Here is a 72,089-nt window from a genome sequence, read left to right on the forward strand (position 1 = left end):
AATATTAATTACAGATTAAAAAAACTATAGCTGATAACTTCAAGCTTGTCCTTTGCTGCAAAATATGCATAAAAAAGTTAATGGACAATTCTTTATACATAGACTTTTGTGTTAATTGTCTTCACAATATATAATATTAACGAGGCATATATAATAGAAAACAAGGAATGGTATCTCTCCGTAGAAAAATCCTCTCCTGAGCGATAATGTGGTAGCAGATTTTGGAGGAATGTGTTCTATGTTATTATGGACATTTAAATTCGAATTCCATCGTGAACCAATTTCATTTTAAATTTTATTGGAGTGTTGATTTCACTTATTTCACTGCTAATTTTTAACAGAAGTGCTGACCAGGCTGGTGAATTTTATTCTTCCAGTAATAACGATTTCAATAAGATGTGAGGGGACATAATCAAACTGGTATCCATAATTATGCCTATCATACACGTGTAAAATCGACAGGGTAAAGGAGTCTTTCATAACAGTGTTTCCTCACTCGCGGATTTGACGAGAGTTTTGTCCTTGTCGCTTCTGACAGTGTGAACCGATCATCGATACCTATTTGCGAACGAAAACATATCACTTCAATGGTCACACATGTGAAAAATCTAACTATTGCAGTCACTGATTATTAATCTCCTATCGTAAATGATTATTAAATAGCTGAAAAAAAATTTCCAGCTACTATTGAAAAATAACACAACTGCAACTTCACTTATAAAATACGGAAAGAAATGAAGAACACAATGAACACAATATTTTCGGACAAATTGTCCTTGGAAAAACCCCTAAGGGAAAACCAGTTCTACAAATGAGGAATTATATTAAACTTCAGCAAATCAAGAGATACAAAATTCCTTGCCTTTCACTGACAGAACTCCGACAACCTCCCAATTTCTCCCGCTGATATTCCCCACTACTATCCCCATGCTAACACTGTGCCCTTGCTAACACTGCAAGACTGTTTGCTAACACTGCAAACGTTTCTCCAAAACTTCATTTTCTCCAAATGACCCAATGACCCCTTTTTATACTACACCTATTGGTAAACCAATGACCTAGATTAAATCAAACCAACGGCTGAGATTAAGACAAGTCGACAGCCAATAATAGAATTGGTTGCAAGGTGTCCAAAAGGGAATCACTAAAATTAGTAAATAATTATCCTTGCAATAACCATTTACTAATTCTTGGCAAGTGGACAAACAGTTGTCCAAACTACCCATAACTAATGTTGCTATACATAGATAAGGACGAACAGTTGTCCAAGCTACCCATAAATACTACTGCTATTTTCAAGTTAGAAATAACAGCTGTCCAACTAACAATAATTAACACTTCCTCTTAGCGAGGAAGTTGTTCTGCATGACACCCATCTTATCTCTGAAAAAAGATAAATTTGGCCTTTCCCAAAGCCTTCGTCAGAATGTCTGCTACTTGCTCATCTGTAGGTATGTATTGTAGTCGAACAATACCTCGTTGTACACAATCCCTGATGAAGTGATATCTGATATCTATATGTTTAGACCTATCATGAAACATTGGATTCTCAGACAACTTGATGCAACTCTGATTGTCACAATGTATCACAATAGTCTCAACCTTCTGACCAAACAAGGCTACTAACAACTTTCGAAGCCATATAGCTTCACATGTCGCCATGCTAGCTACTATGTATTCTGCTTCTGCTGAACTTAGAGCCACAGACTTCTGCTTCCTGTTGAACCAAGATACAACTCCTGATCCCAAGCTGAAACAACACCCTGAAGTGCTCCTTTTGTTTGTTGTACTTCCCTCCCAATCTGCATTAGTATAGCCTATCAACCTGATACCTTCACCTCAAACATATTTGATCCCATACTTGACTGTACCACACAAGTAACGTAGCACATGCTTAGCCGCTATCCAATGCATTCTCTTTGGTTCAACCATGAACTGACTAAGAGAGTTTACTGCAAATGCTATATCTGATCTAGTGTTGACCAAATACATAAGAAAACCAATCAACTGTCTATATAAAGTGGGATCTACATCTTTCTCCTTAGTTGTATCTACCTTCCTCCAATTCGTGATCATGGGTGTAGACATGGATTTGCAATCCTCCATCCCAAATTTCTTCAAGATTTCAATGCAATATTTCCCTTGACCAAGGAAAATCTCCCCATCTGTCTGCCACACTTCCATGCCTAGAAAGTAGTGCATAAGTCCTAAATCCTTCATCTCGAACTCTTCTGCAAGGTTCCTCTTGCAATCCACTATGAGCCCTAGTGAACCTGTAAGAAATAGGTCATCCACATAAAGAACAAGAATGAGAATCTCACCTCCAACCATCAAGTAGTAGAGGTTAGCATATGCTTTACTCTTCACAAAGCCCATTTTCTACAAGTATGTATCAATGCGCTCATAGCATGCTCTAGGAGCCTGCTTGAGTCCGTACAATGCTTTCTTCAATCTGCACACGTGGGTCTCTTTGTTGTGTGCTACAAAGCCTTCTGGTCGTTCTATGTATACCTCCTCCTTTAACTCACCATTAAGGAATGTTGTCTTGACATCCATTTGATGGATTTGCCATCCCATCTGTGTTGCAAGTGAGATTACAGCTCGTATAGAAGTATACCTGGCAATAGGAGCAAATGTCTCCTCATAGTCTATTCCCTCCTTCTGAGAGAACCCCTTTGCCACAAACCTTGCCTTGTATTTCTCGATGCTACCATCTGCACCGTGCTTTATCTTATAGATCCAGCGTGATCCAACTACAACCCTATTTGTTGGTCTAGGTACTACCTCCCACACATCATTCTGCATTATTGAAGAATATTCCTCAACCATAGCATCTCGCCATACTTGATGTTCTGTAGCTTCCTGATAGCTAGAAGGCTCACTATCTACCAACTGACTAACTAATGCCACATAGTCATTGAACTTGGCTGGTTGTCTTTGCTGTCTAGTACTCTTCCTAGGAGCTCCCACAAACTCCTGAGTATCCCTTTGTGTATTTGGAACCACATGGGTCCCGCTGCCAACTGTAGAGGATGAAATGTCAACCTCTAAGTCTTCTAGATGCATTTCATGTTGCACTTGTTGCTCCGTGCTCTATGAATCTTCACCACCTAAGCCTATATTTGTACTAATAACTATACTTGTGCTTTGTTGCCCTTGACTAGGCCTTGTAGCTTCTACTAGCTACTAACTCTAATCATCTTCTAGCAAATCTCTTAACCTTCTAAATGCCTTGTCCTACATTAATTTTACATCATGTATGAAAATAATTCTTCTGGTCCTAGGGATAAAAATCCTAAATGCCTTTGGCAAAACACGAGAGTTTTGTCCTTGTCACTTCTGACAGTGTGAACCGATCATCGATACCTGTCTGCGAACGACAACATATCACTTCAATGGTCACACAAGTTGAATCCCTCCAACTTTTAGCAATTACTTTCGAATGCGCAAGTTACAACTAAAGACGTCTTATACATGTGCTACAACTTGTTATAGAGGAATGATGATGTACGGTTAGGATGAATTACATGGTCGTTCATAACTGTGCTATGATTTGAGTTGTTACTCTTCAATTTGAGGTTCTCCTCCTCATATAGGGAAACCCTTCTGCGTAATAAAATAATACTAATATTAATTTTAGTAATTTTAATTTTAGTTTTTTTTTTAATACAATATTATTGATCTATTTTGTGCGCAACTTCCTATTAGTTCGGTATTGCATGCCACTGAGCTAGTAATTACAACTATATTCTTTGTTGCTTTCATTCAACAAGAGTTTTCGTTGTTCATTTTCCATTATCCAAATACCAAAAGTAAAAACAATTAAATAAGCTTAAAGTTGACAAGACATAAAAGTGGATATCATAATTAATTTGCAGTCAAGAATGAGAATTTCGCTCTTCTATGAAGTTTCTAAAAGCACTTGCTAGAGAAAACTTTTAGGAAAACTACGAGAAATTTCTAACAAGTACAAGAAAAATGTTTGATACCAAAAGTTAAAACAATTAAATAAGCTTAAAGTTGACAAGACATAAAGTTGCATATCATAATTAATTTGCAGCCAAGAATGAGAATTTCGCTCTTCTATGAAGTTTCTAAAAGAACTTGCTAGAAAAAGCTTTTAGAAAAACTATGTGGAATTTCTAACAAGTGCAAGAAATATGCAAAGCTTAGCATTTAAAAATAAGGATGCATAGTGTCAAGTTATTGTCATTGAAGAATTTTTAGATTATTAAAGCTTTGTTTTGTTTAAATATTTTTTCTTTTATTCAATTAACCTAAAATATGATTGAATTAGTTGTATGATGAAGTGACTAATCTTAATACAAAACCTATTTTCTTTAATATTTTGACTAAACTCAATGTATTATAATATTGTTCAAAATATTAAATAATCTTAATAAAATCCTATATTATACAAATAATAAAATTTATGGTGATATTATAAGAATTGCAATATTTATTTTTATCATTATATAATTTTATTGAATATATTTATAGATGCTTTTATTGAATATAATTTTTTATTAAATAACATGTAAAGATATTGGTTGACATTATTTATTATTTTATTTGATTTCTAAAAGTTAAATGTATAAAATTTGTAAAATTATTTATTAAGTTTTGAAAATCTAAAACTACAAGTGTAACAAAAATAAACAATCAAATCTCAAATAAATAATTTCTAAATTTAAAAGTTAAAAGTTGTATTGACCTAATAATAAAGAAAAAGTTAAAAGTTATATTGACCTAATAATAAAGAAATTATGAATTAAAATAGAGTTTATTTAATAATAATAATAACCAACAGCCAAAAACTTCAAAATCCATTAGACCATGATTTTTGAATGCTTTGTTCATTTAATTCCCAAAGATCTAAGCAGCTTGTTCTCGTCCTCTCGAGAGGGCCCAGTACTTGAACGGGTTGCAATGCGAGGATGTTGCAATGATTGTCTGTCTTACTTTTTCTAAGAAAGAATCAATTGCAACTCAGATTTTATTTGAAGATTACAATTCTTTTGCAATTGATCCTACGATATTCTTGGCAGTGGAAAGATTATTAGCTATCATTTTGTCCAGCGCACTCTGTTTTATAAAAGTTTCATACATTTTGCTATTCCAGTCTTTGTATTCATGCCTTCCTCCTCCTCGATCACATCTCCTGAATTCTTTTGCAATTAACCCTACGATATTCATTATCTGTGCAAAGATCTTTCTAAATGTTAGCTATTGCTGTATCTAGCACACTCTGTTTCAGAAAGTTTATTTGCATTCATGGCTTCCTCCTCCTCCTCATCGATTGCTCCTCCTAAATTATATGATGCATTCATCAGCCACCGAGGCCCCGATGTCAAGGAAACCCTTGCTAAACAGTTGTACGAGCTTCTTCGGAAGAGAGGCTGCCGAGCATTTTTAGACCGGGAAGAGCTGCGAGGGGGAGATTCTATTCCTTTTACCATTCGCAATGCTATTTGCTCATCTTTTGTACATATACCGATTTTTTCCCCTGGTTATGCACAGTCCTCATGGTGTTTAGACGAACTTGTTTTTATGCTGGAACACCTACCTGATGCCCTTTTTATTCCTGTTTTCTACAATGTAGAGCCTTGGGAGCTTCGTCACACAGAGAACGAAAAGTCTCAGTTTGCTGCAGCATTTTCTGATTACGGAAGTAAAAGTAGGTATCTTGATAAGTTGGATGAATGGAGAAAGGCCCTCAAATCCGCTGCAGACATATCCGGTTTTGAGCTTAGCAAGCATCAAGAGTAAGATTACTATTCCTCTTGTTTTCCCTTTTCTCCTGTTCATAATACTCATCTAACCACGGATAACTTTCTAAAAAGGTTTTGGTTTTGGATTTCAGCAATTTGTGTGAAAATATTGTATCCCGCGTGCTACAAGTAGTGCAAGATAGGAAAAATAGGATACCCTTAGATGTTGCGAAATTTCCGGTTGGACTTGCTGAAACCGTCCAAGATTTTGAAAGTTTTGAGAAAAAGAAGCAAATAAAGGTCACTAGAGAAGGGATCTGTGGACTTGGGGGGTCTGGGAAGACCACCTTGGCGAAAGAATTATTTAACAGGAGGCGTTCAAACTACCATACATCCTGTTTTCTCTCTGATGTGAGAGAATTCCATGCCAAAAGTGAACTGCATTGCTTGCAAAGTCAGCTTTTAAAAGATCTTTTCCCTAAAGAGCCGGAGATTGAGGGTCTAGAGATTAGCAGCGTGCACCATGGAATCGGAAAGTTGAGGGTTCTTCTGGAAAGAGCAAGGAATTTGAATTTTCTTATAGTCTTAGATGATATCGATCAGCAAGACCAGTTAGATGCCCTGTTACCTGAAGGCATGTTGAGCTCCAGTAGCCTTGTAATTATTACAACCCGTGATCAAAGTATGTTAAAGGGTGCAGATAGCTGTTATAAGATGAGGGAATTGAATAAGACTCAGGCTAAAGATCTCTTCTGTAGTCATGCTTTCCATGGACGGGACCCGCCCATCGCATTTGGGAAACTGGTTGAAAGCTTCGTGGAATTCTGTGGAGGTTTACCCCTTTCTCTCAAAGTTTTAGGTGCCCATCTTTATGGTAGAGATGAGAATGATTGGAAGTTACAATTGGAAAAAGTTGAGAAAATCCCGCCTGAGGATATAATGAAGAGACTTAAAATTAGCTTTGATGGTCTTGATGAAGAGGAGAAACAGATATTTATAGATATTGCTTGTTTATTCAATAAGAAAAACAAAGTTAAGTTGAAAAGTACAGCAATATCAATCTGGAAGGCGTCCGGTTGGAGCGCTGAACTTGCCGTTCAAACCCTTCAAGATAAATGCCTAGTTGAAGTGGTTCCTAACAAGTTTGAAATGCATGATCACCTCCGCGATCTGGGCAGACTAATGGCAGATAAGTTGGGCCCCCCTAGGCTGTGGAGACCACAAGTTCTCAGATCCATGGTGTGCTTCTACATATTTTTTAAATTAAGCTTTTATTAAAAGACTCTCAATTTGTGTGTTTTTATAAAATCAAAATCTAGCCACACATTTAACCTGATCCTTTTCTATGTAGGAAGAGAAAGGATTTGAACGAATCCTAGCAGAAACAAAGGGCAGATGTTTCCATTCATTCCAGGATTCGTCCCTCAAAAGCAAAATTACTTATTTTGTAGGGAATTCAAGTAATTCCGCTGAGACTGACCTCTTGTGGCTTGAAATAGGCAAAGTAAAAGAGATTCCTCCATGGATTCCTCTGAAAACATTGCAATACTTATCTGTTTGCCGTGTGGAAGAAATGTGGAGCACTTTTCTGCAACAGTTGCACATCAAATCCCAGGTATTTTGCAATTCTTTACTGTAATTTAAATCTTTCTTCACAACAGAGCAGTCATTTCAGAATACTTGTTTGGCAAAGATTGCTTATTACTGAGAACTAATCCATTTTAGGAGTAATTGTGAATGCCAGGCCAGTTTTGAGTTGAGAAAGCTGCAGATTTTGTACTCTCCCTCTTTGCAAAAGGTTCCAGATTTAATAGGAATGTTCAGTCATTTGGAAGAATTAGAAATAGGGAGCTCACTTCTAGAATATATCAGGAACAGTGATATAACATCTATCCTAGAATCGCTTAAACAACTTAATAATCTTAGATCATTGAAATTATGGTGCCAGCGCCGTGACTCCATTAGGGATTTGAAGTTGTCATGTGAGCAATTTGACTTTAGGGATTTGAATTTGTGGTCTGGAAGCTACAGTGACAGACAGCGTAGCAAACTTAATTTGGAGGCTTCTACAAGCAGCCGCACGACTAGCCTTGAAACCATATTTTTTAGCAGATTAGCTAATATTTCGAAGTTACTAATTAGCGGAGAAATTTGTCCAAGACTTCGATCGTTGACAGTTGAATGGATGTGGAATTTAAATGAAATGAACTTAAAGCAACTAGACAGACTGGATACTCTTGAGGTGCTGGACTGTGATAATTTAGAAACATTATCAGGGTTATCTTCTCTATCAGGGCTTCATTCTCTTAGAGTGAAGGATTGTCCCAAATTAGTAACAATCTCAGGGTTATCTTCTGGGCTACAATCTCTTACCGTGAAGGTTTGTCACAATTTAGAGAGAATATCAGAGTTATCTTCTGTTAAAGGGCTTCAGTCTCTTACTGTGGAGCATTGTCCCAAAATGGAAACAATATCAGGGTTATGTTCTGAGCTTCAATTTCTTACTGTGAAGGTTTGCTGCAAATTGGAAACAATATCAGGGTCATCTTTTGTAAAAGGGCTTCAGTCTCTTATGGTGGAGGGTTGCCCCAAATTGAAAACAATATCAGGATTATCTTCTGGGCTTCAATCTCTTATTGTGAATATCAGTGACAAATTGGGAACAATATCAGGGTTATCTTCTGTAAAAGGTCTCCCATTTCTTAAAGTGGATGATTGTCCTCAACTGGAAATAATATCAGGGTTGTTTTCTGGGCTTCAATCTTTTAAAGTGAAGGTTTGTCACAAATTGGAAACGACTTCAGGGTTATCTTCTGAAACAAGACTTCAGTCACTTACAATGGAGGATTGTCCCAAACTGGAAAAAATATCAGGGTTATCTTCTGAAACAAGACTTCAGTCTCTTACAATGGAGGATTGTCCCAAATTGGAAAAAATATCAGGGTTATCTTCTGGAACAGGGCTTCAGTCTCTTTCAATTGAGGATTGCTCCAAATTGGAATCAATATCAGGGTTATCTTCTCTAATAGGGCTTCAGTCCTTAGAGTGAAAACTTCTTCCAAACGGGAAACAATACCAGGGTCAAGCTTCTCTAACAGGGCTCCATGTGTTGCACAGAATTGCGTAGGGTGGAAACTGCCAAATTCAACATCATCAAGAGCAATTCATGGTTTTGGGATGTCATCAGCTGCAGTGTCTAGAAGGTTTCAAAGAGTGGCAAGGGCCATTCTGCTTCATATTCTTTCCTTGAATCCTCTAGATTTCTCTACTCACCAATCCAAATTTTTTCTCTGCAAGATACTGCTTGTCAGTTAAATAAATTCTCATGCTTTTGTGTTTGGTACCCTTAAACACAACGATAATGGCAGCGAAGGGCATTTAGGTCATGCGAAGACCTCAAAACAGGGGGACAAGGGCTCTTTATGCAAGCTAGCTTGTGCACAAAACTCCACTATGCTTGGTGTTCACGAAAAAAATTACACAATTCTGAGCCCGCGATTGCTTCTCACCATTGCCATGGTCACAATAGTTGGCTCCATTCATCCAATTGCTCATTTCTTAGTTTCCTTTCTGGCCGTATTCCAAATCATTTTCTCCTTCATTAGTAAGTCGATCATCACTTAATAATCCACTGTATAAGCCTATATTTTGAATTTTTTTCAAGATTTTAATATTTTTGTGAAATCCTTGTTTGCAGCGCTTTATCCTACGTACTCTTAATAATTCACTGCATAAGCTGATGTTTAGATTTTTTGTTTTTCAAAATCTTCATATTGATATGAATTATTTGTTTGCAGTGCTTTGTCCTTTGTACTATTACTCGCAGAAGTACCCGACCTAAATCTTTTAATCCTGGTTCCCTTTACCCTTGGCATCAGTTTTTCTGTTCGGTTAAACTGTGTTTTCAACAATGGTAAGTGTTTTGTTCTATTATTTCCTTTCCTACTCTTCTAATTCTGTGTTCATGAAAGCTTTAGGGTTTTTTCTAATGTCTCCCTTACTGAATGGCAGTCTTTTTAACTTTTTTTTTGGTTACCACTAATGCGTATAAAACTGCACTGATTATCTCATTGGTTTTGCGGTTGCAAGGAAAGTGATGAGTTGACAATTGTAATGGTTGTGGTGGTGATAAATCTGACAATGTATACATTCTGGGCTGCAAGGAAAGGCCGCGAATTTACTTTCTGGTACCCATTTGTCATCTATTGATTCATGGTTCTTTTGGTTTTCATATTAATTCAGGTACCTTTTCTTTGATGCTATTTTTTTTCCACTGATGCCTGCTGTAATTTTCTGGTGATTTATCCTTTAAAGTTTCCGCATTAAGCCAAACAAATCTGCTGCTTAAAAAAATTGGATGGAGCACTTTTGTTATTCCCCAAGACTGAAACTGCAATCAAGGCTCCGGAAATTCAAGCATCTAAGTACAGAGCCCAACTACTTATAAGAGAATCCAGTGTTTTATGCCAGTGTGGAAGAGACCAAAGCGGGAGATTTTATAGGCAGATATGCACTGCATTCCAAGACGACTGGACTCCACCCAAAAAGACAAAACACTTGATGGTAACTCTCTTGCAATTTCATGGATGATTTTCGATCAATTTGTGTTACCAGGAAGCTTTCATTTGATTGTCAAATGCTCCGTGTGAAGAAATGCTATGCATGCGGAGTACAATTTGAATTTCAATAAACTGACTGCATGCAATATTCTTGAATCCTATCTTATTTCAGGAACTTATCTTTGTGTTTTAAAACTGATGGATGATTTTCTGTTTAGTAATACTAATTGTCAAACGTCTATCTTTTGTCCCGAGATTTTTGTCTGCTTTCTAGTTTGTATTGACCATTCCCCTTTCTGGACTTGGTCTTCTCAGCATTTCTGTACACATGTTTTACAACCGAAAAATTGGGATCAGGCTTCAAACTTGACATGTTTGGATATCTGGTTACATAGTACTACACTAATAAGAGCTTATCTAAAAATATTTTCACAGGTTAGTCCATATAATCTTTATAAATTTCAATAATGTTACTACAAAGAAATGACAATGAACTTTACCTGTATGAGAATCCAATAAGGCATATAGGTTAAGAGTTGAATTTAAAACCACACAGTTTCTGCCGGGATGTTTTACTAAACTATCTGGCCTTGTTGTGACTAGTTCATCTTTAATACAGACAGCTCATTTTCTCATAGTAGGCAAATCCACGATGTGCTTATATTCAATAGGAAGTGGCTTTCCAGTCGGTATAATTTGGATCTAAATGTTTCCTTATAGTCATTCTAGTAAATTCAATGCATCATGCCATTTATCAACTGTAATGATGGTCTACTTCCATTTGAAAAGTAATGTCTAGGCATTTGCTATGTGCACAGGTGAAGATTAATGTGCTGCAGAAGTTGAGCTTCTGCAGCACCAAATTGAGGGATAATTTACGACCCAAAATACTTCCTCTTGGAAATCTGCTTAATGGAGATTTGAAAGTTTTCTTCTGTGCATGTTCTTAGGTACTAAAATTGGACATGATTAGCCGTTGTCCATGTGGAGCAATCCATGCACAAGCTTGCCGTCCAAGGGCTAGTAGAAAAAAAAAAAGCTATTGATTGGAGGGAAAATGAGGAGAATCGTAGCTCCTAATCAACAATAGGTAGACTTCGTTTGATACGGGTAGCAATTTTTGTATACTATTGACTATTAGAATGATAATAATTTTTATAGTCATAGTAACTAGGTTTCTTAATGTTCGACCATGGCAAGATGCAGTTTTCATGGAGGTAGATGAGGAATATAAACCCTGCCAAGTGATTCAGAAATGGGTGTTTGTAGTTGTGCATTAGTGCCAATATATAATGCCACAATAATAGGGAATTAGATTCTACCATTATATGTGTTTTTCTTCTTTATGTGAATGCCTCTTCTCAAAAATAACAAGACTTTATATATATATATATATATCAGAGCATTATATTTGAAATTCTTACAATGAACACTTTTCTATATTCGGATTGTTCTATTTATCTTTACAATATTACCACAACATCACTGTAACACTTTAAAGTCACAAGACAGTATGTTTTGTAAAGGGCAAATCTTTGAAACCGTTTCTGCACCTGTCAAAAATGCATATTTTTCTATCATGGAAGATCCAAAAATGGATCTGTTGTTTGTATTCTGTGGTATTTTCTAAAAGTGGTTGGCTTATAATCACCATAAAATACCGCTTATAATCAAAGTTTGCATTTTCCGAAAATATATGCGATGAATGATCTGAGAATTATGTTAATAGTTCACGGTATTTTTTTGGGGTGGAAATAGTTGATAAGCATCTCTGCCATTTCTAATGAAACTCGGAATAGATGCTTCAGTTTACCCTGCTCCGTCTGATGATTGCGTCAAGCCGTTCAGAAGAAAATATTTTTATATTTTAAATTTGAATTAAACCTACAGAAGCTTTTCATGAAGAAGAAAGTAATTCGACTTCATTTCGAGCACCTAGTCGTAAAACTGCAGCCATACTTCAGTGTAGAGTGGGTACTCTTTCTTGAAAATAGAGCCGTAATTGTTGAGATTTTCTAGGAAATTTTTAAGGTGAGCGGTTCTGAAAATATTAAGGTGAGCCATTTTGTGTTAGTGTGGTTCAGTTCTAGCTCGTTTTTATAAGCATGAATTTATTTTTTCGTTAGATTTTTATTATCTATTAGTTTTTACAATTAAAAAAATTGACATTCTAAGGTTTTAAATATAATTTTTTCCAAATATATTTCTTTATTATAATATCTAATTTTCTTTTGGTCAGAGAAAAAAAAATTGGACATAATAAATAAATAAAAATAATCTTCTCGACTTTTTCAAAGGCACCAAGAAGCAAAGGAAGGTTCTTTGGGACAACCCTGTCGTCAAACAACAAGGCATAAGACAACAATCATCGTAGATGCTTTGGCAACCATTATCCACATCTCTCACCCAAACTTTGCACTCCCACAGATTTAATCCACCTTCTCTGCAATTTTCCCGAAACCCACTCCAACATTCTTCTCTTCTCCTTCCACCTCACATTCTTGGCTATAATAGCTCATAGCGAGAGCATACACTGCTAGATTCCTTTGTTTTTCTGTGGGCAAAAAAGTAGTGATCCCTAGGCATGGAAATTAGGTCGACATTTTGTTGTCTAAAGTTTGTTGGATGTCTCTCTACAAATGAAATTACGAATGCTTGATGGCGAACCCTTGCAACCGTAGATGACTTTGCAATGGGCTAAGGACAAATATCACTACTATTTTTATTGCTTTTCATGCTCAACTTTGCCCAATAATCACAATTCATGTTGGGGCACTTTTATGTAAAGTAGTGAATATTGCCTACACTATTGGACTTTGAGCAAGCATCATCCCAACTAGGATCTCCATAACACAAGCTTAGTAATATCTTATATGAACACAAATTGTTCCTTGGAATATATATAAGAAAAAGCATTTTTTAGGAAGACATGGCATATACATTACAATGTCTAGAAGGAAGTCATCCCATGAAGCTAAAATAGGAAGACATGGTATATCCTACTGCATTGAATTAGGAGCATATGTGGCTGGAACTGGATTAGTAGAAGCAACATAAGCATCAGGAGGTAGGATCTCATCTGGAGTTGAAGGTACCATAACTGGAGTGACTGGAGATAGAATGTCTTCTGGAAATGGAGGAACTGTAGGATCTCCATATGCTTTCCAAAGAGCCATCCAAATGTCATAAGGTTTAGTGAGCTTTCCAATGACATCAAAGCATTCAACATTGATACTAAAAAAAATGACTGACATAATTGTGTCAATAGGTGACCGATCAGTGTAAGAGGGCAGTTCTTTGGAACATAGATAAGGAAATACTTCCTTATGCTCTCTTAGATGATCAATGATTAAGGCACTCCATTTCTGATAGTTCTTCTTTGTCAAACTCGGTCTTATACCAAATTGACATGTGAAACAAAACTTCATGAGATCAATATATGTATGCACCCCCCAAAATGCATGATTTGACACTTTATGTGTCATGAGATCAATGTATGAATCCTCCCTAATGCATGATTTGACACTTTATGTGTAGTGTGATTACAAGAGGCCACTTTGTCAAAATGGACTTAGTGGACTTCTAATTTTCTGTTTACAACCTCCTCTTAGAGTTCAAATTTGGAACTTTACAATGTAGCTTAGAAATACAACAATTTTGAAGCAATACAACACAAAGAAAGGACCAATTTCTGAAAGTGATATTTTTGTCCACACAAGCCTATAATCTAATTGCAGATCTAGAAAGTGGACAAAAATTAAGCACTTTCAAAAAAATGGAACATGATTATGTGTCTAGATGAGCTTGAACTAAGCCTTTGAAGTTGTAAAAATTAGGATTTTCAATTTGTAGAAAAGTTCAAGAATAAAGATCTCAGACATCCTACACCAATGTGTAGATCACAAAATTCTACCTGAAAACAAAATAAAATTCTCGGAAAAACTAGTTCGTATGAGGGAGATATCATTGTTTGAAAATCACCTATGCAATTATTTTTCCTAAATTGCCGCCATCGCGCCTCCAAAAATTAATTGACTCTAGATTTCACCTCAGATGTCCGATTGTGATGAAACAAGAGTCAATTTGGGGTTTTTTGACCTTTTGAATATCATGCCAATATCTTATTTGCACCAACAAGCTCTAATATTGTCCTACAAAAAATCTCCTCTATAGGCCTGATGGCCAAAAAAAATTCGAACAAAATACACAGATTTGAAAAATAATGCAAAGAAAATGCAGAGACTGAAATAATAAAATATGTAGATCTAAAAATTAAATTCATAGATCTGAAATGATCACCAAATTTGTAAATCAGGCCTTTGGGTGCTGGTTTGCAAAAAAAAAATTGTCTCAATTTTGACTATGGCCTAGGGTAGGAAACACTATAGTCAAAATTCACTAAATTGATGCTTTGTATGCAATGGTGACGTATGATTTGGCTCTAGACACTCCCAATAGTTGAAGATACTTCGGATCTAAATCGAGGTGTCCTTAGAGAGGTGAAGCAAGAATAGTCTCCAATGGCTATGAAATGACGCTCCTATGGCTTTGAAACCATGTAAGAATTTGTCTTAGGGCAAAATCACCCAAAATCAAGAAGCTCAAGAACTAGCACAAAATAGACCAATAGAGTATGATCAAAACACTAGTAAATTTGGACTCAAATTTTGACAAATTTTGGTCAAAATTTTGACCAAGCAGTTCGTGGTAAATTTTCTCGTCAAAATTTTGACTAACCTACAAGTTGGTCAAAATTTCAACCAATACATTCATAAAAAAAAATTAATTTTTACTAGCTCTGATTTGTCATTATTGGTCAAAATTTCCACCAATGTTTGGTCAAATTTTTTTTAGAATTGGGGAAATTTGACCAATTCTTGGTAGAAAACTATCAAGAATTGGTCAAAATTTCCACCAAGGTTTGGTCAATTTTTTTAATAATTGGTGGAAATTTTGACCAATTCTTGGTAGAAAACTATCAAGAATTGGTCAAAATTTACACCAATGTTTGGTCAAATTTTTTTAATGCTATATCAAGCAATTATTTCTTATCCAAGCCATTTAATTTGCAACCTTTTAAATCTCTGCAAAGATAAAGTTGGAGCAGGAGAATTTTTCTTCTCAAAGGTGTCCTCTGATTGTAAAGTGTCCATTCCATTATCTGTTTCAACAGATAATGGAATGGATGCTCAATAGATAATGGAATGGATGCTTTACAATCAGAGGACACCTTTGAGACGAAAAATTCTCTCTCTCTAACTTTATCTTTGCTGAGATTTAAAAGGTTGCAAATTAAATGGTTTGGATAAGAAACAATTGCTTAATAAAACATGGAACAAATGAACATTTATGCATAGGGAACCATTAATTATGTGAGTGACGCAGATGTAGCTAAATTTTTTCGGGTCAAAGCCACCAATTAATATAAGGTTTCTAATCTCCATGAGGTCGACATTGTGGTTGTATGGGCTATGGAGAAGGCACTTCTTCATTGTCCACTTCATCACTGATTAACTTGCACCATAGCCTGATGGTCTTCATCTTTGTTGTGGGCTCTTATCCCCTATGTGAGTGCTAATGTAGAAGTCAAAGTGGAAAAAATAAGTAAAAACATGTTGAATAATGTTTTTAATCTTGACTTGGTTAACATTGTTGATTTAAGGGCTATGGACTGGGCAATTCTTCAATGTCCAATTAGGGCTAGCATTACATCCTCTTTAATTGTTACATGTACAACCCTAGGAGGAAATAGGTTGTTGGCTACTTCTTCTGGCCTTGCACTTTCTTCTTTGCAAGTTTTTCTTAAACACAACTCTACATCCATTCCTAGTTTCAAGCGATTTGACAATGCATATAATTGCCACAAAAAATAATACCCATTTCTTGTTTAGTTTCTAATAGGTCTTTCTCAACTCTTTCATTTGGAGAGAAGGTTTTTGTCATGGCAACAACGCATAAAACATCTCAAGGTAAAACTAAAGATGAAAATGAGTACAAGCATACGGTTGACTTACCTCATACAAGCTTCACCCTTAGAGCAATTCAACAACACGTGAACTAGAAATACAAAAGTTGTGGGATGAGAAACAGATTCAATGTCTATTAGATTTGAATTTAGAATGAGTAGCTAGAGTAATAGTAAAGAAAAAAATATTTCAAAAGTCACTAGCCTATTTGTTAATTTTAGGGCTAGGGGGTCAAGTTGATAAAAAAGAAAAAAGTTTTAAGACAAATTGTCCCAAATTCCTCATGGGTTCTTCCACCGAGTGTCAGTCGAGTGTGTTGGGTTTCTACTTGGGTTTGGTAGACAAATCCATAGACTGGATGACCAAGCTCACTATTAATGGACCTAGCATGGGATGATCCATACCAAGATCTAGTGGTACCAAGTTCTAGAATTTAGTTCCTTAGGATTTGAGTTCTAAATTTCATGTATGGATTGACTTCAATCTATCAACCTTCATCAAGTTTGAAAATATTGTGTTTGGTTGAAGTATCCATGAAGATGATTCAAGTCTTTCAACATAGTATAGTATTGCAGTGTAATTAGTGAAGCATGAGCATAACCTCTAATAATTACAGAAGAGGAGGGATACAGTTCCATCAGGTGCAGAAGGCCTGAAATGAAGATTAATAAGTTTCAGGATCACTATTGCACAATAATCAACTGATTTGAAGCAACACTTTAAAAGCAGTGCTAATCCATATAAGATTCTAGGTTGTAGTGGAGTACAAAGCAAGATCTAAGCTAACTTACAAGTAGAATTTACCACCTTCTCAATTGAAGTCTTTCTTGTGCCTCAATGTTAGAATTTGTAATCTTTCCTTGGTTGTATTTATTAAATGGGATAAACCAAGGTATCCCTTATGTTGTTTGTCCTCTAGTCCACATGAGGATAAGTCTATTTTGTAATTCCTTTATTAAGGGAAATAATTATTCCTCCTTAAGAGGATTATGACACTTGTTATGCACACACTTATGAATGTGGCAATCATTCATATGGGAGTTACAAATAACTCCTCTTCTCATCTATTTATAAGAGATGCTTCTCTCTCTCTCTCTCTCTCTCTCTCCCCTCATTCTTAGGCATTTGCCTCATTCATATAATTCACAAGGGGTTTTGTTTGCTTTCTCCTTTCAAAATCCTGGTCTCCTCTTTTGTGTTGATCTTGGGAAGTTCTTATAAATGATGGTAATTACGTTCATCACAAACTCTCTTGGATTAATATATAATTTTTTAATTTTAGTTCATTTCGATTTTATTATTTCTATCATGGTATCAGAGTTAACTAATCCTTGTTTTGAGCTTGTATGAAGGTTACCATGTTGGAGACTCTTGTTGAGTTTTTTGTAGTTTTTTAAAAATCCTTTTGTAGGTTTCTTTATGCTCTTTCTTATTATCTAACATATTTTCCTTTCTCTTGCTTTGGATGGTTTACTGCCAAAACAAAGAGAAATATTGCTTTATTTGCATTATTCATTGTAAATCACTTATTTCTCTTTAGTATGCTTTTACAAGGAATTAGTTATTGCATTAATCTAATTTAATTACACTTTAATCTTTTCTGAATTTTGTCTAATAAAACAAAATCAAATCCATCATTTTACTTCTAATAAAACAAAGTACATCATATTTTCTTTCCTTCCTTCTCCTTCTATCATAGATAAACCTAAGCTCTATGCAATCCTAAACCCTTTTTTTTCATTTTTTTTTACCACCTTATACTTGATTTATAGAACCCACAGATTCTACTACAACCCCTATATTATCATCCCCTGAAGAGATCCTCATCTAAGGAGGAACCCTTCGACTCTCACAATATTGGACCACCACTAAGATTGCATCAAATAATGCATATGCCCTAGCCACCATATCTGTTGGCAGTAGCCTTGCAAGATGAATCATTTCCCTTTCGAAATACATTCGATTCCTTAGCCGCAACCCTCTCCTCATTGTATCCAAAAGGGTCATTCGTACCATAACCTCATCAAACTTCTTGATGGGAATAATTCCTCCCACCCATGCCTTTGATCCATGCAACAAATAACCACTAAGTGCTTCATCCAATATGGCCGCATTCACAAAGGATGGATTTATGCAAATCTCTTGAATCTTCATCATCTTCCTGTACTCAGGTAACATATCATATATGTTTGAGTACAATATGGACAATACTTGAGTTTGATAGATAGGGCGCGATGCCCTTGGCCTCAACACTCCATCTCCTATTATGCACCTTATTGCATGCTCCACCTCTCCAGGCATTGCTTGAAATAGTTCGTTGAAATCTCCCCTAAGGTATGTTGATTCTAGAGGAAATTCCCATATTAAAATGGGAATCTTCACTCGTAAATTTAACACCTTATGATTCATTTTTTTCAAAGTGCCCTACATTCCATAAAAAATAAAAATGAGAAACTCAAACATCTTTAATTTCTCTTATTTATTACATTTAAAGAAAATAAAAACATTGAATAATTAATTCAAAAATTGATTAAACTATATATATATATACTTGAATTATTTGTTTCCTTAAAATTTTGGAAGATCAGTTAATCTGTTTTGGTTAAGGGGGGAAAAAACAACTATATATTTTTTATAATGGTGTGATGAAATAACTTAAACATTACATTGATATTATAACAGATTTTCTTGAGCCTTTTTAATATATTGTGGAAAGGCTATCTCTATTACTATTGACATCAACGTATCCACTTCAAGTTTTACTCTTGCTAATGTCTTGAGACATTTTTTTAATGGTCTTTTTTATGAGAGAGATGATTAGAATAACAAAGATAGCTCTTATGTTTTACCTGTTGTTGATGACAAATTGGTATATTAGATGTGATAGGAGTTTAGCCAAATCTCTTCTAAAAATTCATCAATCTGTTCAAAAGATATCAGTCATTCTGCATCAACACTCAAATACCATTAGATATAAAAATAACTTTGAAAATGCTTCACATAGTTGATTTCATATAACTAGTAACAACAACTGAAACTCAAACCGCTTTGCTACTTCAAACCTCTTATCTTCAGCTAGACGTCTGTCTTGTCACCCTTTCAATTCTTGGGTTGAATGTCGCCTATAGTTGCTTCTTATTCTAGTTCACAACAATCTAGAATCTTCAGCATTATTCCACTCCAATATGACCACCCAGTGCATGTTGTTTAGTTCTCTAGCTATTGATGCAGGAGCATCTTGCATGGGAAAATTATTTTTTAAAAAAAATTTAAAAAATTTAAAAAAAAAATTGGAAAAAATAAAAATAAAAAATCTGGAGGAGAGAGAAAGTGACGAAAATTAGAGGAGAAATAATAATAAAAAATAAAAAGGGGAAAAAGGAGAAAAGAAAGGAAAAAGGGGATTTGTATTTTCGAGGTGCATAGGTGGCATAATAGAAAAAATAAAAAAATAAATGGTTGTCATTCCATTTATCGAGGTGTGTGGGTAGAATTCTAGAAAGTTATGAATATTGTAGAAAGTTGTGGATATTGTAGAAGGTTATGGAAGTTGTAGAAGGTTGTGGATATTGTGTAGGAGGAATTCTAGAAGGTTGTGGATAAGTCATGCATTGGGTGGTAAGTGCCTATTTAAGCAAGGCATATGAGCATTTCTAATCAAGCTCAAGGAGAAGCTTGAGAAGTGGAAGCTTGAGGAGTAGAAGCTCGAGAAGGAGAAGCTTGAGAAGGAAAAGCTTGAGAAGTGGAAGCTCGAGGAGTAGAAGCTCAAGGAAAAGCTCGAGAAAGAGAAGCATTGGAAGGAAAGTTGGAAGGTGTGAAGGCTTCAAGGTGTGAAGCTAGAAAGTGTGAAAGAGAAGGAGGAAGTGAAGAGTGAGTTTTCCTGAGTCTGTGGACAGAGCGTCAAATGTGAGGTAGTTTACAACAGGATTGTGATGGAGTTGTGAGTGTAGATAGAGCGCCGAATGTGAGGCAGTTTACACTTGGATCTTGGATAAGGTTGGAGAAGAGCTAGTGGCTGCGGTTTAGAAACAAGGAGGTTTCTTGGTGGCTTGCGAGCACAAGTTGAGATCTCAGAGGTTTCTACCAGAGTGTGGATCTGGACTAGCTTACGTTTGGATTGGATCTTGAGAGATCTTGCAAAAAAAAATTATTGTAATTACTATTGGATTTTCAAGTATAAAATTGTCTTCATATTGTTGCATTCTTGGTTGTGAGTTGGTAAGGGTGGTGTGGCCCTTCGCAAGTGGTATCGGAGCGTACCTTCGTCAGTGGTATCAGAGCAGGAGTTCCTGAGTGTACAAGCAGATCGCCAAAGTGTGAGGCAGTTTGTACCAAGACCTTGGTTGGGTAAAGTTTATTAGAGTGGGAGTTCATGAGCATGTAAACAGATTGTCGAAGCTGAGGTAGTTTGTACTAGGACCTTGGGAGGACATGCAAATTGATCGATTGATGTGGAGATGGAAGACTGAACTTGTTGAGGCATGATTGTGGAGAGCTAGCGGATTGCAACTTCGTTGTCCTAGACTTGTGATGTGGTTCCTAATTGTTCGTGTGAGGTGGTAGGTTGTGATCTAACTTGCAAACAATTTGGTTGTCACAAGGAGCATGGGAAGGATTTGTTGCAAAGGGTTTACGAAGATCTTGGGAGATGGCTCCAAGAGGATTGGACCCTAAGATGATTGCGAAAATCTATGATATAGTGGAGAGGAATTTTTCTAAGATGATTTCTCGGTTGGATGCTAGATTGGCTGATCAAGCTAAGAAGGTCAAGGTGGAAGAGGATGGTTTTGTTGATCAGTTTGTGGAGCCTGATGCAGAACCTGTAGAGCAAATAGAGGTTGTTGCTGAGGATATTCCTAACCTTGCTGATGTTGGGATGGAGATTGGTTTTCATGATCAGTTGGTTGAGTCTGACATGGAGACTATAGAGCATTTGGTCGTGGATGATCTAGTTGATGTTGGTGGTGACTTGTATCTTGCAAAGCATCTTGTTGTGAGCAATGAGGTTGCTGGTGTAGAGAGTTTGGCATGTGTTGATGGAGATCTACATGTGGCTGTTGATGCGAGGTTTGTTACTATGGGTGTGAATTCACTAGTTGCTGATGTGGATGAGAGTTTTCTGTTGAAGCATTATGTTTAGTTTGTTCCTGGAAGTGAGCATGTTGATTGGATGGTTGAGATTCTGGTGTTTGATAGAGTAATGCAGATGTGGAAGATTTGCATGGTGGTTTTCTTGTCCCCGTTGAGGTGGAAGCCTTTGGTGAAGATGAAGATGGCTGTAGATTTTTCTTTTGGCGTCAAAGTGTGGGACACACTTTTCTATCTATCGGGAGAGTCTGATGCAGGAGCATCTTGCATGGGAAAATTATTTTAAAAAAAAATTGGAAAAAATTGGAAAACAAAAAAAAAAATTGGAGGAGAGAGAAAGTGACGAAAATTAGAGGAGAAATAATAATAAAAAATAAAAAGGGGAAAAAGGAGAAAAGAAAGGAAAAAGGGGATTTGTATTTTCAAGGTGCATAGGTGGCATAATAGAAAAAATAAAAAAATAAATGGTTGTCATTCCATTTATCGAGGTGTGTGGGTAGAATTCTAGAAAGTTATGAATATTGTAGAAAGTTGTGGATATTGTAGAAGGTTATGGAAGTTGTAGAAGGTTGTGGATATTGTGTAGGAGGAATTCTAGAAGGTTGTGGATAAGTCATGCATCGGGTGGTAAGTGCCTATTTAAGAAAGGCATATGAGCATTTCTAATCAAGCTCAAGGAGAAGCTTGAGAAGTGGAAGCTCGAGGAGTAGAAGCTCGAGAAGGAGAAGCTTGAGAAGGAAAAGCTTGAGAAGTGGAAGCTCGAGGAGTAGAAGCTCGAGAAGGAGAAGCTTGAGAAAGAGAAGCATTGGAAGGAAAGTTGGAAGGTGTGAAGCTGGAAAGTGTGAAAGAGAAGGAGGAAGTGAAGAGTGAGTTTTCCTGAGTCTGTGGACAGAGCGCCGAATGTGAGGCAGTTTACAGCAGGATTGTGATGGAGTTGTGAGTGTAGACAGAGCGCCAAATGTGAGGCAGTTTACACTTGGATCTTGGATAAGGTTGGAGAAGAGCTAGTGGCTGCGGTTTAGAAACAAGGAGGTTTCTTGGTAGCTTGCTAGCACAAGTTGAGATCTCAGAGGTTTCTACCAGAGTGTGGATCTGGACTAGCTTGCGTTTGGATTGGATCTTGAGAGATCTTGCAAAAAAAAATTATTGTAATTACTATTGGATTTTCAAGTATAATAAAATTGTCTTCATATTGTTGCATCTTGGTTGTGAGTTGGTAAGGGTGGTGTGGCCCTTCGCAAGTGGTATCAAAGCGTACCTTCGTCAGCTATCCTGCACCATTTTTATTATAGGCTAGCACTGTAACATTTTTTGTTTGTTTGCCATTATTTTTTTGCTATTCGGTAACACATTTCTTAATCTATAACTTGGAATTTGTTTTATCCCAGAAACGTTATTATTCATTGTAACTCTATTCTATTTGGCATGCATCTTGAGATAACTCTATGCCATTCGCTCCTTCAGCTGACTCAGCAGATATGACTATAGATGCTATCATTAATCCTTGGACGTATCAGGGTGTTGTTAGTATAGTTTTGCAGTCATTGGATGCAGAGGGAATTTATCAATTATATAGAGGTTTCAATTTTTTTTGCGCTGGATTTTTTAGTAATGCATATCAGGCATTCTTAGAGCCGTTACTAACACCTCAATATAGAATCTTCTGCCTCTACCATGTATCATGTGATGATGGGTTTGAAGGAGATAGTTAGGAAATTCTAACAGTCACCATTAGACAGTCTCAAGTTTGTAGCTGCAACATCATCTTTATGTATTCAGATCAAAGGTGTCATTCCTAGCATGCCCGATAGATTGACAATATCAAAACTTCTGCAGGGTGATGACATGTAATTTTTTTTTTAAGACTCTAGTGTCTACATGTTTGTTTTGCATCTGGTTTCTTCATTTACATCAGAGATGAGAGGATTTTAGTGTTCTAAGTTTTAGAACCTCTTGAAACACCTTTTAAACTATTATTTATAAAAGAAGGATATTTTATTTTTCTTTTTGCTATCATAAAGTTTTTTTAAAAAGGAAGTAAATTTTTATGAAGTTTCTTTCCAAAATCCTTTTTTAAGAGATAAATTATTAAAAATTCTTTCAAAATTTTATAAATACATATTGCATATGATTAAGAAGTTTTCATAATCATATTCTTTTGTCAATTTATTTTACTTTTCATTTTTTATTAATATTTCTTAAACAATTGAGTTTTGCCTCTAATTGTCCTATTTGTAGTAATGATTTCACACATTGATCTTGTCCTCAATTTTGATTAGCCTTTCACATCTCCTATATTGATGCCTACTAAAGTTTTTGATCTTATTTGACAAGTCCTCATTCTTAAAATCTTATAATGCACTTTAATAAATTTGAATTTGGAGAGAAAATGATAGAAGTTTTATCTTTTTTTGTGAATTTAGGTATTTATATTATTTTTCATTTTAATTTTGATCAAGCATCAAGGTAAGTACCTCAAGTCTATTTCCTTTAGAACATGTAATTATGTTCCATCAATAATTTGGCTTCCATGTGAGCTAGATATGACCTTGTTTCATTGTAGGATTTCATATTTTAAGTATATTTATTCAAGTATATATGGGGGCCCACATATATGCCCAGATAAATATACAAGCTATTGTGATTTTATTAATTTATAAAGTCTATTTTTTTTCTTCTCTAAAATACATATGCTCAAGACTCCAATGCATAAAATCACTTAAGTACTCATGTTTACCCTTAATGGAGTTTTCTACCTGATATCTATATATTGTTTATTTCTCATTGATCTTCCTTGGATCTCTACATTTACTTCAATATTGTTTGGATCATGAGTTATCTTACACATTTGCCTTCAACTTTATTGTGATATTTTGATGTGCACATAATTGCACTTTTATGCTTTTATAGCATCGTTCCATGCCCATGTTGGCACTTTATGGTTTTATACCATTGATTTACATGATTTATATGATATTTTTTGTAAGTTGCATCAGGAGCCAATTTATCAAGGTTAACTATGGTGGACCCGACAGTTTTAAACTGACTCGTAGTTGCCTTATCTGACCTGTGGAGTATCCCTCCAACCTATAATTGGTGTGCACTTAATTCAATGGAGTTTCCCTCCATTTTTTCCACTTTGTTCCTCAATGTGAGGATGATATTTTATGGGGATTTTCCATTTCAATCTCTTTGTCTCCTTGGTGTATGCTCCTAGTTTTGATTTATTCATGGTATGACTTCCTACACCTTGCTCATTTTTTAGTGTATAGGTGACGAGGCTACCATATCTTGGAGCACTCCAATATTGGAGACTCTATTTGAGAAAGTTTTTTTGATCCATGTTGATCTTTTTCCTCGTGGCAATGATGTTGCTTGTCCATGATGGATTTCTTATTTGAAGGCAATATGTTGTTACTCCTCATAAATCCTTCCTTTGGTCCACATTGGCAATCATTCTTGGAAAAACTGTAACTTGAATTATTTGGTGCTTGAGGCACATGTTCTACTTATTTATTATTGTCTCTCTTATATTTCTTTGATAAATATACAATGTGATAATGTTCTGCATACTTTATTGCCTAGATCGTGGGTCGTGTAGGTGATGGAGTTGCAACCCATTCACTTGTAGTGGGATGACTCATTAGTGGACTGTCTATATCCATGTGATTGATGCAATGTTGATGCAAGTGTCATTAGTTGGCCTTGTCTATGGTCATTTGTGCATTAGTATGTTCCTTTCATGAGAGATTTATTGCATCTATTATGATCATTTTGAGCTTATGACTTATTTTAGATATCATGTTAACTCCAGTGCATGTTGGTGAACACATTCATTTATCCTCATCTTTCTTAGTTCCTCCTTGATTAAATTATTATAACTTCATTTTTTTTACTAACTTAACCATTCAATGTAATTCTACTTGTGGATAGTTGTCTTGTTTTTTGTTCTCTGCCTTTTTTTTCAGGTGATCCATCAAGGAACCTTCTCAATTTTTCACATATGAAGATGTGTCTATGCTTCCACTTGATCACATTCAAAGGACTCATGTACTTCTCTTGGATCTGCAAATGTACCATATGGCTTGAAGACAATCAAATTACTTCATATTGAAGATTAAGTTGCAGATTGTTGTAAATTATGGGTTTGATACCCTTTGATGTAATCTCCCCAAGTAAAGACTAAAGGGGGATGTTAGAATTTTTAATCTTTCCTTGGTTGTATTTATTAAATGGGATAAACCAAGGTATCCCTTATGTTGTTTTTCCTCTAGTCCACATGAGGACAAGTCTATTTTGTAATTCCTTTATTAAGGGAAATAGTTATTCCTCCTTAAGGGGATTATGACACTTGTTATGCACACACTTATGAATGTGGCAATCATTCATATGGGAGTTACAAATAACTCCTCTTCTCATCTCTTTATAAGAGATGCTTCTCTCTCATTCTCTTGACCTCACCATCACAATGTAGTTCATGTAATGAGGCCCATGGCTCCATATTATTGTCTTCTCTCTCTCTCTCTCTCTCTCTCTCTCTCTCTCTCTCTCTCTCCCCTCTCATTCTTAGGCATTTGCCTCATTCATATAATTCACAAGGGGTTTTCTTTGCTTTCTCCTTTCAAAATCTCGGTCTCCTCTTTTGTGTTGATCTTGGGAAGTTCTTATAAATGATGGTAATTACGTTCATCACAAAATCTCTTGGATTAATTTATAATTCTTTAATTTTAGTTCATTTCAATTTTATTATTTCTATCGCTCAAAGTATTCAAAGCTGTTGAAGTGTTTTTTTACTCCTATACATCAACAAAAGGATTGTAGTTGTTCATTAATGCTCATCAATGGTGTTAAATATTAAGGACTATTTCAACGATGGTTGGAGTATCTAGTATCTTTTAAGGCTTAACCACATCTACTGTTTGGTGCAAATTAATTAGTGTATTCTGGCCGACACTTTAGAATAATTATATTGTGTACTTAGTTTAACCTACTAGTGCTTGTACAGACCATTTCTAACAACAAATCATTTTTGACAAAATGTTTTATATGATTTGAAAATAGACCATTTTTGACAAAACATTTTATATGATTTGATACCAGGCAATAGGAGAGCATTCCAAATATGCATTAGCAAGCAAGGCTCCAAGTAGTGTGAGCACAAAAGCAACACCTATCTAGTCTATAACAAAATTAGCAACATTTGGTACACTCTCATGCATCTCTATTATCACATACGAGATCATGTTCACAGCAACTGAATAGTATGCAAGCCTTTCAACCACCTCATTCACTGCAAAGTATCACATGAATTCAACATCAATATCATTTCATCTAATTTGAGTAAAAACACATTTAGAGGACAGGGCCATTAAAACTGTATAGATTGACAACACATTCAAAGTAATTAAATCACAATTCAAAACTAAAAAAAAGAGAGACCATATAAAGATTATGTTGTTGAGGAAGTGCTAAACTGTTAATCCACACAAAAATAAAAATGAGAGACCATACAAATATTATGTTGTTGAGGAAGTGCTAAACTATTAATCCACACAAAAAGATTAAACTTACTATCATTTGTTTAATTTTCTACATAAAGACAAGACATAAAGGTAAATTATAAGTCTCTTATTTGAAAAATCTTGTGTCAAGTCTACTCAAACATAACACTTAACAAATGAATAAGTAATAATGATAAATGAAACTGTAGATGTTACTAGACACAAGTCTACTCAAACATAATGCTTAACACTTAACAAATGAATAAATAATAATAAAAAATGAAACAGTAGATGTTACTTGAAACCAAGCATTGCTTTGATTTCAGAATGTGCTAGTCTATTATAACTATAATGAAAGGTGATGCCTTCCATCCCCTTGTTCTTTTCTTATCAACTACATTCCCTTTCAAGTCATATGCTATATGTGGAACATGAATAGATGATTTTTCCCTTCTCTCCATTGCCTGCAATAAATTCAACAAGGGGTCATAAATCACGATAAATTGAACTCCATAGAACTTCCATATCTGGTAATGATATGTTTGAGATTGATGGTTGTTTGAAGCATCCAATGTATAGCTTTTCCTTCATGTTAGTTTTCTGCTGATAATCTCAAAACAAAAACTTATAAGAGTTGAACAAAATCTCTTGTTGCATGGATATATTTAAAGGAAAGTGGAGATAATTTGAGAGAAATACTAGAGAACTTCAAAGAAAAGATGCCATAGAAAAATACAAGCTTCCAAATAGTATATTTCTCCATATTCTCAAACAAACATGCTAATGGTGGAAGTTCCTTCATATTCCTATAATCAATTTGACTTGGCTAATTATGATAATGAAATGATGTATATTTAAATCAATTGCAAACTTCTTTGAATTTTACTGATGATCAACTTGTATGATTTTATTTCCAATATTTTTAGAGGTGGGAAAAGAACTCCGAGCTTTTGCACACCCATTTTTGGGATATTTTATACTTGATGGCAAGGACATAATTAAATTTTACCCAAAGAACACTCTGAATCTTTTTTAAATTGTTATAAAAGATTTTGATCTTATTAAAAAAAGCTTATAGATTTTAAGCCTATAAATTATAATCATAAGACAATAACATTTGTAAAATATATGAAAACTGTTGATTCCTTCAAGTTATATTGAAAGTAGTTGATGTGATTCCATTCATCTCTTATGGATGAGACTTCCCACTCTTTCACAGGAGGAACACATGGTGAGGGTTGCTGCTAGAAGTTGCATGTACAATGGAGTTGAAACATTCAAAGCTTGCAACTCATGCACTTCCTTCTACAGCCGCTTGTTCTCTTCCGTCAGATTTTTACAGCATCACTTAAAAAATTTGAAGTCCATTTCTATCTGCTTCATGCCATTTGTAAGCAGTATGTTTTGGAACTAGACTCCAACCTGCCATGGACAAAGGTTGAGCTACTTTGCTAGGGAAATTTTTTTCTTCTGAACCATAAATTTATTTGAGAACTTATTTAAAGAGTTTGAGTAGGATTTGAGCAATTACATCAAGAATTTGAGCAGTTATTTAGATTTTTTTAACATTTACTTCAAGGATTTGAGCACTTATTTAAAGGTTTTGAGCAATTATAGAAAGAACTTGAGTAGTTATTTAAAGGATTTGAACACTTAAAGGATTTGACTAGAAATTTAAAGAATTTGAGCACTTTTTCGAAAGGATTTGAGAAAATATTTACCAGATTGAGTGTGTTGTGCCTTTTAAAGCTTCCTTCTAGGAGAGCCGATTGATCTTTGGAAAGGCATAGCTTCTTCTTGCTATTATCTCCTTCCTCTTCATCACTACCTCTCTAGGATGCCTTGTCGCTCTCCCTTTTGTTTTTCCATTGCAACAAAGCCCGCTCTCTTCCATGTGAAAGGACGAAATAGTGCTATTAGGAGAAGACATGGTGGCCTGTTCATCATATTTGGGTGAGGATATCTGGTTCATATCAATGTCTGTTAGCTGCTCTTTGATTAATATTATGCCGAGATATGCTTCTTAGATGTGTGTTGTTTGGGCCACCACCAAAGCCTGATAATATAGTTGAATGTGCAACAAAAAATTTCCAGTATGGTCCACACACTAATCATTTGCCTATTTTCTTATCTATCTATGGAAACTTACCATAAACATAAACTTAGAAAGATTAATATATAATCCATAGAAATATCCAAGTCTCTCAATTGTCAGGCAGATTAAGAACGTCGAGCAACAATCTCCAACATGTTCTTTTCAAATATTGGGATTTCTGAATGATTGAGGTTGTGTCCAGAGCCTAGACTTTCAAAGCCCACCAATTTTATGAAATTCAATCATATAGTTTTGAGTTAGAATACAGAGTCTCATATTGAGTTCAATTTATTTATTGTTTGGATTAAATAGATTTTCATTTTCATGAATGACTTATGGACATACACAATCAAATCCAGAAACAAAAAAAAATATATTTCAAATGAAATGTGGAAATCTAATAAGATTAACATGGTTGTAGTAAAGTGATTTAAGGTACTTGAGAATTGGCTTCTCCACAACCTTCAGCAGGGGCCAAGTGTTCATTTATTGTTTTTTTTAGGGCATGTTCTCTAGGTTCCTCCATATTGTAGGACAAGCCTATTTGCATCTGTGTCCACTATGACTGGGGAAATTGTGGATATGCAAGTGTTGAATCAGAAGTAAATGGCATACTTGATGGTTCATGCATCTATATATGCAAAAAGATTCAAATATTACATTTATCAAATATTTACTGCCATAATAAATTGTAGGGATTAAAAAGAAAGAATCTTTTATAGTTCACGATACCCGGTGATTTGCATATGGATCTAAAAATGGCTTATAGAATATTGATAAATGGTATTAAAAAAGAGCTTTTTATGAGGATTATCTCAACAATTTTTATTTTTTATAACCACTCAACTAAGATCTTGGGGCACTGCATTTTAACCCCTATAAGAGCCCATATCACAATTAATTTTCTGACTACATGTGAACTTCAAATTTTAGATAACATATAGTGATCACCAACTTTCAACACTACTTTGCAAAACTTAATTAGTATCATATCATACATGTCATTTTATGATCATTCCATGAAAAACATATCAATGCAATCATGGAATGATTGCTTTCTATAAAAACTCAAAAAATTATTAAAATGCAATGCTTTTAACCCTGTCAACAAGTGAAAGGAAAATTCTTTTAAAGTGTCTTCAAATCATGCAATGCTTCTAGGAAATTCTACTTGTAGTCCTTAATCATTAGAAGTTCATAAGAAACAAATGAGCAATCAAAATCACAAAGGAAAAATGTAAAAATCAAGTGCTTTATATTAGTTGAATCCCAGTCCAATCTGCACTCCCCTTCATCCCATGCCTTCCAAAAATCAATTACTATGTTGCATTTGAATTCCAATCCAATCTGCACTCCCCTTCATTCCATGCCTTGACCATGCAATGTTGTGTGTCTCTTAATTGTCCCAACTAATCCATGTAGGTTTTGATTCATTACAAACTCATTAAAGGCGTTAAATCAAGTTTTCCTCATAATCTTGAACTAGTCGTTAGATTTCTAAAATTTGAATTTCTAACTCTTATTTAATTGCTTTTACAAGCATTCTAAAAAACCAAACGTTGGACTATGATTGGTTTTGGATCCATCTATCATATCAAATGATTTATAAGCCTATAATAATCCCTTAGGTCCTACTCAGATCAAGCCACTTCCAACACTTGAAATATATTCATTAAATGGATCATGAACTAAAAAAGGAATCATTGAAATATAATCTATTAATGAGACTAGCAAAAAGCATGCAAAATGTCTCTCAATATATTATCATTCACAATTCAAAAATCAATATGTCTGAATGTACAAGGTTATGTGCATTCACTATTCAACAACTATCTTGATATATGTTCAAGGCCAATCATAAGGTGTATCAGCCTAGGTATATGCTTATATAGGTCAAAATTTATTGAGTGAAAAATCACATGGATAGATGGCACATTAATGACCCTAAGCATGATTACCTATGACTGGTTTATGAAAAAGTGTTGCTATTATCAAAACCAAAAACAAAAACACAACCAGATTTAGCTTTCTAGAAATTGGAGTTACCTCATTTATTCTCCAATAATATTCAAAAAAATATTTTCCTCTTTTAAAATGATGGAAGTGTTGACATTTTTCTCAACCAATCCTCTTACAAAAGTTATGGAGATTATTTTTATTGCAATGTGGCAATCAGCTTATGGATGCATAATCAAGTGAAAAAATGTCATCTTCTATGGTAGCAGAAGAAAAAATATTTTTTCTACTTAGCACTGCTATGCAAATGTCCTCAATCTAGAAATACCCTACTTTCATTTTCCCAGTCAATCTCTTGGTAATATATCATAGCTCGCTTGTGCTTATGGATGTAATAATATCATTTAACTTTACCTTACCTACCCAACTAAGGTTGGTCAAATACTCAGAAACCTAAAAACACCCCCACAACTACCATAGATTTGATTAGCATCTTAATGATTTAAGTTTAAGATGTCATTTGAGTTATTCAACATACATAAGAAGCTCAACCCTCGCAACTACCACATATTTGATTAGAAGTTTACAATTTCATTTGAGTTACTCAGCATACACAAGAAGCTCAACCCACACAACTACCACTGATTTGACAGATTTGATCACACATCTTACTAATGAAGTTTAGGATGTCCCTTTGAGTTACTCAGCATAGGCAAAAAGCACAACCATGCACACAATGAGTTACTCAACATAGGGGCCATCCACAACCATGCACACAATGAGTTACTCGACATAGGGGCCATGCAATAAAGGTCCTTTCATGTGTGATTTAAATACCAACCCTCGTCCTCTAAACATGAATCCTCTTATGCTTGTGGACGTAATGATTTAACATTTGAACCTTATATCACCTACCTAATCAAGCAATGCCAAATACTCAAAAACCTAAAAAACATGGCATGTAACAACCATAGGTTTGAATGGCATCTTAATGATTAAGTTAAAGATATCCTTTGAGTTACTCCACATAAGCAAGAAGCTCAACCCCCATTGCCACGATTTTGATTAGCATCTTAATGATTAAGCTTAGGATGCCCTTTGAGTGCTTAGCATAGGCAAGAAGCTCAACCATGTCAACTACCACATATGTTTGATTAGCTTCTTACTAATTATGTTTAGGATGTCCTTTGAGTTGCTCAACATAGGAAAGAAGCTCAACCATGCACACAATGATTAGTTGTAGGGGTCATGTAATAGAGGTCATTTCATTTGTGATTTAAATAGCAACCCTCATCCTTTAAACACTAATCCTCTTGTGCTTGTGGATGTAATAATATATCATTTAAACCTTACACCTCCTGCCCAAATAAGGTAATGTCAAATACTTAGAAACCTGTAAACACACCCATGCAACTAACCACAGGTTGACCATCATCTTAATGATTAAGTTTAAGATGTCCTATGAGTTACTCAGCATAGGCAAGAAGCTCAACCCCAACTACCATGGGTTTGTTTAGCATCTTGATGATTAAGCTGAGGATGTCCTTTGAGTTACTTGGCATAGGCAAGAAGCTAAATAAAAGTTGTTGGATAAAGGATTGTAGGGTTGCAATTAAGGCCATTTCATGTGATTTAAATAACAATCCTCACCCTCTAAACCTGAATGGTTGCATACACATAGAACACAAATAATTCTTATAATTGTGGTATATATTCTACATTGCTAAATTAATACAAGCAATTTGAGCACACAGTTACACCAATTGGTGCACAATACATCCATACCCTACTCCAAAGCTTTCATTCTTCACAACCTGCGAGAAAGTAGACAAAGATTGTAGAGTTCATCTTTTACACTAGTCAATAATAGCATTTCCTTGTTTAGCCCACAGAAGGCCTACATTAATACAAGCAATTCGAGCACAATTGCACCAATTGGTGCACAAAACATCCATACCCTATTCTAAATCTTCCATTCTCCACAAACTACAAGAAAGCAGACAAAGGTTCTAGAGTTCATTTTTTACACCAGTCAATAATTCCATTTCCTTATAAGTTCAATCCCCACAAGACTATGCACAAAATGTCCATACCCTATTCCATCCATAGGCTACTAAGAGGAAGACAAAGGTTGTAGTTTTCATCTTTCAAACCTATCAATTGCATTTGCTTATAGAATCCTAAAGCCCTTTCAAGTTTTAACATATCCATTTAGTGAATACAGAGCAAGCAAGGCATTCCATTAGAACAAATTTCTTTGAAGCATTTTTTTTACAATAGTTCATGTGCATTGTCTTTGCAACTACAATTTTAATACATGTCAAATAGAATTTCCAACAACATCTGACACAATTACAAAACCCTTAATGTTTAAAACAATTTTATGTTCCCAAGCCATTTTGCAACAAGCCATTGCTATTGTGAATGGTCAGATGCATAGCTCAGCTACTCTTGAGGCTCCCATTTTGCAACAAGCCATTACTACTATGAATGGTCAAATGCATAGTTTGACTACTCTTGAGGAAACCTGCACCTTCATATGCCTTCTTATAATGTAGCAAAGGAACTTCTAGATATGATGCCAAGGTGAATAGGAGACAATTGTCAAAAAATATTATAGTTACAGGTTAAATAGCAAAACAACAAAGAGGTGGGGTTATGACCACTAGAGTGTGCTCCTTAATCCTGGCCACATGAATCATGTTTCCTTATGGATAGATATTTTTTGATACAATGTATATTTCATTACTTCTTTAACAACTCCAAACATAAAGGTTGTAGTGTGTTAAAGATAATAATGTAAAATTTATCAAGCCTAGAAAACAAAATTTCCACACATTAACGATAAATTTCTCAAAAGACTCTTGATCTAAGCCAAGACAATTCTAATGGTATTGGATGATGTCTTGGATTGGGACATTTTGTTATCTTAAACAAAAGCATAAAAAGCTCTCTTTAGAAAGCTAGTATTATTTCATTCATCCAAAACAATTCTCAAGTTGACTAGATCAACAACCACTATTGGAACTCCACCATGCCCTTCTCTTTTCTATTTTTAAGAATTTAACTTACCTTAATACCGAACTCTATAGAAAATATCTACTCAAGCAGGCATACTTCCTCATGATTTATTTTTGCACTTCATAATGTTGTTGGCTTGGATTGGTCGTTATTAAATATATATGATTTAATTTAATTCAGTTCCAACAATTGAATTTTGATAAAAGAGTGCATTGTTCTATGCAGCATTAATTACCCCTCCCAACATTCTCTAGAAAGTGTCCTAGTGGCTACAACATGATCCAAAGGATCCTAGGGAGTTCTCCAACATAATAGGTTAAACTAAGTTATACAATATAATTATCCTAAAGTGTTGGCCAGAATACACTAATTAATTTGCACCAAATAGTAGATGTGCTTAAGCCTTAACAAATAGTAGATACTTCAATAAGGACTGACAAATGCACAAGTGTAAAATAAGGACTAACAAATGTAGAGAAAAATAAAATGAAAGAGATAAGTTGTTGCTCTTCTCTCTTTCTTCAACTGGATAGAATCTTTGAAGTTTATCTATTTTCTGTGCTAATATTTATATTTGTAGCTTCATTAATAAAAAATGTATAAATGCATCATGAAAAACAAGAAAATAATGTTTGATAAACAACATGCAAACAATTAGATTCATACGTCATATGTGAACAGATTCATATCTACCTGTAGTTGTAAAGCTAGTTGTTCCTATACTCCTAACTGCCACTTACTTTTCTTTTGATGAGCATCTTTTAAGGATATGCCTATATTCTCTTCAATTACATATTTGGGAAGATTGTTGTTAAATGAGATCTCTATACAAGAAGCGTGTTGCTTTGAATGTGAAACATCTTCATGGGTTTTACCTCTAATCTTTTCATTTGTTGAATCTCCCCTAAAAATTGATACTTGAAGGGGCATCAAATCCCTAGCCTTTCCCTCAACTTCTACTTCCCTTGATTCACCCCACTAATAAAAAAAATCTGATTTAACACTTTCTCTACAAGTATTTGTTTTTAGGGGATTAAACCCAGTATTATTTAAGGATCTGAATGCCTACGAACATTGTTTTCTGAATCATCAATAAAGGCCTTGAAATCTTAGAGATTGTAAATTATAGGAAATGCAAATAGTTAACCATCAAAATTTTAAACCCTAAACATAATTTTTATTGTATTACAATATCTAAGGTTCTAAAATATTCAAATTGAATAAGAATAACATGTATGTATCACACACAATGACCTTTTAGAGAGAAAATAAAATACCCACCTCATTTTAGAATGATAACTTGAGAAGCTCAAATTTGTGGGGCACTGAAACATATACCCAATTTGGTAATCGAGGGTGTCCAAATAGAGATTTTTATTTCCATTCTTTAGTAATGATGATCTTTCATTGAAATTGGCCTGTGAACAAGTCAATCTAGATCATGTAAACTAATATGAAATGGTATCCTCTCTGAATCTTTCTGATGGAGCATTGCCTACACAAGTCAAAATTAAACGATTGAAGAAGATACATAGGCAAGACTTTAGTAACCTATTATACTAATCAAATCAATGCAGGATACTAGTAAGTATGTTGAGGATTCAAGCGTAGAGATTCTGAATATCATAGGAAAATTCAAGGAAACCCTTACACCATGCTCCATCCAACTCCTTTTCATGCTCCATCAAACATTAATAAAATCCAAAATGATTTTTCATTTTAAAGTTAAGCCATTGTTGGTCAAAATTTCAACTAACATGGGCTTATATTTAAAAAAAAAAATCCTTCTACAATCCGACCAACCTAAACCTTTTTAATTAATGGTCAAAAATTTTGGTAGAAAAATGAGGTCAAATGTAGTAGTGGAATAACAATATGAAATTCAATTGATGTACAAGTACACTAGGAGTGCCTGAATATAAAGGCCTCTAGACTGACTAGGAGTCAACACACTGATAAGTCTCACAACCAAGCACATGTCCACCAAGAGTGGATTGTCCTTCATCAAGCATAGGATTTAGTGCAATGATGAGAGGATAAGGCTACATAGGTGTGTCACATAAAATTATGTTGTAGACACCATGTGCTAAATTAGAGTTTCTTACTCTTGTGTTGTCAACAAGACAACTCATATGAGTACACATACTCCTAGGTGTCTAACCTAATAAATAATAAAATAATGCATTTATCCTAATTAAACTTAAGTAAAGTGCAATAAATAATGATTTACACTAACATGATGAAGGACAAGACAAATAGGGGAAAACACGGTAGTTGTTACAGAGCCTTAATTCCACTTTCTGTAGGCTAAACTACCAAAAATGAGAGATTCAATTTTTTGTCAAAGTTGAGATATGAAGAACTCCTATGCAAATTCACCTATGCTCACCATACACAACAAGAAGTAACAAAAATCTCTTTCTTGGTATCAATTTATGTTCTACTTCTAATTGATCATTTTTATTAGTATACATTATAGTTTACAATCTACTAGTTGAGAAAAAAATTGTGGCTAAAGTTTACCCTTGAACAGAGATTACTTTAGTGGCGAATTTGTATCATTTGTTGATCTCATCTCATGGGTCGATTGTCATTTGACCAATAACGCATGTAACGTAGGTCAATTGTATTGCTGGATATTTATCAGATTTGGGTCCAACACCCATGGTAGTTGCCCATTAGTTATCACATGATTGGTCAAAAATCTTAGTCCAATCGTTAATGTAATATACATTTTGGATACATTTATTTTAAATTTTTGGCCATCCTTTGCATGTTGTTTCTTATTGGACAATGTTCTTTTGCCATTATTACAACCAAATAATTTTCCCTTGGGTTGGGCATCGCCTACCATTTTCTTGACATGTGTTAACCACCAACCTCATTTAGTGAACTGTTTCTTATTGTGGGCTTGCATAGGAAGGTCTGTTCTGCCTACATTTGACATTCCTGCTTGTTAATCCCACATAATTCATCAACCTAGATTGGACTATAAGATATTATTATTCTACACAATTTTCTCTTTTCTGGTTTGGAGATTGTCATCTCTTATTGCTATCAAAGTTTTAGAATGTTGAGTGCATTACCCATTGACTTGTTGATTGTGGTTTTTGTAAAAGGTAAGTGATTTATAATTTATTTTTTATGTGGTTAGTGGTACTGGTACTAGTTATTTTTTAGTTTTATTGTCAAGTGTCCATTGGTGACTAGACATCTCACATGCTAAGATAGGTTTGTGAATTTTATTGGGTAGTACCGTAGTAGTAGTAGTACCCTTTTTATGAGAATGAATCATATTATTGTTATTATATGTAGTCTACATAGTCTATTGTCATAGTCTTTGACTTGTCACTCTTTGAGTCTTTTTTTCAACAACTAAGTTGATTTATTTTTTGTAGCCTTTATCAATTTACAATGTCAAACAAGAGGGGTACCAGAGGTTTCGGTAGGATCCCTGAAAGCCAAGAGAGGCCACCATTACCAAAATGCAGAACCATATCCACATATTTTGGTGGTGGAAATGTTGGCAACCTACAAGATTCACAAAGATCTCTAGTGCTTATTGAAAAAGGAGATTCATCACAAGTTGGAGACCATATTGAAGAAGTTCAAGTTGGTGAACCTGATATCTCAGTTAAGGACAAACTTGAACACAATTTGGAGGTACTTCCCTTGAGTAGGAAGTCACAAACTAATATCATAGACTTGGAGTCAGTTCCAAACCAGTTGAGTGAGAAAACCAAAAGTAATTCCATAAATCATGTTCATGCACAAAAAGGGAAAAGAAAATTGGAATTAAAAAAAGATCGATCTCGTTTGGATCTATCCAAAAGGAATTTTCAATTAGAATGGGTGGAAAAGCATCGGTTCATTGAACTAGTGGCCAAACCAATTGATGATGATCCTCTTGTAGAATGCAGATGTAAGATTTGCACAGAGATAACAAAGAAGGAGAAGAGGTTGCAACTTAAACTTTATACCATAGAAAAGCATGTCGCTAAAGTTTACAAAAAGGAAACTATAGATGGAGTTGAAAAATCTATGCTAACTTGGAAGACAAAGGACAACTGTTTGCATATCAGGAATGCTGAAATATATGAGTTACACAAGCAATTATGGGAGAAGTGTTCTGCAATAAAAGGTTCTATTGAAGATTTCATTGGGAAATCAATAGAAGTGAAAAATATGGAAAAAGTAGTTAATTAAGTGTGTTTTTTTAATATTTTGAGTAGAGGGCATCCTATGATGGACTACCCTTCAATTACTACTTTATTGTACTTTTTTAAAGTTCAAAACTATCCAAACAATCACTGGTCAGTAAACAACGAGTGGGAATGGGCTAGTTGTCTTGCACAAGTTGAAAAAGAAGATATGAAGGAAAAAAATAAACCACTTAAATTTCATTGCATTGTCTCTAGATGAAGTTATAGCAATTGATAATACTTCCTGGGTGTGCATGCATGTTTATACTGTAAATGATCTTTGTCATCAACCCTTTCTACTATTTGTTGCTAAATTGAATTGTAGTGCAATAGCCGAAAACTTATATGATTTGTTAAAGAGTACTCTAATTGATTGTGGAGGTATGGATAACATGGAGATTTCCAAAAAATTTGGTGTGTGTTGGAGTAGATGGAGCTTCGGTTATGCAAGGTCATAAAGGCAGTCTTTGCAAAAACATCACGAATGATTTGTCACCCTACGTTATTCCAATTCACTACATGGCCCATCAAATGAATCTAACTTTTAGAATTGTCAGTGATTTTGGTTGTGTAAGTAAAGTGGAATCTTTAATCAAAGAGATTTACCAATAATTTTGCCAAAGTCCAAAATGAGTCCAGGAATTTCAACACTTTTCTCAAGGACCTACTAATGGGAGGAAGCTTCTTAAAGATAATAATACTAGATGGATATTTTTGGATGGACTAGTGCATCAAGTATTCTCTGAATATTTGTCATTGCTTGGGGACTAATCCACTTTGTGCGAGATAGATTGCCTCCACTATATTCAAGTCTAACTAATGTTAAGATACTCTTAACTATAGCAGTTATTCTTCCCATGCTACAAGACATGAGAAATATTATGAAAAAGGTTCAACAAAGAGCTATGTACATTGCAGAATATAATAAGCTATGTAAAATGACATGTGGTAGCTTGGATACTCTATATCAATTACTACCATTAGATGAATCAAAGTTTGCAAAGTGGATAGAAATCATAGATTTGAACAATCCTAGGAACTTTTTACATATTGGTGTAAATGATGAGGTATGTGCTAGGGTACATAGAGTTGACATAGCAATGTAGTACTATGCCTGCGTGAACCCTGACTCCAACCCCAACGAAGCAGGAAGTGAAGTAGAATCAGAACCAGAGAAGGTACTTTCATGTGTTATAAGTGAAGACTTCAAGAAGATCAAAGACTCTATGCTTGACTCTATCAAGCAAGTTTGCTACAATCTTTCATCAAAAATTAGATTTATATTCCCTCCAAAGGAACTACTCAAAGAAATGTCTATTTTTTTCCTGAATATTGGTCTCTGAACTGTTCAAGTGATTTTTGAAGAAGGATGATGAATTTGATTCAACATTTTTGTAAACCTAAAGTAATCAATGGAGTAACTATAAATGGAATTTTAGATGAATCTCAACTGAGAGATCAATCATATTCTTTTGCAAATATAATGAGGGAACAATATGATCTTATGGAGAATCTAAATGAAGAGGGAGCAATAAGAAAGCTTTAGAAAAACCTTGGTCAGAGCAATCAGTTAAGAAAGTCAATACTTGAATATTTCAAGCTTATTGATTTATGTTTGACAATGATATTAGGTTTAGTAGAGGATGAGAGAGTTTTCAGTACATTGGGCCTGAGGTCAAAGGTTAGAAACAAATTAAAAAAAATTTTGGATAATTGTTTGAGGCTCTATAATTCTAGGTATGAGATAGATATTTCCCTTATGACAGGGTTCTCAACATTTGGAAAAATAAATGTGGAAGAAGAAGGATGGCCAACATTTTAAACCCAAGTGGCAGTGGCAGTGGCAGTGGTGGTGGTACTGGTGATAGCGATGGCAGTGGTAGTGGTTCATGTCCTAATATTAGAAGCAATAAAGATGATGTTGAGTTTGACATGTATACTGACATTGACAGTGAATCTGAAGAAAATGCAATGAACAATGAAATGTTATATGCAATAAATGAGCAGGATTCTAATGATAGTGATGTTGAGTCGATCCAGGTGGAGTGGTAACTATAGCAGCTTCTCAACTTCAAGTTCTAACTTCTATGGGAGTCAAGTAGTAGGCTAGTAGCTCTGATCTTACCCATTTCAATTCAAATTAATTTATGTGCTATGGTCTTACCAATGTCTAAGATTCTATCTACTTATTAATTATGTTTTTAGAAGTTAATTTATAGCCTTCATTCACTATCCTTTTATAGATACTTAATTTTTTTTAAACATGTTGATGTTACAAACTTACATGTTGACATTTTCATTGAAACTAGTTTTTACTTTTAGAGTCTACACATGTTCAGATTTTCATTGATTGTATTTTTTAAACATGTTGAGATTTTCATTCATTCTAGTTTTAATACAATAATACATGTTGAACTTGAGATTTTCATTCATTCTAGTTTTTAGATATTTTTAGATTTTCATTGATTCTAGTTTCTTTAAGAAATTGTAACATAGTGCATTTAACAAAATAAGCCTTATTTAAAGAAGTATTATAATTTATAATTATAAATCAACCCGTAACATAATACATTTACCAATTACAAACAATTACAACCCTTTGCAAATGAGTCAATGTCAAATGACCTTGAATTCGCTTTGCAAATGACTCAATGCTAAACGACCCTAAATTCTCTTTTATAGATACAAGGGAGAAACAATAGTTGTCGGTTAGTTTGCAATTGTATATATAATCAGATTACTACTACATAATACATTATGTGTGTACAATCACATTGCCACATTACCAATTGTACATTTTTTAAAGTAGGAGTAGGGAATTTTTTTCCATCTGCTCTGTGTAGTAATAGTATACCAGTGCCTAGCTATCCAACTATCCTAATATGTTGGTTCTTGATTCTTGTAACAATTGACATTAAACAAAGTTGAAATTAAATTTAATATTTGAAATTAAAGAACAACAAGTAACAAAACGATTATAGTACTATCACTTACTAAGTTGTCACTTCTTAGAGCTATCAACTATGACTGTCACTGACACTAATAGTAACAATTTGAGAAGATGACCCAACTCCAATGATGTTCTTTAGGGTGCTCCATTCTACATCGTTTGGAAGCTCTATTTTTTGAGGTTGTAGTTAAATAGTTGTAACCTCGTCAACAATGAATACTTCGAAGAGAGATTTTTATATGAATCAAGAAATTTATCTATAACTACATTAATTGTTGATAGTGGTTTGATGCAACTTGTAATTCTTTTTGGAGTGGTTTCCTCTGGCAAGTTGTCTAAATCATAATTCATGGTGTTGTGCAACTTTTTACTATGACTACTTCTAAGCCTAGGAATGTGGTTGACAAGAGGGATGATTCTCAAGATGCTAAACTTTCCTTTCTTCACACCACTAAGCTTAAAGTAGAGACTTCTCTTCAGAGTGATTCTTGGTTGTATAAAGAAATAATAGCTCTCAAGAAGAAAATGGGGGTTATGTAGAAATAATTAGATGTTGAATGCGATAGGAGAAATTAGATGGAAGTGCAAATTGGTAATATCCTTGAGAAGGTTAAAGAATATGAACAAGAGCTTTGTCACCTTATAAAGGAAAGTGGTCAAAAAATGGAATAGGTCACTTCCAACCTATGTGTCATGGTTGCTAGTCTGGGTAAGAAGAGTAATGAGGAGATAATGTTTCTTGGTAATGCTAGGATGGGGAGTCTAGGTGGGCCTAGTAAGAGAACCAGGCAGAGCACAAGAAAAAAGGTTGTTGAGGCTCTTGAGGCTCTTGTTCTATCTCTGGCTGACATTATCCAAAGTACTGCAGAATTAGGTAAAGAGGTGGAAAACATTATCAAAGAGTTGTTGTAGGTGTTGGCTATGAAGTGGGTGTGTTGGTTGCTAGTCTAGGTAGTTTTTTTGGTTTTTTCTTTTTGATTTCTAGCTTGTTTAAACTCTAGGTTCTAGGTCCCTATAAAACCTAGTCATTTTTTATAGTTTGAACTTTTAGTTTCATGTCCCTATAAAACCTAGTTTTATTGTTTTAAACTTTAGGTTTCAAGTCCTTGTAAAACCTAGTGGAGCTTTAATGTTTATCTTTAGTTTTTTGTAAAGGGTTTTGGGTCCCTTCAAAACTTTCTTTTATCGTAATCTAAAACTTTTTCATATAATATTCTTTTCCAATGAATTTTTCATCTAAGTAAGCTATATTTGGTAATCCAACATTTAGCAAGTTCAGTATATTATGATTCATCTTCATCAAGTCTCTGGAAGCATATTTGAGAGCTTCATCTATTTTCATTAATTGTTTACAATTGTGACAGACAATAAAGGTCATTATAGAGGCATCCAAGTGGTTGTTTATTCCTTGGTTTGTCAAATCCTTGTCTTCAAAATTTGTTTAGCAATATTTTTTAAGGAATTGGCGAAGATACTTTTTTTTACCCTCAACATCTTTTTTTATATTTTCAAAGACAACTCTAAGATTGCTATTTAAATCAAGCTATTCAAACAAACTATCAATGTTCTTCATTAGTTTCTCCCAATTTTCTTGTTTGATAAGCTTAACCGTGTTTATCATAATATCCTTGACATGTTTGTCTTTGGAAGATGTTGTTATATTTTGTACAATTACATTCTCCATCCTTTTCTTTGTTTCAAACATCTCTATTTCACTCTTTTTCTATATTTCCTCTAGTTGTCCTTGCTAATTAGTTGTTTTCTTCCTCTAATCCTCCAATTTCTTCTTCAAATCTCGAATTTTCTTTGCAATAGTTACCTCTTTTTTCTTCTCATCCTCAAGTTCCCTTTTCAAATCATTAATTATTTTTGCAATGGACTCTTTTTTCTTCGCATTGTCCAATTCTTTCTTCAAATCATGGCGTGTTTGAGTAGCTCCTCTTTCTTTGCGTTCTCCAATTCCTTCTTCAAATCAAGGATTTTCTTTGTAGATGACTCCTTTTTTTTCTTCACATTCTCAAATTCTTTCTTCATATGGTGGATTGTGTTACTGTTTGCAGGTGCACTAGATTCCATTTTCTTTGCATTCTCCAATTCCTTCTTCAAATCAAGGATTGTCTTTGTAGTTGACTCCTCTTTTTTCTTTCATATTCTCCAATTGCTTCTTCAAATTGTGGATTGTGTTTGCAATAAACTTCTCTTTTTTCTTCTCATTCCCCAATTCTTTCTACAAATTATCAATTATCCTTGCCTTAGACTCTATTTTCTTTTCATTCTCCAATGCCATCTTCAAATTATGGATTGTATTTTTAATATGGGAGTGAATTTTCCTTTCATTCTCCAATTCAATCTTCAAAATATTATTTTTCTTGACAATAGCGTCCAAGTCAGTTTTCAATTTATTGTTGACCTATGCACTACTCTCTACAAACTTGAACAACTATGTAGTAGAGGATTTTTCATGCTGAATTCTTTTTTTGCACTCATCCAATTCTTTAGTTATATTTTTCAATTGTTCATTCATCTTTTCTTATTGGAAAATTTCCTCTATAGAAGAAGAATTCTTTATCTTGTTTTACAATTCTTTGAACCTATTGTCAGCTACTTTTCCTTGGCCTTCACATTATCAAGGTTTGCCTGTAACTTTTCTATTTTCTTTGTAAGCCTTTTTTTTTCTCTCTTTTCTTTTAGAAGTGTAGAGTAGACCATTTTGTTGCTCTCTTTTGATATATTGATTCTGTTAATATTTTTCACTTTTGAGAAATCCATATGAAGACTGATAACTTGTACATTGTTACAATTTATTACATTTTTTGGTAGATTATTATCTCTAGCCAGGGGGATAACAATCATGAAGTTCATCATTTTGGTGTTTGGATCATATGTTGGAAATATACTATTAGTAGATACCTAACGTTTAACAACTACATCACTTTTCAAAGTCTTCATAATTTGCCTATCTCTTTTGCTTGTTTGATGCAAACTCCTTTAAACTAAAATCTAGGTTTGTTGACACAATTGAGTATTTGAAAGGTGAATTATCAGTTGTATTGTTATATTCTCCTCCAACTCCAGTTAAAATTATTCCACCTAAAATTGTATTTTGAGGATTTCCAACATACTGAAGATGACCCATTCCAAATCTTAACATTTTAGGACTATTTTAAGGGTTTTGTATAGAAGCTACTAGTGCATACATTGGTGAAGTAATCATTGACATTTCTTACATTGTAATTATCATAAATTTTTACTTTTTTGCACAGGGTTCATCCATGCTAGTGCTAGTGCCAGTTGCCAGTGGGATTAACTACAATTGGATTTGAAGATTTAACAAATATTGTGTTGGGATGACCTTCAGAAGCAGAAGTATAATTCTTTTTTGCCTTTCTAGATGAATCATCTTCTATCTCATTGGAGAGTCCAATGATTGGTTTACTTCCTCTTTTGGGTGGGTATGGTACTAGAACTGGATTCCAAATCCCTTTACCACTTGCACCAATGGGCCTTATACCTACATAATCCATTTTTTGTATCATGGTTGCCCCTTTATTATATGTTTTTTTTAACAGAATCACTCATTTGAAGATTAACAATATGCATGCCCCTGGTTGACCCAGAATCTTGAATACCTTGAATGTCTCCATTAGACTCAAGGTCCTTTTTTCTTTGACTATCATTGTCATTGCAACTACCAAATTTATATAGTACAGTTGGATGTTCTTTATTCCAATAATTGATGAAAATTTCATCATCCTCAATTTCCTTAAAATTTACTAAGGTATTTGGTTCACCCAAATTTTGTCTCATTTTCCAAAAATTAGTCATCTTGGTTTGACACCATAATTTAGATTTGCATGCCTCTATAATTGCTTTCAGCATAGAACTCTTATAAGGTTGAGATGATTTCTTGTAGAAATTTAAGTATGTTAGAGGCTTTGATTTGTGTGACTCTGATATGTGCAATGTCATAATTTGGGATGACAATTCTTGCATTGAAATATTATTCTTTGTTGTATATTTCTCCATCTCTTTTTTAGCCTCATCCAATGAATCCATATTTTTTTAACTTTTCTATCAATGACATCTCTTGATGTTGATATTTTCTTGCAGAGTTCCCATTGGAAATAAGTCTTTTTTTTATTATGTTCAGTGGATCATAATTCCAGTGATTGACAAAATCAAAGCCAAAATTTTTTACCAATTCATTTGCCACTTTGAAAGCCTTTCTCTCAAGTGTGAGGCCTCCAATTGCTAAAGGAAAGAAAGGAAATATCATTTTGTTTTGTTGTCTAGTGAAAAGTTCATCTTCACTCTCCATCTATCATACATATTCCAATGCAAAAACCCTTTATGTAATATGCATTGGAAGTTTGCATGGTTCAACTGCTGAACTATAAAACCTTAAGACAATGTACTCTTCCATGAAGAACTAGTCAGCCAATTGAATTTGACTTCCCAATTGAATGTAATCATTACAAGACAAGCAATCTAGGCATCAAAGTGCCTATGATTTTTTGATAAATAGGTTCCAAAAAGAAGTCTACAAAATGGTTGTAGTTGTTATTATTAGCAATCATCCTCATCTTATGTGTCCACTCATTTAGTGGACTTGGAGTCTTTAATTTTTTTTGGGTTTTCTCATCAAACTTATAGACCTCAATATCAAGCTTGTTGTTCTCTCTCTCAAATATTGGATAATTCTTTGCTAAAAAAAGGTAGCACAAGCAACTTGTGAACCTAAATGTCTTCATCTTGCCTATAGTTTTACTTTGTTTAATCATTAGTAATTGTTCTTGCATAGATTCAACAATGTGTTGAACAAAATTATATCTTACATCTACCTTCTCAACTGACTGACCTCAACAATGGATATTATAAATCATTTCAAGAACATTGGCCCCCACTGCCTTGTTACTGTCCAATCCTAGACAAGATAACAAAGAAATAGTATTCTAAACCCATGACACAAAAATATCATACTAATAAGGAGGCTTATGGTCTATGTCCAATGTAATAGTAACACTCGAATGATTATTAGATGACTCTAAATTTATTAAACCCTTAATATATGAATCTTGAAAAACTCTATCTAGTTTGTCATAAGCCTATGCTAGTTTATCCAAGTCAATGTGCTTGTTAAAGCTTTCTAGTTTAAACCCTAGCCCTATGTCTAACAGAGTGAAAACTTCACTCTCAGTTATGGATAAAATTTCCTTTTGAGTGTTTTGGTTTACAATTGCTTTTCTATTTTCATCATAATTTTGAGCACATAACATTACAATTTCAAGGCAAGGGAATACTTTGGGTACAACGAGGTTTGCTAATTCAGTAACCAAAGAAGCTAGTTTATTTGTATGTGCACAAATACTTTTGTTATATTTGTAATAGGGTAATCCCACAATAATGGGTTCCACTTTTTGACCATTTTTGACACTGAAATCAATATTTTTGAAACAAACCTCACATTTGAGTGACTATATCTCTAAAATTATGAATAATTTAAAGGTGACGTAAACTAGTGATTTCTAGTACTTTGTTCTTACTTTGTAACCATATCTTTTAATTTAAAAATAAATTTATTTAAGTTAAATTTTTTTCTCCTCTAAAAAGTGGTACATATGAAAAATCAACATTTTTAAAGAGTGACAGTTTGCTTGACATGCATAACTTTTTTTTTTCTAGAAATGGTAATGAGGTAGTTCTTTTGGTGTTGGATTTGTAACATCAATATCCAGAGGATGCATTTAGTTTGATTCAATTTGGTTGAATATTGTATAGTTAATGAAGTTTTGAAGTGACATCAATCATAATTTAGACATACGTTCATTTTGACATAGATAACTTGAACTCAATTTATCATAAATCTATTTTTTTTTTTTTAATAGAAAGCTATCTCAATAACCTATTTTCTAGATATTTTTCAAAAAAAATTCACCTAATTTAGAAAATTTTCTCGAAGTGTCGAAGTTAGTCAATGTTCAACCGTTAATGAACCTATAATGAGTTAAACTCATATTTGAAATTCTTAAATGAATATAATACCTATTAAAATTATAGTCGTTGGAAAGCTTGCTCCAAGCAGCACAAATTGACATTTTTTATTTTATAGTAGGAGATCGTTCAATCTCAAATTTTGAGGTCAAAACACCATTTTTTCTTATTTTTTAAAGAAAATAGCAAATTTTTAAAAAATATATACATTTACGCGAACATATTTTACATGTTCACACGAACATATATTTTCAAAAAATGGAAATTTTATGATAGAAATAGTAACTTTTGTATGCTCGTGCAAACATTTATAGCACTTATGTTCACACGAACGTGCCTATTTATATTTATTTATGTTTGTGCGAACATAAATGTAGGGAATGTTCGTGCAAACATTTCCTTAATGTTCACGTGAACAATTAAAATTTAGAAATTTAAAATTTCCATCTGTTTCTAATTTTCTTTGTGCCACAAAAGTGACACCCAATATTGTGGGATCACCCAATAATTTCTCCCCTTTTATGGATCTTTCCACTTATTAAATAATGAATGTCTAATTCCTATGATTCCCAAATCTCCATGGATAACAGGATAAAAAATATCATGACATTCATCGGTGAAACCTGGGGTTTGTAGCACTTGCTTAAGTTCTATAATATCTTTCTTTTCCTTTATGCTTGCACTTGTACTGGAGGTTTTTGACTTTGTTTTGCACATGCCTACTACTAGTTATTACACAAAATTCTTCTTCAAGCCCTATTTAAAAAAATTGTAAAGTGTCAACCTAAGACAGTAAGAATCAAGATCTATTACTGTAAATTGCACTAATTTTTTTATCAAAAAATTTAAATACCTAGAATCGAGAATTGAGATTTGACAATACTGGTATAGCAGAGACTTAGATAATTGGTGTTGTCCTATGATACTCAAGGTTTACACTTTCAGTCTTCAAAACACAAAATGGAATTTAGTCAGTCTTTGAAAAGTTGAAATTAGAAAACCCTATCATATTGGATTCTCAACTTTGAAAACTCTTAACTTCATACTCTGAAAACATAAAAGGTTAATAGTTAAAAGTTAAAATGTAAGTATTAAGTAATTAATGGTTTTAAGTACTTTACTAATACTATGTACAATGTACATGTAAACGACATCAGGACTCAATAATCTACATAACTATAATAATAAAAATTAGAAATTAATTACATTAATATACATTTAAATTTTGAAATTTGTTTATTTTAAATACATAAATTAATAAAAATTGAACTTAATAATCGATATGATTTTCGAGTCGATTTGAAGAATGCTATCATTGTTGTCAAGAGTCATCTGGAATCGTGACACTTGTCAAAGAAATATGTCACAATTTTGGATGTTTCTTGACAATAGTGATAACATTCCCAAAATTTACCGAAAATTGATCTCAAGTCATTGATCTATCTTTTACTTAACAGTCGCCGAGTTGGGATTAAGTAATAATTTTATTAAAAGACTAAACATAATTATTATTAATATTAACTAAGTCCTGACACTTAATCAAGTTTTGCAATGACCAGACACATGTCATGATTCTGGATGAATCTAGGCACATGGGAAAACATTCCCCAAATTGGTCTGAAATTCATCTTGGGCTATCGATCTTTCTTTTAATCAACAGTCAGGACTCGGACATAAGTTATAATTATAAGAGAGTATATTGGACTACACGTGACCCAATTTTGGATAGTGAAATATTCTCAAGGACATGTGCCATGATTCTAGATGTTTCTTGACAATAGTGGTCACATTCCCAAAATTTACCCGAAATTCATCTCAGGCCGTTGATCTTTCTTTTAGTTAATGGTCTGGAGTCGGGACTCAAACATAACTATAACTTATAAGAAATAATATTCAACTACAAGTGTCCCAATTTTGGATAGAAATAGAATTTAACTTTAATCTTTTAAAATTTGGCACAAAATAGAGTTGCGGTCATTGATCTATCATTCATTGAATGGTCCAGATCGAATCATGAATCATTAAACCTTTCGCATAACTAATATTAATTATTTAAATTATAATTTAGGGGACAAGAGCCAACAGTTGAGTGGGGTCCAATAGTCAATCACTCTTTGTGAACATAGAGTCCAATCTTCCAACACATTTTTACTATGTATTGTAATTAATTGATCTATTTGTACATATAAAAAATCCAAATGTTGATAAAAATTATACCAATACTTGAACGCATGAAAACTTATAAATGTTATAGAAAAAATAAATATATGAATTCATTAATGAGTGAAATAAATAACTATTTGTCTCAAATAAAATACCATAGCTATTTCATATATGTGTGTCACTCAAAACATAATATGCTCAATTAAATAAACATTGATATCTTAGTGTACAAATACTACTCTTATGTGTACAACTATTGGGGTAGCAATGTATATGCATAGAGTAAATCAGATCAATAATATGTCTCATCACAAATATAAAAAGTGAATGGTAATAAATGCTTTGTATTTTCTTATGAAATGTGTGAGATTGTCAAAAACTTTTAGTGTTCAACTAAGGGTCCCTTTGTGATGATTATAGGTTGTATTTTATATAATAATATGTTATTTTATAACAACAAATATTTTGTTGTTTTTGCAGTATTTGTCATTTTGTGTTATATCTAACAAATATTTATGAATAATAACTATTTAGTCTATTTAAGTTACATATATGTTACATTTCATATAGTTATATGATATTCTATTAATAACAAATAATAATTTTAAATTCACTTATTAGATATTTTTAGATTAAGCTTTGGTCAAATGTTTAAAAAGTCATTTTTTGGACACATCTCACTAGGTGCACTATTTTAACAAGTTGCGTGATGAGTCATAGCTTCAAACCTTAGTTGTAGCTTGTACGTAGTTCAATGTCCATTTTACATTTGTTTTAAAAGTGAGGGTCTTACGATATCTCATGTAGTGGCTACATGTTGATGAAGTTAGCCCTCACGACTATTGATTCATCTCCCCTATCTTATTGTTGCACAATGCAAATTAAAACTTAAATCACAAAGTGCAATAACTAGTTGCAAACATACAAATTATTTGAAGTTCTTGACAATGTCCAAAATCCATGATTTGGATGAATAAAATTAAACATGTAAAATTAATGGAACATCAAATTTTTGAAAATATAAAATTATAATTTGTAAATTGTAATCAATTATCATTCATTGATCATTAATTACTTGATAATGATAACTTGATTTAATAATCATAGCTTTTTTACTTAATTAAAATTAATTTAGATTATAATCAATATTTGCTAAATTGGTTCAGCTTGATAATGATAAGTGATAAATTAATTTAAATTTAAATAATCGTGGCAATTTTCATTTAATTTAAAATATGATAAAAGGTTAAAAAGTATTATGATGATCATGACATTTAAATAAATTTACATTTTAGAATAGGAAGAAATGAATAAATAAATTACTATTCAATATTTTATATGAACATTTATATATAAGTTATAATTTGAACTTTTTATTTTTAAATCAAATTTCAATATTATCTATACAATTTAAATTGCATGATCATTGATAAGGATTCATGATTCATGATTCATGAATCATGATGTTACATGTATCATAAGTTTAACTTTAACAAACTACTTTTTTATTTATTTAATATTTTAAAATAAATTAATAGTACTTAAAACTATTATAACTAATAACTATTGACTTGCATGGCCCTGGCCCCTGCATTCATATATTATCGAAATTTACAAGTTTTGAAATTTAAAGAACATACATATACATATTACAAATTTATAAATTTTCATTAGATAATTTTCAATTGAATAATTTTTTACTATAAGTCATTAATCTAATATGAAACCATAAAGGGATTGTTAAAACCCTTTTTTTTCTAACTTTATAAAGTTATTAACAGTTAATATTTTATTAGAGAGTCATACAAAAACATTTCAACAGTGCATTGAGATGCCAAAAACAGAGTCATGTCATAGACTAACATGAACAACGATTTGAGAAGCCAAAAACTATTATTTTCATTGATAATATTTGAGAGTCTACAATGTACATAATACTGATTCATAGCATAGATACTGAAAATAGCTGATTAAATTAGCCTAGTTTTACTATTTCATAATTTACATTAAAGGGCAAGGCCCAATCCAAAGAAAAACAAATATCTTAAAAATATTTTTTTGGCCAAAGGGCAAGGGTCAAGGAAATAGGATTCAAGAAATAGGGAATAGGGAACTAGGGAACAGAGAACTAGGGAATAGGGAGCATCAACAGGTTGAGGGGCCGAGAGCTTGAAGCCTTCAATCAAAAAGGTCTTCAAGCCCCTTTGTGAGGAATCTCTTGGAGAAGATGATGTCGCTGAACTCGTGCAACCATGTGAAGTCGGTCTCGCTGACATCGTCCAACAATAACCACTTTCGTAGAAAATCCCTCCCAAGTCACACCCACTTCCAATGGTGAGTCAATTATTGTTCATTCATGCCAAGCAGAAATGGATGCTTCTGTACAATGCTCCCCATGTGTTTTGTCCCAACACTTGTCTGCTAGGTTTGCAAAAGGGATGCCAATGCCCAACTCTGATACTTGCTCGACCAATAAAAGAATTTTGACATCGTCTTCTAAAAATGTTTCCTTTAAAATATTATGCAAAAGCATCAAAATGTTTACTTGATTTCCTCTAAGGTCAAGAAGAGATGTGAGGAAGTGGGATGTAATATTTGTGGACACACGACACCTCTTATCATTTCTTAAGAATTCATGGCCGAGGACCATGAATAAATAATGATGGATAAAAGGACCTTGGGAATCTTCCTTGCAAACCATGGCTAGGACAACATTAGGTATCATGCCCAAAAAGGGCTTTTATAGACCCATTGTAGTGCATTTCAGGCAAATTAATCTATTCATGACTAAGAAACTCTGCAAACTGAATTTAGATTCAAGAATTTGAGAAATGATAATGAAAGAGGAATTGAAGTGGCTATTTGATGACAATTGCATTAAATTGTTTGGCATTCATGATCTTTCATATCTTAATTTTTCGTATTCCTATTAATTTTCAAGTGTGCAAAATGTACTCACATTAATGTCGGACAGTCGGAGTGCCTGCCAAGGTCGCTATAAATGGAATGTAATAATTGTAACTATTAGTACTACCTTTATGATTTTAATCTTGATGTGATGTTCACTACATTCTAGTTAACAGTTTCTGTGAAAAACTTGTCAGGTGTCTCCATTCCAGAGAATTTCATGCAACTCTAGGTCTTTTCAAGCAACTAGGCCTGAAATGCATCTTCTATTGTTGATCTCTAATTAATCAACGATTGATAAAACTATTGTATTAATGATATGAAAGTGACAGTAGCCAACTTGGTAATGGTGACACTATCATAACGACATTATTAATAATAGACCTAAGACAGTACACAAGTTGAAGCGACTACTCAGTAGTCAGTACAGTCATTAGCCAATACACATTAAAATTCACTTTTAGATTAAACATTTTTTCAGTTTACCACTAAAGATTAGCCAACACCATTATTATTCATTTTTCTACAAAACAAGTAATTCACCTCTAACATTACAATCTCATTTTTGGCAAGGAAAAAAATAGCCATCATTTATTTATTTGTGAGCAAGAAAAAAAAGTAATTCGCCACATTTAAAATGATTTTGGCTAGGGCAAGAAAAAAATTGCCAACATATAAAATTTTATTTCCCTACATGGAACAAAAAATCACCCTCAACATTAAAATTTTCCCGCCCACAAAATCTTGGATTCGCTAGCATTTTAGACTTTTTTTTTGAGAGGGGTTTCTTAAAGTTATCCCTACCTTTGAAGAAACCACCTCTAAGATTATTTTCCTCTATAATGACTTTGCCCATTCTAGTCACTTATTTTTAGAGATTGGTTGAGGTGTCCATACTGGAAGAAATCAAAATTGATAGGAGCACTTGAAGTTCCATGCAAAACACTACAATTGCCACTGTCAGAGTCACATAAAATGTAGATAGAATGTCACATTTTTGAGAAGTTATTTTCCCAAAAGTTTAAATCTCTGACAAAAAGTTAAAAATCACTCATCAAAATGGAAAACATCATTTATTAAAATTCAATGAAAATCAATTACCCTATACACATATTTGCAAAATGTGACAACAGGAACAACGGGAATCATTTACAAAATGCCATATGTACTATGCATGCATCATATCACATTTCCAACCATCTTATTTACTATTGTTTTTCTACTACAAAAAGAAAAGAGACAATCAAAAATGAGAAATAAGAAATCAAAATTTTAATTGAATAGAAAATTTTAAAGGAACTAAAGAGTAAATAATATTTTACAAAGTTTGCTTAATGTTCTAGGAACCAATAAATATCAAAGAATGAGTTCAAAACATTAAGCAAAATATTTTTTATTTTTTATTTTTTCATGACCATGACTATTGTATTTTTTATTAGAGTGACAAAATAAGAAAATAGCATTAGATGTTTATATATTTCATTTAAACAAATAAATTATTTAATTTATTAAAAAAAATAATAAATTATTTATTACAAAATCGGTCCAATATAAAATGCATACTTATTTTATAATATGTATTAGTTATATTGATTTAAATTATGTAATATTTTTTTTATAGAATTCTTTGATTATTTCACACATTTTTTAATAAGTGTTTATACAAATAAACTTACCAACAAATATACTTATCTAAACATATTAGTGGAAGTTTTCAAATGAATTTTGATATCATTATCAAATAATGATTAATACAGAGTCTAAATATATATAGGTTTCAAATATATTCAAATCTTAATTTTTTTTGACAATTTAAACATTTAACCATTAAATAAATATTTATAAATATGGGAATGTCATTCTCGTATTGTTTTTCACATTTGCACATCAAGCTTTTATGTTCTAATATAATATTGGAAATAAAAATTGCTTGAATTGATAATTTTAAATTAAGAATCTTGTGCAACCATAATGCTTATTGTATGAATTTTTACTTTTTATTTCTTCAATTGTTTATGTTCCTTTCTCGCCTACCCAAAGGCAAGGACTCTAGCTCCCAAAGAGCTCTTGTTTAGTAATGGTAAAAAATAAATTTAAAGGCATAAAAAGAAGAGGTTTCTATGTTATAGAATATTTCTATATATTCATTTCTTCCCCCCCCCCCCAAAAAAAATTATGTGACCCCCTAGACCTAAAAGTTAGATCTAGAGCCCCCTTCATAAGACCTCTTCCCAAGTTTCTATCTTAAAGAAAGAAGTCGTATGAAGTAGAAAATAAATTTTGAGAGGATTATTTGAAAAAATGACGAGGCTAAAATTTGTCCACCAACTTAACAAAATTATTTCTAAAAATATACATCCCTCCCTTAATAAAAATTAGAGATAAAATCGAGTTTGTTTATTTTTATTGTCTATTCAAACATCAATATAAAAATATATTACAAACACATGTTTCTTTATTTAAATATATCATAATAAAATTCTATGAGACACCAAGTTCTTTAAATTTTGAAGCTTAAACATTTTAAGCTGGGTTGCATTAGAAATTCATGTGACCACCAAGTTAAAAATATTATTTAAAAATTTCTACAATGCCTATTGATTTTTTTTAAAGAAGTCACTGTCCATAAGACCCACTTTAAGAAGCCTTAAAAGGTAAATTATGGGGTTTTTGATTTGATAGACTTTGGTATGCATTTCTTGGGGTTTGAGCAATAATTGGGCATGTTTGTGTATAACTGCTGAGATTTTTATGTGTTATTGAGATTTGATTAATAATTGGTATTTCTATCTCTGCAATTTATGATAGGCATTATGTGTTTGTGATATTTTTGCAATGTGAAATTATGTAACATTTTATGGAATTCAATTGATTTTAATGAAAGAGTTTTACTTGGATCTATACATAGACCTTATGTAAATAATTGAATCGATTAAGTGGTTCTAAATTAGATCTATCATCTATTTTCTAGAAATCAAGATTTCATTGTTCATATATTTGATTTCAATTATAGTACATAGGTTTTGTTTCATTGATTAATGATTGAATCATTTTGTGGCATCTGTATCTTGTCAATATGAAGTAGTGTAGGATATTGTGTCTCCAAATAGTATATGAGATCATTTTGTATCAAGTATAAAGATTTTCTCATTCGTTAATATTCTTATGGTTATGTGATACCAACATCTTCCAAATTTCATGTGATACAAGCTATTGTTCCTTCAAATTTTATATACAAGGAGAAATTTGGGGAACATACATCTTATTTCTTTGATCAATGTATTTTGAGTTTAGTGGGTGTAGAAATCTAATTTGGCAAACCTTTTCAGAGCAAAATGAAACTTTTGCAATCCTCAACTAGTATATGTCAACCAAAAACAGTGATTGTGATAACCCCATCGACTCCCACTGGAGTTATCACAACCACATGATTTCCCAAAATCTGTGTTTGTTCAACTGACTTCATATTTTATATTTCCTCTAATTTTCACATGGGTTGCATACACACAAATGGAAGCATTTGTTGTGTTTATTATTTAGAAGGATCTTTATTAGAAGGTGATAGAGGATTTTCAACTGTGTATAGGGGGGAGGTATTATTATTTCTTGAAAATTAAAACAAATTTTAATTATAAACCTAATTTAATCTACATTTTGATTAAATTTTCATACTTACCTCTTTAACCTCATTGGTGTCTAGGCAACATCTTGATAAGGATTCAACAATCTCAGGCTCAAAAAATGGCAACGTATTTTGCAAGCACAAAAAGGAGAGGAGAAAAGGCATGGGTTGTGAGGAGGAGCAACATTTACTAGCAAACATGGCATATTGTGATTTGGAAACATCTTTTACATTTGATGCACGTCAAATTGTTTGAATTGATTGAGCCTTAGGCCGAGACAAACCAAGCCATCCAAGCCATTTAACATGCACCAAATGACCATTTTGGATAAAAACCAAGCATGGCATCTTAATTTTGTCAAATATTTGTGCATTTGTTTAGAGATAAAACATCTCCAAATAACAACTTGAAATTGGTGCACAAAAAGAGTTCCATTGTTCAAGGAAATTATTCCTTTTAAGATGACATTGATCTTTTTGGAAGATTAAGAATTCCTTTTCTTTTGGATTTATATGATGGTTACGATCTTTATAAAATGGATGGACGAAATTATATGACTAATTTTTTGAAGAAATTGGAAGTATGGGTTGTATACATGCAAAGTCCTTTTTCATCACAATTTCTTGATAACACATACTTTGATTTATGCAAATGATTACCTAGATTAAATGATTTGGTTTTAGTATACTAAAAATGTATAGAGAAATCAAATATATTGATTTACTCATTTAATTTTTGGAATAGGCAAAATGGATTAATTGAATACACTATCCTAACTTATTCAATTCATTCTAATAAAAGATTAACATAATTTAAATATTAAAACTATTTAGTTAAATAAGATAGATAAATTAAGGTATTTAATTTAGAGGCAATGACATAAAGTGGATTATAGAATTATTCAAAAATGTTTTTTAAACATTTACACATTCTATCTAGAAATGTTATGATATGTGATTTGACTAATACATCTTAGGTTAAAGAAATTCATTCCATTGTGTAGTTATCTAATTAGGCATTCACAAAGTACTTACAAATTGACTAATGGAGAACATGAACTAGAAAGAAGTCCTCCATTTGTACATCTCAAAATGTTTTAGTTTTCAACCCTCTCACACATGCCCAAGGTGCAAAGGATAATGTTGGATGACAAGTTCTTGAAATGTATTTCTAATATAGTTCAAATTCAAAGGTGTATGAACTTATACTTACAATGATAATAAAAATATGTAAATTAGTAAAGTTAGTATCTTTTATGAAGAAAATAAATATAGTAGCTCTTCCTCACCATCATTTATCAATTCTTAAACACTCAAAATTATGGTAACTAAAGATAATGAACTTGAAAAAGAAGTAGAAGAAGTGGCTTGGTTTCTATTTTATAGATTAATTTTGTTCTCTATTTCTACCTTAATACTCATCACTCATAGTGCAAAAAAGATTCTATAGTTTTATATTATATAATGAATTATGCAAAAATGTATGTATTTACAAATAAGCTCAACAGTAGGTCAAAGAATAATATAAATACTTATGCTAAAACCAATTTAGATCTAATGTACATGGTCATTTAAATTTTGAAATCAAAAGTAGTATATCAATTTCTTAAGTTACCAATAGTTGGACCCAAAAGGAAAGGTACTATGATTTTGATTATATATGTAAAAAATTGGTCATCACAAGGAGCTCTAACTAGTTCATCACAAAAAATAGCTAATGATCTTAAAATAGTTTACAAGATAAATTTCATACTCATAAAATATAATCTTGGACTTGAAGTGCAACAATGAAAAAAATGAACTTACGCTCTCTTATTGCTATTATCCACTATTTTCGCTTTGTGGGAAGTAAAATGTAGACCAATATTATCTACTCTTTCATAGAGGCATAGGCCAAGTTTTCTATTAAGTCAATACAAATTATGTTCATTTTTATAAATATGGATGTCTTAGAAATGTCCTACATATTTTTACTACAACAAATAATCTTTTGAAACTTGTCTAAAATCTTAATTTTCTTAAGCTACTATCTTGTAAATATGATATAATAAAGGAGGATTGAAATATTTAAAAATCATTAATAACCAATTATTATTTTTGACAAAAAGAATCATTTGTTTACAATTAATTATTTCTTTTAAAATAAATTCTATATTATTCATAAAATATTTTATACATGTGAAATGATTAAAAAGACATTATAACAAAGTTAGTTTGAATTAAAAAAAAAATAGTAGGTTTGTTTGAAATTTATTTATAAAATTTGAAAGTAATGTTTGAAATGTGACTTTGGTTTAGTAAAATTTATGTATGTTTAAAAAGATATATTATATTTTAGAAAAAGAAAATTATAATTTTATATGTATTTAAAAATATATTTAATTTATTTTTATTTAAAAAGATACAATAATATTTATATATTCAAAATTAATAAATATTAATATTTGAAAAAAGGAAAGCTAAATTCAAAATTTAAAATTGTAATTTAATATTCTTTAATATACAAATTTTAACTTCAATAATATTATAATTTTAAAAAAAAATTAAGTAACTAAAAATATTAAATATTTAAATATAATATAGTTTTTATCAAACTATTTTTTTTAATGTGAGAGTAATATAAAGATATCATTTGCCTACCATAATACTATTATTTTGATACAACTTTAGTCATACGTGGACATTTATGAAAAATCTGTCCTTAATCGCCTCATCTTTTAAACCAATAAGATGGAGGAAAACTATTTCTATAAATTAATAAAGTTAAGTATTTTGCATCTAACTTTATTAAACTCTAAAATATAATATTGTTAAACATATCTATGAAGTTTGATTGGTTTAAACAATGACAAGATATATTCTCCTCGGTGCCATAACATAAGAAGATAGGCACGAGTCTACAACACAAGAGTAAATTGAGAGGTCTTGAGTTTGAGAATAATAATAATTAATCACAACAAATAATTATAATTAACCATGACACAAATAAAAAAAATAACATAAGAAAAAGAAAAAGAAAATCAATACATATATATCCACACAATTCAATAATAATAATTAATCACAACAAATAATTATAATTAACCATGACACAGATAAAAAAATAACATAAGAAAAAGAAATAGAAAATCAATACATATATATCCACACAATTCATTGTTACAATTATCATATAATAATACAAAACTCTTGATGTATTAAGATATAATCTAAAAAACCCTTGTAAGCTCATAGCACGAGGGAAGGGAATTTAGGTTCATTTGGCAACGAGAATATGAGTGAAATAGGTATATGTAAATACTTAAAATTTCAAATTTTTCGTTTAGGTGCACTAAATTGAAATTGTGAATAGGAATACATATTCCAATTTTGACCTAAAAATAACCACTTGTAATTCTACGTAAATAGGTGGAATTGGAATAAGTAAGTTTTATTTATTTTAGAAAACATAATTTTTTGGGTATCAAATTTCAACCGAACCAAACTAGACTACAAATATGTATTCCACAATAACAATTCTAGAATAAATATTCCTATTCCCATATTCTTATTCCAGCAACCATTCCATGTTCTGAGATTCCATGGTTTGCTTTTGGTTTTCCACATTCTTTCTTCCCTTTTTCTTTACACACTCATATTTTCTCACCTTACCATTCTTCATTTCGTTACTTTCTCCTCCTAAATTGGCTTTCGTTCCGTAACAAAAATTAGCTATCCTACCATCAAATTGAGTCCACTCTATTTCAGAATTCTTTTTTAAAAGAAAGTTCCATATTCTTTCCTCACAATATTCCCTACTTTGGTGAAAAGATAACCAGCCCTTTCAATCTTTTACAAATATTAGCTATCATTGCATCCTTCTATCAAATTCCAGCGCACTGTTCTTCAGAAAAGTTTCACACATTTTTGCAATTCCAGTCTTAAAAAAAGAAGTCTCTTCAAAATACATAAAGCATGGATATCCTTTCCTTCAGGCCCCGTTTGGTTGGGGAAGATGAATTTGTGGCATAACCAAGTTATCTTATAACCAGGTTTTCGAAAACCTGGTTCTAGAGTTTCGAAAACCTGGTTTTGTGGTTTGGAAAGCCAATGGTCCGTTTGGTTGACACGGAAGATGAATATACCGTGGACCACACAATATTATTAAAAAAACTGTCATAAAATTCAAAACCTGATTTTAATTTCGAATTCCACCTTTTTATTGGAAGAAACATCTTCCAATTTTTGACCAAAATTGGAAGATGAAATTGAAAACCAGGTTATAATTTTAACCAATCAAACGCCCATGTTTTTTTTGCAAAACCTAGTTTTACCCTTGATAACCTGATTTTGGCGCTCATCTTCTAACAACCAAATGGGGCCTCAGGGTTAATCCATCTTCTCTTTCTAGATGTCATGATGCGCGCCCCACTCCTCGCTTTGAAAGAAATAATTGCAAGGAGCACAAATTCTTTCGCAATTGGCCCCACTATATTCTTTTGCAGTGCAAATTTTTTTAAAGGAATTAGTTATTGTTGTATCCAGCACAATCTGCTTGAGAAAGTTTCAGACATTGCAGTCTTTGCATTCATGGCTTCCTCCTCTTCGCCCTCTGCATCTCCTAAATTATATGATGTATTCATCAGCCACCGAGGCCCCGATGTCAAGGAAACCCTTGCTAAACGGTTGTATGAGCTTCTTCAGGAAAGCGGGTGCAAGGCATTTCATGATCGTCCAGAGATTCAAGCGGGGGAATCTATTCCTTTTGCCATTTCCAGTGCCATTTGCTCATCGCTTGTGCAAATTGCGATTTTTTCCAGAGGTTATGCAGAATCCTTTTGGTGTTTAGACGAGCTTGTTCTTATGTTGGACCAACAACCTCGTGCCCTGTTTATTCCTGTCTTCTACGATGTCCAGCCGCGTGAGCTACGCCACATCGAGCACCAACAATCTCGTTATGCTGCAGCATTTTCTTCTCATCGAAGTAAAGGCAGGCATCTTGATAAGTTGGATGAATGGAAGAAGGCACTCCAATCCGCTGCAGACATATCTGGTTATGAGCTTTGTCCTTCCTCAAATGAAGAGTAAGATTACTATTTTTTCGTTTTGTATCGATTACTATTCCTCTTGTTTTTTTCTTTCCCTACAGTTCCTGAAATTCATTTTAACGCAGTAGGATGACTTTGTAAAGATATTTTTTATTTTGGAATTCAGCAATTTCTGTGAAAATATTGTGTCTCGTGTGCTACAAGTAGTGCAAGAACGGAAAAATAGGATACCGTTAGATGTAGCAAAATATCCAGTTGGACTTGCTGAACTCGTTAAAGATTTTGAATCAAGTTGTTCAGAAATAGAGAGGCAAAGGATGGTCAGGAGAGCAGGGATCTATGGACTTGGGGGATCAGGAAAGACCACTTTAGCAAAAGAATTGTTTAACATGAAGCGTTCGGGATACCATGCATCATGTTTTCTCTCTGATGTGAGAGAATCACATGCCAATAGTGAATTGCACTGCTTGCAAAGCCAACTCTTAAAAGATATTTTTTCTGTAGATCAAAAGATTAGCAATGTGCACCATGGAATCGGAATGCTGAAGGATTCTATGGGAAGAGCAAAGAATTCAAAATTTCTTATAATCCTAGATGATATCGATCATCAAGATCAACTAGATGCCCTGTTGCCTGAAGGTGTGCTGAGCTCTAGTAGCCTGGTCATTATTACAACCCGCTACAAAAGTATGTTAATGGGCGCAGATATCATTTATAAGATGAAGGAAATGAGCCGGGATCATGCTAAAGATCTCTTCTGTAGTCATGCTTTCCATAATATAGATCCACCCATTACACATACGACATTGGTTGAAACCTTTGTGGAATTTTGTGGAGGTTTACCCCTCTCGCTCAAAGTTTTGGGCGCGCATCTTTATGGCAGGGATGAGCATTATTGGGGGTTGCAACTGGGAAAAGTTCAGAAAATCCTGCCTAAGGATGTAATACAAAGACTTAAAATTAGCTTTGACAGTCTAGACCATGAGGAGAAACAGATATTTATAGATATTGCTTGTCTATTCAATAAGAAAAACCAAATTAACTTGAAAAATAAAGCTATATTAATCTGGAAGGCGTCCGGTTGGAGTGCTGAACATGCAGTTCAAACCCTACAAGAAAAATGCCTAGTTGAATTGAGTGGGGGCAGATTTGAAATGCACGATCACCTTCGTGATCTGGGAAGACAAATGGCAGATGAGTTGGGTCCTCCTCGGCTGTGGAAACCAGACATTCTTAGATCTATGGTATGCTGCTTCTTTAAAGTTCTGAAATTAAAATTATAGAAAAGTTCTGAAAAAATATTGCGGGTTGTGTGATCTTAATATTTATTAAGAAAATCCAGTTAACAGCACATTTAACCCTGATCCTTTTATATGTAGAAAGAAAAAGGACTTGAGCAAATCCTAGCAGAAACAGAGGGCAGGTGTTTCCATTCATTCCACGATTCGTCTCTGAGTCCCAAGACCAAAATTACTTATTTTCTAGGGAATTCAAAAGATTCTGCTAAGACCGACCTCCTGTGGCTTGAAATCAGCAATTTGAATGTCTTTCCTTCATGGATTCCTCTGACAAAATTGCAATCTTTATCTGCTTACCACGTTCAAGAAATGTGGAGCACTTTTCAGCAACAGTGGCAGACCAAAACCCAGGTACTTTGCTATTCTTTGCTGGAAATGCAGTCATTTCCGAATACTTTTTGACGAAGTTTGTTCACAAGTGAGAACTAATTCATTGTTTCGAGTGATTGTGAATGCCAGGCCAGTTTCGAGTTGAAAAGGCTGCATATTTTGTATTCTCCCTCATTGGAAAAGCTTCCAGATCTAATAGTAATGTTCAGTCATTTGGAAGAATTAGAAATAGTGGGCTCACAAGATTATATCAAGAAGATTGATATTTCATCCCTCCAAGAGTCACTTAGACAACTTAGTAGTCTCAGATCATTGAAATTGCGGTGTCAATGCAGCGACAGATTCAACGTCAAGCACCAGGACATCGTTAGGGATTTGAATTTTGGGGCTTCTACAGGAAGCTGTATGACTAGCCTTGAAATCATAGAATTTAACAGATTAGCTAGTATTTCAAAGTTGCTAATTAGTGGGGACATTTGCCCCGGACTAAGATCATTGAAACTTGAAAGGATGAGGAATCTAAAAGAAATGAATTTAAAGCAGCTAGAAAGACTAGATAATATTGACATATCCTACTGTGATAATTTGGAAACAATATCAGAGTTATCTTCTCTAGCGGGGCTTCATTCTCTTAGCGTGAAACACTGTCCCGAATTGGTAACAATATCAGGGCTGTCTTCTGGGCTCCAACGTCTAACTGTGAGGGTTTGTCCCAAATTGAAAACAATACCACAGTTATCTTCTGCAGAACAACTTGAGTCTCTTTTTGTGGAGGATTATCCTGAATTGGAAACAATCTCAGGGTTATCTTCTCAGCTTCAATCTCTTACTGTGAAGAATTGCCACAGTTTGGAAACAATATCAGCGTCATCTTCTGTGAAAGGGCTTCAGTCTCTTACAGTGAAGGATTGTCCCAAATTGAAAGAAATATCAGGATTGTATTGTGGGCTTCAATCTCTAGTCGTGAAGGTCTGTCATCAATGGGAAACACTGTCAGGGTTATCTTCTGTAAAAGGTATTCCGTTTTTTGAAGTGGAAAACTGTCCCCAGTTGGAAATAATACCAGGGTTGTTTCCCGGGCTTGGATCTTTTACAGTGAAAGGTTGTTGCGAATTGAAAACAATAGCAGGGTTATCTTATGTAACGGGGCATCGGTCTCTTACAATGGAAGATTGTTCCAAATTGGGAACAATTTCAGGGTTATCTTCTTTGATAGGGCTTCAGTCTCCTGGAGTGAAGAATTGTAAAGGCAACTCTTTCTCAACGCTAACAATTAATTGAACTATTGATGTTACAGTGTAAGCTGAATCTAATGATTTTGTTAATTATTTAATAATATATAAGTGGGAGATTTTCCACGTCAAGTCAAATAATGATATTACTATTAGAATTTAACTGTGTAGTTTTTGAGTCAAATTCATTGACCCATATTTCATGTTTAATAATTTTTTTATATTTATATAAATTTTTGAGAGGTAGTTGTCAAGTATATAATTTTAACAGGGAAGTTGGTAGATACAGCATCACCAAGATTGAATGTAAATTTATTTTGTGAGTTGAGATTGAGAGATGACTGTATACGCTATACCGTTGCGAACATTATAGAAGGGAATTAGGAAAACTTTAACTTGAATATAAAGAATTGTTGGACTGATTATAGAAAGAGCAGAAGGATTGAATTATAATTTCCTTTTGGAAAGTCTGTATCATTTTGTTTTAATCGGGTCTTTAATTTCTAATGTTTCATTTATTCAATAATATATTTTTAGTAGTTTTTATTTCTTTTGTGTTTTAAATTTTTTAATCTATTTTTTAAAGTTGTATATTTAGAGATATCAATTTTTTTGCAACAAAATGTTGTTGGAGAATATCAACTTTGTTTCTAGATGTCATCATGCACTCCCCACTCCTCACTTTGAAAGGATTAATTGTAAGGGGCATAAATCTTTTGCAATTGGCCCATGATATTCTTTTGTAGTTCAAAGATCTTTAAAAAAATTAGTTATTGTTGTATCCAACACACTGCTCTTCAAAAAGTTACAGACATTGTAGTCTTTGCATTCATAGCTTCCACCTGCTCATCAATTGCATCTCCTAAATTATTTGATGCATTCATCTACTACTGAGGTGCAAGGCCTTGACGTTAAGGAACCCCTCGCTAAATGGTTGTATGAGCTTCTTCAGGAAAGGGGGTGCAAGGCATTTCTTGATCGTCTAGTGTAGGAGCATCTAATGAGATTTGCTAGGAAAGGGGCCAAGTAGTAGGAATAAGAGTTTGGTGTATTGTAATAAACCCTTAGGGAAATAAACCCAGATAGGTTGAGCCTAGGGAACATTTGATGCAAGAGCATCCTAGGGTTGTTTGCAATCCTGCATGTTAGAGGTATTTGGCTAGGAGTTGTGGACTCGGTCACCAAAAGAGTGGTGCTTGGTCGTTGATGGGTATAGTTTTGGTTGAGGAGCTCGGTCATTGAAGGGGCTCAGTCGTTGTTGGAGTTCAGTATCTTCTGTTGCTTGGCACTCACCATATGCTTGGCATGTATTGGTTGCTCGACATGTATTGGTTGGTCGACATGTGTTGGTTGCTCGACAGTACTTGGGAGTTTGCTGACACTTGACAATGTGATGGTGCTAATTGAAGTTCTTGTGGGTTTTCTCAATCAATTTGAAGCATTGAATGCATGTAGCACGTGATTGTGACGTGGATCGATCTAGGAGTTTGTGTGGATCTATTTGGGTCTTAGTTGTCTCTCCTATGTGCATTGAATTTGTGTTGTAAGCCTTTTAAGGCATTTTGGTATTTAATATCTATTGGAGACCAACTTGTGGCTCAATATATATTTAATGTTAGGATTTAATTTAATTTGTAATGAGCTGGGCTAAGTTGTGGCTTAATTGGGTATAAGTAAGGGATCTTGTAGAGTCTTTAGGCATTCATTCATTCAGAGGAGTGAGTCAGATCGTCATCTAGCTTGGAGAAGAGGATGAAGTGTAGGAGCAAATTTTGAGAAGGTTACTAGTTGTGGCTTGGAAAACTAGGAGATTGCTTGGTGGGCTTGCGAGCACAAGTTAAGATTTCCTTGGAGGTTTCTACCAAAGTGTGGATTTGGACTAGTTGGGTTTAGTGTTTGGATTGGTTCTTGAGGGATCTTGCAGAACTATTATTGTAATTGTTGTTGTATTTGGCCATAACCGGGAAGGCCTTACATCTTGGCACTTTGCATGTAATCAGTTATATTATGAATAAAGAGTTGTGATTTGGTATCAGATCTTGCTTTGTTGTTGTATTTTTGTTATGTGGTTATCTGCTAGGGGCTAGGCCATCTCCTTTGGGGATTCTCTTGCCTTGCATTGCATTAGGTGGTATTAGAGAAAAGGTGTTCCTGAGTGTGTAGATAGATCACCAAAGTTGAGGCAGTTTGCACTAGGACTTGGGTGAAGGCTGGAAGAGAAGGTTGATCTTGTGGAGTTGATTGATCTTTTGGATTTGTGGATCTATTACTTTGGGTTTACGAAAATCTTGGAAGATGCCTTCAAGAAGATTGGACCCTAGGGAAATTGATGATCTTAGTGATGTTGTAGAAGAAAGGATCTTAGAGAAGATTAAAGAAGATTTTAGATCTAAAATGGAGGAGGTTAAAACTAGTTTTAGATCTAAGATGATGTTGATGACGAGTAACATGATTGCCAAAATTGTGAGTGCTATTGGTGGTGTACCTCGGCATGTGGGTATTGAAGATGGTTATGAGAAAATTGCTGAAGACATTGAAATTGCTGGATCAAGTGGTGAGGAAAGAATTGATTGTGTGGAGAGACCTATTGGAACTAGGGATGGTTAGTTTGCTAGACTTGGATCTCAGTTGGGGTTGAAGCATAAGATGAAGGTTTCTAATTTCTCGAATACTTTGACTCTTGAAGACCTGATTGATTGGATTGGTGAATTGGAGGACTACTTTGAGTTAGAGGATATTAGAGATCTGCTCAGAGTGAGGTTGGCACAAACTAAGCTGAAAGGAAATGTTGTTTTTTGGTGGAAAGAAATGCAAAGAGATTGTGAGGAGGAAGGTGAAATGAAGATCACTAGATGGAGGTTGATGGTGACTAAATTAAAGGCTAAGTCCATTCCTACTGATTATGAACTTGAGTTGTTTAAAAGGTTGTAGAATCTAAAGTAGAAGGATATGACTGTGAAAGATTATATTGAGGAGTTCTACAAATTGACTATTCGTTCTGGGCATAGAGAATTGTCAAAGGAAAAGGTAGCTCGGTACATTAATAATTTTGATATTCAATATCCAAGATGAGGTTAGCATGTTGAAGATTGGTTCGATTGAGGATGCTTATCAATATGACCTGCAAGCCAAAGATAAGTTGAAGAGGAAAAGTCAAGGTAATGCTAGAGGGAAGGAGAAGCATGATAGCTCGACAAAAGCTAAATCGAGTGCAGAAGATGAACCAAAATTAGTTGAACAGAAGAGAAGGATAGGTGGAGGTGAGTTTAGGGGTACTTGTTTTAGATGTGATGAAGCCGGGATAATCATTTGAATGTCCTTATGGTAGGAGAGCTAATGTTGTGAATGAGGTTGAAGTCCAAGACATATAACCTAAGCAAGGATAGAGTTTTTTAGCTCAGTGAGTACTGATTGGTTAGAATACAATGGAATCCTGTCATAGGACTAATTTGTTTAGGACTTGTTGTAAGTTTGGTGGTAAAGTCTGCAAATGTGATTGTGGATGGTGGTAGTACTAATAACCTTGTTTCTGAGGAGATGGTTCAAAAACTTGGTTTGAAGAGAGTGAGACATCCTTATCCTTATAGGATTAGCTGGTTGCAAGGCAAGCATGCTTTGGAAGTGAGGGAGAAATGCTTTGTTGATTTCCATATTGGGCATTATAAGGATCAAATGCTGTGTGATATTATAGACATGAACACTTGTCATGTGTTTCTTAGTAGACCTTGGCAGTATGATTGCAGGGTTGTGCATGATTGTGTCAAGAATGTGTTTGCAATTGTGAAAGGTGGTAGGAAGCATTTCTCGATTCCTTCATAGAATGAAGATCTTGGTGGAAGGAATCCAAGTATTGGTAGCTGAGTTGAGTTGGTAGATTCTGAGAGGGTTAGAGATCAATGTGGAAAGAAGACCTGTGGAACACCGAGGATGGATGTGAAGAAGCAGAAGAGGAATAAGGGAAAGAGAGTATAGGTTGACAACTTGGAGGACATGTATGTGAAGAACCAGTTTGGGATTTATGTGTTGAATCCCAGAAGATGATCTTCCAGCTACTGAGAACATATTTTTTAACTTGGGGTGTTTGATGTAGGAGTATCCTAGGCTTGTTTGCAATCCTACATGTTGGAGGTATTTGGCTAGGAGTTGTAGAATTGGTCACTAAAAGAGTGGTGCTCGATCGCTAATGGGTATAGTTTTGGCTAAGGATCTCGTACATTGAAGGGGCTTGGTCATTGTTGGATCTTGACATCTTTTGCTGCTCAACACTCACTATGTGCTTGACATGTATTAGTTTCTTGACATGTATTGGTTGCTCAACATGTGTTGGTTGCTCGATAGTGCTTGGGAGTTTGCTAACACCAGACAGTGTGTTGGTGCCGACTGGAGTTCTTGCAGGTTTTCTCGATCGATTTAAAGAATTTAATGTATGTAGTGTGTGATCATGACATGGATCAATCTGGGAGTTTGTGTGGACCTATATGGGTCTTGGTTGTCTCTCTTATGTGGATTTAATTTGGGTTATAAGCCTTTTAAGGCATTTTGGTATTTAATATCTGTTGGAGGCCGAGTTGTGGCTCAACATATATTTAATGTTAGGATTTAATTTAATTTGTAATGAACTAGGAAGACTTGTGGCTTAGTTGGGTATAAGTAAGGGGACTTGTGGAGTCTTTAGGCATTCATTCATTCAGAGGGGTGAGTCAGATCATCATCTAGCTTGGAGAAGAGAATGAAGTGTAGGAGCAAATTTTTTGAAGGTTAGTAGCTGTGGCTTGGAAAACTAGGAGATTGCTTGGTGAGCTTGTGAGCACAAATTAAGATTTCCTTGGAGGTTTCTACCAGAGTATGGATCTAGACTAGCTAGGATTAGTATTTAGATTGGATCTCGAGGGATCTTGCATAACTGTTATTGTAATTGCTATTGTATTTGGCCATAACTAGGAAGGCCTTACAACCCGACACATTGGATATAATTAGTTATTTTATGAATAAAGAGTTGTGATTTGGTATTAGATCTTGCTTTATTATTTTGTTTTTTTTGTGTGGTTAGTTGTTGGGGGCTAGGACATCTCCTTTGGGGATTCTCTTACCTTTCACTACGTCAACATTAGAATAAGGTTGGAACCCTATGTGGTCAATAGATTAGGTCAATTTTGCTTTTAGGCATAGTGGTCTTACATGGTCAAACTTGGTAAAAGGTTGACCAAAGTTTGGAAAAGCCCTTTTTATGAAGAAGTACACCTTTGATAATGGTTTGGAAGAGTTTAGAGCAAAATATAAAAAGTTGCATTTTGCAACTTTTTGACAAAATCTTGTCAACTTACCAAACAACAAAGATATTCAGTTGGGGAATTATCTAACTACCTTGGGAAGAGCATATAAGCTGTAAGTAACGACTTTTGGAGAATTCAATCAAGGGAGAGCAAGTTTTGAGCAATTTTTGCTAATGCAACATTGTTGATCCATACAAGCAGAGTTGGAATTACTAGGGTTTTGAAGACAAATGGAGTCTTCCTAACATTTCACGACTTGAAAATTTCCATGGCTTAGTGGGATGCTAGGAATATACACAATAAAGGTAGTTTAGGATTCTCAAGCCTTGGCTCCAAGGGTTGGATACTCTATTGGTGAATTTGCGGTTGATCACTATGTGTATTAAGCCATTGAATTGATGAAAAATAGAAAACAAGTCATCTTGTGAGAATAGATACAAGATCAGAGACATTAAACATTCATTGTGGATGTTATAGGATCAAATGAAACTGGTTTGAAATTTTTATGAAGAGATTTCATTGCGAGACTAAGTGGACAAGCCTAAAAATGGGGAAACCCTAGGTTTTTGAAGGTTTTGTGGAGGCGAAGTCTTAGCTGGGGACCCCGATGTTCATCAATATTGTCAAAGCGATACCAACTTTGTTTTCAATTATATATTAAACAGTTTATGTGGCATGAACTACAATCTTATCTATCTATACATATCATCATTTATGTTAGTTTGATATTAACCAAAATTCCATTGCCTACCGTCAAGATAAAAGTATTTGTAATGTTTATGACTTAATCTAATATTTTCTCGTTGTTTCTAATCTATGCATAGACATTTGGCTCAAAGTTGGTGAAATTGAATATGATTTTAAATTTCAAGGATCATTTTCATGCAATAAATAATCTATATTTAAATGTGGAAAGTAATAAATAGTTAAATGAATATTAAAATATAAAATATAAAACTTGTGTGAATGAGAATTAGATATGGTCATATGTATTGAAATAAATGCAAATGAATAAGTGTATTGAACTCAACCTTCTACAATATTAGACTATTTGTCTATATATGATTTTGTATGAATATAAAATAATTGCATATTATTAATTAATATAGTCCAAGGTGCATTCTACTATTGCATAGACACCTAGATGAAACTTGGTGAGATTTAATACAATTTTGAATTTCAATGATCATTTTCACGCAATAAGGAACTACAAGAAATTATCACCTCGCTTCTCCATCACCTCTCCAATAGACAAGAAATATGCCTTGGATGGACTTACAATACAATACAATACAAAGCCGTCCAAATCAATTGTTATTCCTGACCCAATTCACGTGCTCTCACACAAAAGAAAAATCAATTTGTTCCGATTCAAAATGTGGGATATCTCTATTTATCATTTGAGCATATTTTGATGCTTCTATTTTTGGTGTCATTTTTTCATTTTTGATCTTGAAGTTTGGTGTTTAAATGAAAATGTAAAATATTTATGTTATCTTTTTAATAGATTTAAAAATCAAGGACATTTTTTATTGTTCTATTTTTTGTTTTACATCACAACTTAATATCTAAATTTAATTCAAAATTGTTTAAATATAAATCTGATTTATAAAATTTAAATAAATTAATTAAAAAATAAATTTGAATGCTAAACAAAAGTAAGTTTTTAGTATATTTTAAATTCCAAACAAAAGAAAGTTGATTTTTATTTAATAATGCATGATATATTCATTTCACTTTTTAATATTATCTTGTAAATTTATTTCTAGTCACATACCTGTTGCTACTATTTTTGTGTTCTTTTTCTATTTTTAGTCTTTGGAGTTCATGTTTAAATGGATATTTGTATATACAAAACTTATTATCTATTTTAAACTTAACTTTAAGTCAAACAAGTGCCACATAATGGTACTTGCCTCTAGTTGTAGTAAAAACTATTAACAAATAGTAATGTAGAAAATACTAATAACATTAATATAATTAAAATTTTAAGATTGAAAATCTTATTATTAATTTTTCAAATATTATGTGTTCATCTTAAATGTATTTTAATTAAAGAATCAATTACATAATTATAATTATTTATTTTACTATTGTTATAAAAATAATTTATTCTTATTTTTTGTTATTTAACAATTTATAAACTGTAATTGATTTAAATAATTATTTTAAGAAGACCTAGGTGACTTAGGGTTAGGCATGAATCAATGATTGTAATTCATCCATCTAGTTGCTCAAATCATCCCTTTAATTGATTGATTGCATGTATAACATAGGGATTCACAATTAAGATTCATTCTTATCATCTAAGATCACAAAACAATCCTTAAGTCATCTCCAAAAATGGTTTACATAGTAGCTTGTGCCATTACAAACAACTATGTCAAAATTGTTTTACTCAAAATTTGAAGTCCCTGATGCTCGATATCAACTACAACTTCAATGCTGTCACTCGACATCTAAATTGCTCAACACATACTGATTGCTTGACACTTGAGTGACTTGGCACTAACTATTTACTTGGCACTTATTGAATAACTCACTCGGCATGCACTATTTGACATGTTATGCTCAACATGCATTACTAGTTTGGCATGAACTAAGTTCTAACTTGTAAATGACTTAAGTGTATAGACACTCATATGTCAAAACCAATTTGAGATCAACAACCTATTCAACGTACCCATTGCACACATTGATGCGATTTCCAAGAGTCAGGATAGTTCAACAATATAATACCTTTTGTTTCTCACTTGTTCATTCCTACCACACACTTGAATGTGTGAATTTTCCTCTCATCTATGGGTGTCAAAACCCTAGGAGAGTATCCTGCTCAAACCAGTGAATTCAAATTTCTAAGTGATTCATGAGAAACCCATGACACCTATGACATAGGGTCTAGGTGGTGCAATCCATCTATTCTAGGTCTCATTTGAATTCAATTGTCCTTTATGTGCTCCACCATTCTTGTCAGAATAACAAAAAATATAAGTTCTTGTCATACCTATTAAGTAATGTCATGATGATGACTCCTTATGTTGATTGTTATAGCTTCTTCCTTGTCTTATTTTCCTATGCGGACCGATGAAGATGTCTATGGGTACTCATGAGATGATGTGTTCTCTTTGACCAATTTCCAATTAATGACAACACACTTATACCAACTCTACTACATTATGGCAATGTGATTAGTTGGG

General features: G+C 33.4%; 2 protein-coding genes and 1 pseudogene across 7 annotated transcripts; 2 read left to right on the top strand and 1 right to left on the bottom strand.

Annotated features, from left to right (window-relative positions):
• The first annotated feature begins 4,872 nt into the window (after nucleotides 1–4,872).
• LOC149551889 (disease resistance protein RPV1-like) lies at nucleotides 4,873–11,594 on the top strand. 6 transcript variants are annotated; one of them, XM_089787390.1, is made up of 8 exons: nucleotides 4,873–5,765; nucleotides 5,864–6,950; nucleotides 7,063–7,326; nucleotides 7,456–9,315; nucleotides 9,509–9,624; nucleotides 9,801–9,898; nucleotides 10,026–10,274; nucleotides 11,070–11,594. In XM_089787390.1, exons 1-4 carry the CDS (start codon nucleotides 5,275–5,277, stop codon nucleotides 8,758–8,760), a joined length of 3,147 nt encoding a protein of 1,048 aa, XP_089643516.1. In that variant the 5' UTR covers nucleotides 4,873–5,274; the 3' UTR covers nucleotides 8,761–9,315; nucleotides 9,509–9,624; nucleotides 9,801–9,898; nucleotides 10,026–10,274; nucleotides 11,070–11,594. The 6 variants fall into 6 exon arrangements, with proteins under 6 accessions (XP_089643516.1, XP_089643514.1, XP_089643515.1 ...); XM_089787388.1 differs by having other exon boundaries at nucleotides 11,089–11,594; XM_089787389.1 differs by having other exon boundaries at nucleotides 11,221–11,594.
• Nucleotides 11,595–28,007: 16,413 nt separating this feature from the next.
• LOC149551890 (homeobox-leucine zipper protein HAT4 pseudogene) lies at nucleotides 28,008–29,446 on the bottom strand (annotated as a pseudogene).
• A 30,704-nt stretch (nucleotides 29,447–60,150) lies between these two features.
• On the top strand, nucleotides 60,151–63,760 carry LOC149551891 (disease resistance protein Roq1-like). The gene is made up of 4 exons (XM_089787386.1): nucleotides 60,151–60,795; nucleotides 60,926–62,003; nucleotides 62,139–62,408; nucleotides 62,517–63,760. The coding sequence occupies exons 1-4, from the start codon at nucleotides 60,302–60,304 to the stop codon at nucleotides 63,666–63,668; spliced, it is 2,994 nt and encodes a 997-aa protein (XP_089643512.1). The 5' UTR covers nucleotides 60,151–60,301; the 3' UTR covers nucleotides 63,669–63,760.
• Nucleotides 63,761–72,089: the final 8,329 nt, after the last annotated feature.

This window comes from Cupressus sempervirens, chromosome 6 (genome assembly GCF_028749045.1).
Source record: "Cupressus sempervirens isolate cs-2001-9-10 chromosome 6, ASM2874904v1, whole genome shotgun sequence".
Lineage (NCBI taxonomy): Eukaryota > Viridiplantae > Streptophyta > Pinopsida > Cupressales > Cupressaceae > Cupressus > Cupressus sempervirens.

Bases quoted from the DNA above. Each gene is read 5' to 3' on its own strand.
- LOC149551889 (XM_089787390.1), top strand. From the start codon at position 5,275: ATGGCTTCCTCCTCCTCCTCATCGATTGCTCCTCCTAAATTATATGAT. The intron at 5,766-5,863 runs GTAAGATTACTA...TTTGGATTTCAG, and splicing joins GAGCTTAGCAAGCATCAAGA to CAATTTGTGTGAAAATATTG. The intron at 7,327-7,455 runs GTATTTTGCAAT...TGTGAATGCCAG, and splicing joins AGTTGCACATCAAATCCCAG to GCCAGTTTTGAGTTGAGAAA.
- LOC149551891 (XM_089787386.1), top strand. From the start codon at position 60,302: ATGGCTTCCTCCTCTTCGCCCTCTGCATCTCCTAAATTATATGATGTA. The intron at 60,796-60,925 runs GTAAGATTACTA...TTTGGAATTCAG, and splicing joins TGTCCTTCCTCAAATGAAGA to CAATTTCTGTGAAAATATTG. The intron at 62,409-62,516 runs GTACTTTGCTAT...TGTGAATGCCAG, and splicing joins AGTGGCAGACCAAAACCCAG to GCCAGTTTCGAGTTGAAAAG.